Raw genomic sequence first — 72,089 nt, 5'->3', positions numbered from 1 at the left:
GATTATTAAGCAATAGTATGAAATAAGGGAATTCTGGTTACAGCTTTTAAAATGTAGAATTACTAAAGAAGCCACTGAAAAGTGACCATTTTCAAATTTTCAGAAGTATCTGAGTGTATTTTATAGAATGCAATTGAAGACTACAATTATGTGAGCTGCATAGTATTACCATTGTTATGTTCCATAATTTAATAAAATGCATCACTGGGATATTTTCCTCACAAACAAATGCAACTCTGCAAATAGCAGGTCAATTCCAGAACAAATCTATTCTCCTGTGCCTATTATTACTCTTAATGTTGCTAATGTTAAGTATCATGGAAATGGTAAAAACAAGAATTTTAGTTGTTTGTAGTAGGGTCTAAATATTAAGCAGATAGCTATGTTCTGAATGTTAAGAAAGGGAACACAGTTCTTTAAGAATACAGACTTGCCAGTTGGCTTTTTTTTTTTTTTTTCTTTTTTTTTTTACACAGTGCTCAGGACATAGCTGGTAAACCGCCAGTGCTATTAACATTCTAACTGACTTGATTAAGTTTAATGAAAAGTTTCTACTATTGATCCTCAGATAGTTAACAATCATCAGGTAATAGTAACTAAATTTTTGGTATCCAGTTGAACTTTGCAGTTAACAAACACTGTGAAAATCAGTTTACCCCATTTCCGCATTATCTCTAGGAAGCTAACACCAATTCCTGATTTTACTCAGGAAGGGAGGATTATTAGAATTTTTTAAAGACTTGTATACAGTTGGCCAGTGGTGAATACTAAACAATTTTTCATTAACATGAGATATCAGCGTACGTGAGTAATCACTGATTTTGTATCATTTACAGTGAGATTTTATCCACTTGAATTCAAATTGTGTTTATCCCAGTATAACTTCACTGGGCTAGGCAAAACATAAGTGTGTCACCTGCAATCATCAAGACCTGACAAACACTCTTACAGGTGCAGTAAGCACAAATGACACAGAGGTGGGCAAGACACTTCAGCAGAAGAGGTAGGGATGCAGTAATGTCGAAAGTAGTGACATTTTTGGGGGAAAGGATTTAGTCAACCACAGGTCAAAAAAGACAATCATTAAAAACAATGACAGTCTCTGAGAACAACAGCCATAGCCACAAATTAAAGTTCTGTCTTCAAAGGATTTTATTTTAAGCTACAGATCTCAAAGTAGTTGACAGGATTAGCATAATCTATGCACATAAGAAACAACCTTTTCCCCCTAATTTGGGACATAAATCACTATTTAAAAGAAAAAAAAATGTGATTTGTCACAGTATTTGTGTCCCCTCCCCCTTTTTTCTGAGCTTATATAAGTCTTTTAAAAGGCCATAAGATCTATAGGAATAGTCGTAGGAGCAGAAATGAAAACATGACATTATTAACAAATTTATTTGTTTTTAGATTAGTCCCAATTTTATCTTATTATTTTCTATTATGAATATTATTAATATGTTAAATTAGTGTGGTACATTTGTTACAACCACGAACCAGTATTAATATATTATTAGTTCAATTTTGCATTAGGGAAATCCCTGGAGAATCTACTTGAATTGGCACATTGGAAACGCCTTACTGGAGACCTGTGGGGCACAGGTAAGCAGTGGCTGCCATTGAGAACAGAGAGTGTGGCGTAACTCTCCATATCACACTCGTATTTTTTTCTTGTCTTTTCTTCCACACTCAGAAATGAACAAGCTTTCTTAATGATGTTATGAGCAAAACTAGATGCTTTACACAAAGAACAAACTGTAGGAAAAAATGCATGCATCTTGTGTTTATGGCCGGGGCCATGGGTCAAAATAAAAATCATGCCCTCTGTGAACTGAAATAGTGAAGAAATTTCATTGGCAGTGCATTTTTATGTTTTCTGGAAGTTTGTTTCAAAACAAAGAACACATTTATTGATCTATCTTTTTACTGGCCTGTTGAATGGCTTTAAGACAAAGCTGAGATTTGAGTCTGTGTGTGTGTCAAAAGAGACATGGAATTAGCCTTCTCTACATCCACTCTAGTATGTCTCCTCTAAATAAGCAACAAATTGATGGTGTTAGTTATTACCTTGAGTGACTGCCAGATGTTAACCATGTGACTGAACAGAACTATACCCTGACAAGATTGTCAAGAGGAATTGTTAGTATAGATGATGATTTTAATAACTGTGAAAAATACTTTATTGTCTATCAACTCTACCTGCATGATATAGAAAACGTACATAAAAAAGATACTTTTTTGTAAGGAAGAGGAAAATTTAAATTTCTAAACTTGGTCTCTTTTTTTAAAAGAAGAAATAATTAAGTTAATGAAAGTTATAAATAATTTATCCTTCAATACTTTCTTTTTAGATTTTGCTCTATAACAAGGGAGATATATTCTTATAGTCTATGTTGATTTCTGACAAGCCCTTTTGAAGTTTTATATAACCTAGGTAAAAATATGTTGTTAAGTTGTTTTCAGCTAAAGTTAAACAGTGATGCACTTGACATTTCCTATTAAGAAAAATAAGTAATTCACACTTTTGTAAGTGAAGGTATGTACTTTTTCTGGCTTTCTTGAAATTATGTTATTATTAGCAGCAAGTGCCAGCAGACTTCATGGGTGGCATTTCTCACTGAGAAGCAAGACATGAATCAATATTTTTGTTAGAGTCAACTCACTTGTCTTCATAAACAGAATATTACCAATGTTTTTCCATTTAGACTTCAATGTTAGTAAGGAAAATATACAGATTGTTAGAATAGAGAAATAAAATACCTGTAAAAATAGTTTTTCAAAGGCCATTACTGACACAAATTAAAGCAAGCAGTTGAGATTGTCAGTTAAGGTTCCAAAAGCTGATGTTTAGTGTGTCTTTTCAAGAAATCTAAATTATTGAATAAATTTCTTGCTTCTTATACTTTTTCTATCAAATCAGCTGTAGTTAATGATATTGTGAAAGTCCTTTGAGTATGCATTCTGTAATGACCATCTAACTATAAATTAATGGGGAGTATGAGAGAAAAATTGAGCAAAAATTCTTTCGACACCCTCTCCACACACACACACACACACACACACACACACACACACACACACACACGCTTGCAGCCTACCTTTGAGAGAATAATTGCGAAAGATTCAGTGCAGTGCCAATACTAAATGGAAGCTCTTTATTTTTGTTGGTATTGTTGTTTGTCGGGCTCTTGATGTGGGAGTGATGAGGAAAACGAAAAGCAAGCAGTCAAATGTACAAATGCCACATTAGTGGTGGCTGCACTTCCTGCAGGAGCGGGCAGAAGAGGCATACTGGGCTCTAGGGCTGAACAAAGGCAGAGAAAACAGCTCTGAGTTTTTGAAGAATAAGTAGGCTGGTAAAGGAGGGAGTAGGGGAGAGCCACACCTGTCGAGATTCGAATGTGCAAACGAAGGGACAGGAAGCGGCACTGCCCATTTGGAGAACTGCTGGTGTTCACCACGGTGAGAAGAGTAGAATACAAGACTGGGCGTCTCCAGAAACAAAAAAGAAAATGTAAGTAGAGGTGTGTTCCTGAAGAGTTTTCAGAAAACTGGTATCAATCCTTATATTAAATGCATTGTGAAAACATCTTAAAAACACAACTCTGAAAACCCTTTTGTAATCTAGGTACTGGTAATATGAAGATGAAAAAGTCCATTTGTCTTCAAGAACATCACAGAAATAGACACTCACTGAAACACAATTTATACCGTAATCTAACTTATCTTGTAAATTTAGACTTTGGAATGTAAATTATACTTTCTTAAAATGAGACATTTCTATAAAAATGACTTCATTTGCTTGTTTCCATACGTTGATTTGCAAAAATCATCCTAAGGAATAATGTTTTCTAGATAAGGTGACTACACCTCTAGGGTGTACAAGATAGTCCTTTGGAATGTAGAAATAAAATATTATAACTGGTTTATATTTTACTTTTATCTCATGTTTTACAGTTATACTCTTGCTTATGTTCTGTATGATATGTATTACTACAATAGTGCATTTATATAATTTATAAGCAAATAAATTCACATATATTAGAGATGTTCTGAAGACTTTTTACTAATAGAAACCTATGATAGAAACATTTTGGAGATGACCACTGTGGGGAAAATGGAGTCAGTATAGTCAGGCCCCCTTGTCTCATATCCAGCAAGGTATAATTCAGCACATCCGTTGTAAACAAATTATATAAGAGTGGAGTAACTGTACATCTACACCCATGTACTCCTTGGCTTGATGATACTATTGGGTACTTTCGGTATAAAAGGCGGAGGCTCTGAACCACTGATCAGCAGAGCTTGCATCAGTATAAAGCATGTCTATCCTGTTATTGGCCACCAGAATCTTTTTTCAACTACCTGGCTCGGGACCTGCACAGGATAGGGCAGAGGGGTCTGTGACCCAACCCTACAACCACTGTAGAAGTTGATTATTTCTCTCCTACCAACTGAACTGGACAATACTCACGTGGTAGCTAGCACTAGGTGAACAGTGCTGCTTTGATTTCATTGAAGATATAAAGCACAGGACCTCTCATGAGCTTTGCCTTGTTAGTAACTGGAATGAACCTGGCCATTGATTTTACGTGTTGCTGCTCTCAAGGTGTAAAAGCTTGGAGCAGAGGAGTCACACCCAGAGATCCACAGATTTCTAGGGAGTTCACAAAACCTCTGTGGTGCAGTGTGTGTGTTGATGTCCCCTTTACTTAAGAGGGTACAAAAACTTTAAGTTAAATCTTAAATGAGACCAGAAATAGCCCCTACCCATCATTTAATAGCTTTGCCATAGGTCAGTGTGGAATATACCAATATTTATAAAGCAAATGTATCTCACAGGGCCTCCAAAGCCCTGTAATTTCAGGTTTAGCCTAACTTCTTAAAAGTACATATAGAAATGTTAACCTTGCAAAAGACAGGAAATTTTCCCCAGGCTAAAGTCTCTGTTGTAAGATAAAGAATTGTAGCATGCAAGGTTGCTGGCTCAAGGACAGACAAGTTACTTGACTGATATGTAAAAATGCTGGGGAAATTGCTGTAGGAAAAAACAGTGTTTGCTAAGATCAAGCTTTTGTTGGTGGATCGACTCAACCTTTTGCAAATTGCATTACGGAATGTCACTTTGCTTGTTTCACTGATGTTACCAGACTCTATTGTTAAACTATAACCCCACCTGTGTTCTTTTCCTGTAACTTCATGGTCTGGAGAATAAATGCAGGGTGAGAACCCCCATTCAGGGTTAAATTCCAAAAAGAAGGAATGCCTCTCTGTTGAGGGTTCTGGGAAATTAACCCCTTTGGGGTCTCTCACTGCTCAGAAGAAATGGGCTTTGAGTAATCCTTTTGTGGCTTTGTCACACAGGGGAAGAGAGGTGACAAATACATGTGAGGCAGAGCAACAGGTCAGAGCCTCTTCTTCCTGGGCTGACCTCTGTGCTTCAATCACTCATGCCACATTTTAAGCTGTCAGCTTTCCTGGATTACAGCTCTTTCCTTTCCTTGCTCATGACCTAGTTCTTTTTGCTCAGGGTCATGGCCTAGCTTGGTTTGGTTCCCACTACAAGACTTCTTGATATTGGGCTTTGTGTTTTTCAAAAACTTGTGCTTCCCAAACAAAGCTGAAGACCAGTGCTAATATGGGGTCCTGGCCCTGCCCTTGTCTGGTTTTCTCCAAGTCTTGGCTTGTCCACCACTCTGGCCAGCTGCTGCCTACGTGCTGAAATGACAAGTCGATGCCAGAAGGAGTGTACGGTTTACTCATTTTTTACTCTTTTTCTTCAAAGTATAACTCAATTAAAAGCATAACTTAATTTCAATATTGGAGACACTGCTCCAAGTATTTCAGGAATATACAAAGATAAAGTAATTCTTGCCTCTAAGGAAATTACAATTTAGTAGTCACAGGAATAGCCACGATAGGATGTATATTTAAACCTAGGTCTTCCTACCTCAAATCTGTTGCACCTTCCACCACAGATCACTCACAGTTTTGCCTATAATTACTTTGGAATTGTGTATGGGTTTTCAGATTTTCAAGAGTATGTAATAAAGATATTTATTTCCACTTATTTTTTTTACTTTACTAACCTCTGTGAATGAAAATGAAACAAATGCATATGAATAAAAACATACAATGAATGACAAATTAATATTTTAAATAATGACTGTTTTAAACTTTTCTTGTCACTTGCATCATTTTTTATTTTAATAAAAAGCAATAATGTAAAACTTACCATCTTAACCATTCTTAAGCATACTGTTCAGTAGCATTATGTATATTCGCATCGTTGTGTAACAGACCACCAGAACTTTTTCATCTTGCAAATCTGAAATAGCTATTTTCCTTTTTTATCTCTCTCCAGCTCCTGGTAGCCACTAATCTACTTTCTGTTTCTGTGGATTTGATCACTTCAGATATCTCATATAAATTGAATCATAAATATTTGTCTTTTTGTGATTGGTTTATTTCACTTAGCATAATATCTTCAAGATTCATCCATGTTGTACCACATGACAGGATTTCCTTCCTTTTAAAGGCTGAGCAATATTTGTTTATATGTATTTACCACATTTTGTTTATCTATTCATCTGTCAGTTGTCGATATTGGGTTGTTCTACCTCTTGGTTATTGTGAATAGTGCTGCTTTGAACATAAGTGTGCAAATATCTCTTCATGACCCTGCTTTCAATCTTTTCTAGATTCATATACTTGCATCCATTTTTAAGCTACACAAAAAATATCTGCTCTCAAAGACTGACATTTTGTCATCATTTGACAAGAAAGTAAGTTCTTTGAAAATATAATAAGACAAAGGAATGAAATTAATTTACCTTTTGAATATGAATTAAGGAGAATTTTACAAAGCCTTTTTATTTTCTTAATGTACAGTTAGAACAACAGAAAATCCTTTGTCATACCTTTACATTTGGGTCAATAATATTTATATAGGTACATATATAATAAACATGTATACAGATATGCACACACACATGCACATCCTGAAAATAGTTCACTTCAGAATAAATTGTCCTTCCTTTTTTAAATTACAACGATTGACTTCATATTTTCTGGTTACCTTTAAAATAGATTTTTTAACTCTTTTTTTTCCTGCCGTTTTGAAGCCACCATGGAAAAAGCAAAGAGTAAGGACGCTAAACTCAGCCACACAAAGGAGAAGGATCATATTTTCTGCTCTTTCTAATAGTACTAACTAGAAATTTATGCATAGTTTTGAACCATAATTTTATAATAAGAATTAAATATCAGAGACATATTTATAAAAGTGCCACATATCACATATCTAACCTCTTTCATGATCCTAGAATCATAGAACTTGAGAGATTAACAAGTTGTACTTTTAGTTCTCAGTTGGAGAATCATGTTTAATGAGACTAAATGGCCTTCCTAATGTTACACAGCTGCTTGTCCCTGAAGCTAGAATAGAGACTCCTTATTATCATTTCAATATTTCAGTACTCTTTTCATCCTATATATGTATGTGTGTATATGTATATATATAACCTTCTCTTAAATGAATGTGGCAGAATATACATGTTCACACTGTATTGATAGGAAAATTGCTCCTTTTGCTTATCTTTCCTTTCTTTGTAACAGATGTGTGGGATGCAATGACTTCCCCTCATCTTATGGGAGGGTTTTAAAAATGAGCCATTCCTGCCCTCAGGAGAAGAGAACCTTGTTAGGAGTTGCCACTAGTTCTTGCTATGGATTTGAAAAGCCATTAAGATCTGTTGTAGAAGAACAAAATAATAGCATCTAGAGTATGTAGGCAAATATGAAGATCAAAAGATGGATTCTTGAGACTAATATGTGGACTTAGAGGAAGTTAATGAGAAGTGTTTCCAGATTGTAGCTTGGGAATTTGAGAACTGGCCAGGGGAGGTGCTCAAATGGGAAAAGACTCCTTTCCTAACAAAGACAAGAGACATGTGTCAATGCAAAAAACGTTGTTCTGGTGCCCAGGCATATGCACTGATCACAAAGCCTGCACTCAAGAGAGTGACTTCCACTGTCCTCTCCAGGCCCTGCACACTGCTTTGGAGTGGATCACTTCGACTGCTAATAATCCAGCAGAGTGATAATTATCCATGCTCCAAGACTGTATTTAATCTGTGTTTGAGCAACTTATGTGTCCTCCTACCCCCACCACCAACGTTGCCTCAGCCCATCTCACAATGCCCCAGGTGATCCATCTGCTCTAAAAAGGGAATGGGACCATGAGCATCTTGTAGGAGGAGTGGGGTGGAGGAGAGGAACTCTCATATCTGCTTCTACAAGGACTGAACTGAGAAAGGGTAAGGTCTCTGGAACTGGAACTGGGGCAATGGTTATATTAAAGTTAATACTCTCATTTCTAGAAAGTTTAGTTTTATGGTTTTATAATAATTCAGGGCCTTTAAGCATTTTTTTTTCTAGTTTTTCTGTCATAAATGGATAAGGAGAATGTATAACTAAATTTGCTTTGTTAATTTATAAAAACTTTAAATCGCCTAAAGCTGAGACATATTGTGCCGTGTGTATGTATTGTTTATGTATATTCAGAGGGATGTTTCTCCATCGCTTTGAATAATTTAACAGATAATAACCAACCAATGGAGACTATATAATTAGACATTCAAGAATAAGGAAAACAACAAATGATTACCTGTGTGCTGTCTGAATGACTAATGTAATTTTACTTAACTGTTATTTGAAAATACCGAATGAAAATACCAAATATACTACTGTAAATGGCTAAACTTTCAGCTATTTTTTTTTTAAGCCAACAAGTGTGCCTTTAAGGGTTTCTTAACACATAGCAGAACAGTGAACTAAACTCTGACTTTGACATTTATATCTTTAGATCCCAATATTTAAACCCTGCATAACAGGCTTTTTTCTTTTCTTTTCTTTTCCTTTTTTTTTTTTTTTTTTTTTTTGCTCTTGTTTTGTTTACTCTCTTTTTTTAGTTTAGAACTAAAGCTACCAAAAGGGGTTGCTTATAGATTGGCTAAAAGAAAACGAGTAGCAACAACAACAACAAAAAAATTAGGAGATACACAAAGAGTAAAAGGATGTATGAATAAAAATCTTCCAGGGATAATTTTTAGCTAAATTCAACAGGACAAAAGATCCACCATAAAAGAAGCAAATAGCCATTCACAAACTTAATTGCATTTCAGAGTAGTGCAGTTACATGAAAGGAACAAAACATTCTTGTTCAATAGTTTGCCTACCAGATGGCATCTCTAAATATAGTAACCCAAAACCTTCTGTTTGTCCTATAAATAAATAAAGATAAAAGTTAGAGCAATAATAGTTAAGCATTTCAATCACAGGAAGTAAAACAGCACTTTGATTAGGTTTGGAAGAATCTGGCTCATTCTAATGATCCTGAATCGGAGAAGGCTCTACTTCTAGGTGAAACTCAGAATTCCCACTTTCAGCTGTCTACCCTTATCCAGTTGGAGGAGCAAACCAGGAACTAGGCACCAGGAGACTTGGGGAAAGCTGAGGAAACACAAGAACTCCTAATACAAATTCTAAAGAGTTACAGTCCAAATTCCAAAAGTTTTTTTTTTTTGAAATAAAATAGTTGGGACATGCCCTTCCTTTATTTTTGTGGGCTAATGTGTAAATGCGGGTAACAGTTAAGAACCTGCACTCTGGAATCAGGCCCAACACTTGTCCAGGCTCTACAAATGACTTGGCAGTATGACCTTGAGTCTTACCTCTCTTAGCCTCACTGGCAAAAGCAGACAGTAATAGTACAGAGTTTCATGGGCATTTACTTATGTCAGAACTTCACACCTGGTAAGTCACATGAATGTCAACTGCTTATTATTATTATTATTAACAATAATGATAATCATATGCATTAAATAATTATGTTTCTGATTTTTTTTGCTGTCTCAAAAGCATGGGGTAGTGTACAGGAAGGTTTTCTGGCAGTAAATGAAGTTCTGATGGTAGAACTCAAAGCCTTCCTTGGCATGTTTCCAAGGGGCCTCTCCTAGTAGCACTGCCCTCTTCTTACCCAGCTTCTGAAAGTTACCTAGAACGCACATGGAGGAGACAGGTCTGGAGACAGAGGTTTTTTTTTGTTTTTTTTGGTTTTTTTTTGTCTTTTTGTGACCGGTAAGGGGATCGCAACCCTTGGCATGGTGTCGCCCGCACCGCGCTCAGCCAGTGAGCACACGGGCCATTCCTATATAAGATCCGAACCCTCAGCGGGAGCGCTGCTGCACTCCCAAGCGCTGCACTCTCCCGAGTTCGCCACGAGGCCGGCCCGAGACAGAGTATTTTTTGACTTGGCTCTCAGAGCTCCGCCAATCCCAGCCTGTCCACCTCAATGACTTCACTCGCAGTACTGTCAGCCACAAATCTATAGGCTTTAAAGGAATGACTGAATGTTTCTCTTTTATCTGGTTAATAATGGCATGTAGGACCATCTCCATCAAAAGCTTTGGAATAACTGTGATAGCATAGAGCTTATCTTGGCAACTAACCCTGGCTAATAAGCAAGTTAGTCACTTGGGCATAGAGTGATTACCTTGAACAAATAAAAGATAAATTATAATTGCTTAAATGTTATGCAGACTACAATTAATGGAAGGCTGGTGGTTAATAGCACTTAAACTTTTACTGGATTGTTTTGTTGAATTTTACATAAGGAAAGAGCCACTTGCTGGGGCTACAGCCCTCAGCATTAAAAGCGTCTTATGTGTAGGATTTTATACAGGAAATAATTTCATTTTTTTGGTATTTTTATAATTGTGGCAAAAAATACATAACATTCACTGTTTTAACCATTTGAGTGTACATTTCAATGGGATTAACAATGTGGTGCGACCCTCACCACCGTCCATTTCCAGAAATTTCTCTTTACCCCAAACAGACACTGTGTACCCATTCAACAATAACTTCCCATCTTCCCCTTCCTCCATTAGCCCTTGTAACCACTATTCTGCTTTCCATGGCTATAAATTTGCCTAATCTAGATACCTCATGTAAGTGGAGTCATAGACTATTTGTCCTTTTGTGGTTGGCATATTTCACTTAGCATAACGTTTCCAAGGTTTCTCCATTTGTAGCATGTGTCAGCATTTCATTCCTTTTTAAGGCTGAATAATATTCCATTGCATGTATACACCACATTTTGTTTATCTATTCATCTGTAGATGGGCATTTGGGTTGTTTCCATCATTTGGCTATTTTAAATAATGCTATGAACATTGGTGTACAAAGTATCTGTTTGAGTCTCTGCTTTCATTTCTTTTGGATGTATATCTAGAAGTAGAATTGTTGGAACGTATGGTAATTCTATGTTGAACTGTTAAAGGGACCACAAAACTGTTCCCACAGCTGCTACATCACTTTACATTCCCATCAGCAATGCACAAGGGTTCCAATTTCTACACTTCTTCACCAACGTTTATTTTCCACTTTTTTGAAAATAGTCATCCTAATGGGTGGGAATTGGTATCTCATTTAATTACATTTGCTTTGTAAACTATTTTTTTAGAGACAAACAGGAATCGTTATTATATATGGCTGATTACCCTGTGTATGAAAAGCTGCAAACATCCTCTGCAACTCCCAAAGTGGAAGATAAAATATGGTTATCTCTGTTAAGTTTTAAACATAACGCTAATATTTCTCCAATTAAGAAGGTAATTCTGAGTTAAAAATCCTACAGCAAATGCCCAGTATATAATATATCCATTAGCCATTACAGAAGCCCACGCGAGGCTAACGCATGTCAAATACCGTTCTTAGCAAAGTCAAATTCTTAGTACAGCTGCAAGAGCCTCAAACTTGACCCACGAGTAGTAAAGGCTTTCTAGAGGCAGGATGACGCGGCGCGGCGCGTGCGCGCTCCTGCGCGGTGCGTGCGCGCCTGCGTGCGCGCCCCCGCGCCTCCGCCGTAGTGACGGTCGTGGCAGGAGCGATGGCGGCGGCGGCGGCTTCCGTGCACCTGCAGCGCTGTGTGGTGTCGCCGGCTGGGAGGCACAGCGCCTCTCTCATCTTCCTGCACGGCTCAGGTGGATTGCAGTTTTGCGTCCCGGTTTCTGCAGCTTGGGAAACATCCTCCCCTCGGTTGCCACAGTGTTGCCCTAGTGCAGGAGGCGCCGGGCCCAAGCAGGGCCGGCTAGGCTGGAGAGGGCGGCTCTCCGCTTGCCAGCCCCGGCGGGGGCCGCTCGGCCCAGTAACCCGCTCCCCAGCAGACCCCTCTTGTCTTCCTCTTTCGGTCCTGCAGTCATTGGCCCACCCCCTCGCCTCAGGCCTTGTGCCCCGCCGCGGTGGGCCAGCCTCCATCCACAGCATTCTCCCTAGTGCGACCCTTAACGCCCCAGCCCGCGCCCCACGTTTAGACAGAGCGAGTTAGTAAGGTAAGTCTGCTAGACACAGATAAATTATGTAGTGCTTTTCAGGGCCAGCTACTAGTGATTTGAATATTCAAACCCAGCAGATGATTTGCCATTGCAAATAATCCAGGCTCCCGTGCTAATGTGGACAATCGAGACTCCCAGTTAACTTACATAACGTTTACTGAGTCTCTCCTCTCTGTGAGGCACTGTGCTAGGGCTGGAGGTCCTTCTCTGCCTTTACTTTTTCCTGCTCTCCCTTCTTTCCTCTTTTCCTCCCTCTGTCGTAGCCTCCTAGAAACAGCACAGAGTCTACTGTGAGTCCCAGGGGCACATGCTCTCCTTCTACTGCCTGCCCTTACTAACATGTACTTAATTCTGTATAGCGTTTCTTAGAGTCATCTGTGATTATTTATGTCTGTCTTCTCCACTGGATTGTGAGCTTCTCAAGAGTAAGGTCCCCTGTTTTAATCTTTGCACCCCCAGTGCTTGGCCCAGGGCAAGTTCTCAGGAAATGTCTTTTTTTTTTTTTTTTTTAAAGAAATGAGATGCAGCCGGTGTCCTCAGGGGGCCTACCTAAAGTTAAAAACAAAAACAGTTCAATTAGTTTGAGTCAGCAGTGCATGGGAGATCACAAGATGGTGCGTGATTTGCTGCCAAGTGAATTGTAAGAGGAAGAAAACCAAAAAACAAAAAATTGTGGTTAGGCATTATTATTAAGGAAGATAAAGAGTTTGTCAGATTTTTCAGAGCAAGGGGTCTTTGAGCTAAGACATGTGTAAGCTTAAAGGGGATGGTGATTGGATAGTTAAAGCAATTGGAAAGGTACAGATAGAGACCTGGAAGTGTACAGTTGTGGGAAGTTTTCTTTTTATTTTGAGAGTTAGGCCAAATAGGTTCAACAGCTGTCCAAGGTAACCTGGCTATTACTGTGAGTGGTGGTGGAATTGGTATTTGAATTTAACTGCAAAAATCAGTGCCCTGATGAGATAAGGTGAATAACACTGAACTGAGATGTATCATTTTGGGAATGGGGAAGAAAAGGGCCAATGGTGTTTAAAGAGTAAGACTTGACATATATTTAGAAGGTGAAGGGTCCAAGATGATAGCAGGGCTTTATAACCAGGAGACCAGTGGTACTATTCAGGGCCCCAAGGGTGTTCATTTACATAAGTACCCAGAAATTCCCCAATACTATACCTCTTCTCATAAATAATTAATTCACAATATTTTAAGGAAGATCTAGATCGTCTTTTTTTCCTAGACCACTTGCTTCAAATAACTGTCCTTACTCCTTTCAATTTAAATTACTCACATTTTTATAACCTGTGAGGGCATGTCTCTGAAACCCAGAGTCAAATGTTGTATATAAATTATTTCCCATTGTACTTTGGACAAAGAATTTATCCAAAGAATTCTGCCAAGTATACAACTATAATGTGATTCCTATATATTTAAATCTCCATTGAAGTAAATAAAACTCTTATTGGGAGTAGGTCTTTATCACCCAGGTTAGAGGCTAATGATTTTACATTAGACTTTAATATATGTAGTAATGCTATAGGAGATGTTTGACTTCTAGTTAATCCAAAAATGAGCAAACCAATTATAACCGTTTTACCATACTCTTGGAATAAGGTGCTGGCTTTTTTAAAAAGTGGACATTGTGAATGGATGTTGTCTTGCATTCAGTTCTACTTTTCAAGGCTGAAAAAGTGTTTAGAGACAGATTTTGTTTTTAAAAAAAAAAAAATTGTAAAAGCTTGAGATTCCTTCTAGGATATAGCAGCCATAGAAGAACATACACGTATGTAACGTATATGTAGCCAACTTAATTTGAGCCTTTCCTACCATTAAAATACTAAAGAAGTGCCTTTTTTTTTTTTTTTTTTTTTTTGACCGGTAAGGGGGTCATAACCCTCCGCACGGTGTCGTCCACACCACGCTCAGCCAGTGAGCGGACGCACCGGCCATCCTTATATAGGATCCGAACCCGCGGCCTCGGCGCTACCAGCGCTGCACTCTCCCGAGTGAGCCACGGGGCGGGCACAAGAAGTGCCTTTTAGGATGGTAAAAATACATGACAGTTTAATTAGCTTTGTTCAGTCTCCCACATTAGATTAATTCGCTCTATTATTTGCTCCGGTAGGACACTGTGGCTCTCTTTTCAGTGGTATTCATCATACTTGTAATTACCTAATTTAATGTCTGTATTCCACACTATAAGGTTCATGAAAGCCCAAACCATATATGTGTTAATGGCCTTCTTCCCATATAGTAAGTCTCAGCCAGTCGAGTGAGTTGGTTCTTGCTAAAGTCACTGGTAACCTCTGTGTTGCTAAATGAAATGGACATTTTCCAGTCTTCCTCTCTTTTGACATGTCAGCAACATTCAGCTTTCCTCTTGAAATCCTCTCCTGATTGTCTTTCTACCTCTATTTGCTCCTTCTGGTTTCTTTTGCAGACTCATCCTCCTCTGTATGGCAGTTAATGATGGGGTTCCTCAACATTTGGTCTTTGGTCCTTTTCTCACTCTACACTTTTCTGCCCAGGCTGACCTCTATACAATCCCATAGATTCTATTTTTACCTATAAACTTGTGCAAATGGGTGTCCCCATTTTAGGCTTCTTTTGAGTTGCAGACATTGTTTATCCAACTACCTGATAGACATTCATTCACTGATCCTTTCTTTCAAGAAATATATTGTATGGCCACTATGTGCAAGGTACTCTTCTAGGCTCTGAGCATACAGCAGTGAATAAAACAAACAAAAATCCCTGCTTATGGAGCTTACATTCTAGTGGAAGAGATAAATAATATAGTAGAGGTAGTAAGTTCTATAGAAAAAAAGAAAGCAAGATAAGGGGAATAGGGGAGGGAGGAGTTACAATGTTAAATAAGGTGGTTAGGGTAAGCTTCACTGAAGATGGCACTTCAGGAGCTACACTTCGGTGAGTGCTTCATGTGGATATTAGGTTAGTCACTTCCAGACCAGGAAAAAGCTAAGCAAAGGCCCTGAGGTAGATTCCCTGACACAACATGTTCAAGGAACTACACTAAGGCTACCGTATCTGGAGTGAAGAGTAGGAGAGGATATCCGAGAGGTACTGGCATACTGGTAGTGTTAAATGTTGGCAAACTTTTTCCGTAAATGGTCAGATAGTAAACCTTTTTAGGCTTTGCAGGCCACAGTAGGTCTCCTTCACTTATTTTTCCCTTTTCTTTTTTTTAATAACTCTTTAATAATGTAAAACCCATTCTTAGTTCATGGTCCTTAAGGATGTTAGGCTGGATTTTGTCCTTCCCTTCAGCTGGTCATGGTTTGTTGCTCATCCAGTCCCTTCTGTAAGAGCTTGTACGCATTATAAAGAGGTACCTCACACTCAGCGTGTATAGACCTGTTCCTTTGTGTGTTTCCTGTCTCTGTATATAGACTGTTGTTCACCAGTTACTCTGGCCAAAAACCTAGCAGACATCCCTGAAACCTTTCACCATTGACCCTCATAAGTAATCTACTGGCCAATTTCTGTTAATTTTACCTGCTAAATATCTCTATTATTTATTTCTGTTTATACTTTTACCACCCTAGTCTAAACATCTGTCACCTAAATGATCTCCCCACGTTTACTTTCATCCCCCTTCAGTTCTGTCTTCACACAGCTTCCAGAGTGATCCTTTAGAATGGTGCCACTTTTTGGTCAAAAGTACTTGTGCCTTCTCCATGCTCTTAGGATTTGTTGGATTCCTACAGTTTCTCCAAACTCGTATTGCAGCCACTGGCCTTCTTCTTGTTCTCTCCCTTCAGTTCTTAGGTGCATACTGATCTCTCCTGTCCAGAGTCTTAGCACCTGCCCTTTCCTCTGCCTGAGATGCTTTTTCTTTCTGCACATCTCTTCTCGCATCCTGTAGATTTTAGCTCACACCATTCAGCAGCTGTCTGTTGGATGCCCAGTTTGGGTCAGTCCTTTTCTAGGCAGCAGGTGAACAAATTACACAGTGGATAAAACACAAAATGAACCTTGCCATGTGGAGCTTATATTATAGTGAAATTATGACTGAACTACTTAACTAGGTCAGTTCTGCATATAATAAACCATTGAAGCACCAAGTGTCTCATCTTTGCAGCAGTTACATTTGTCTTTCACATTTATTTGTGTGATTGTTTGACTAATGTCTGTTTCTCATATAAACTATGCAATTCTGGAGCTTAGGGACTCTATCCCCCGTCACCTCCCCCTCACCGCCTCTGTAGCAGTGAGCACAGTGCCTGGCACATTAAGAGGTATTTGATAGACAGTTCTTGAATTGATGTCTTCATGAATTATTGATTAAAAATTTAAGTTATGACCTTTAAAATTTCTTCTTCAGCACTACATAGGATGGACCTATATTTCCTTTCTTTCTTTTTTTTTTTTTTGCTGCACATATGCAAAAATTAATTTTTGCATGATTTTTGGTTATTTTTCAGCCTTAGAGTATATAAACATTATTTTAGATCATGTAAACATGTTATCAAACTTAAATTCTGATTTCTTTAAGTTAAAAACAAAAGTATGCTGAGTACCCCTTTTGAAGGATTATTATTGTTCTAACCAAGAAAATTGTATTAGGTTGCTCCAACTACAAAAGTTTAACAATAACTTTAGAAATTTATTACTTTTAAGAGTAAGATAAGAAATGATAAGGCCTAGCTGGTTGCTCACTTGAGAGAGTGGTGCTGGTAACACCCAAGTCCAGGGTTCATATCCCCATACTGGCCTGCCACCAAAAAAGAAAAAAAGAGATGACAGTGTTAAAAATCAGTTATAGATACAAAAAATTAAAAAAAAAAAAAATCACTATTTGTTGCTATTAAACTAAACAAATGAGGATTCTTGTAACTCAAGCTTAAACAAGGTCTTTAAAGTGATCATTGGAAAGCCTAGGTAAAATAATCAAAATTATTGCTTGTTACTGGTGCCTGTTAACTAATTCATAGTGATAAATTGGTTTCTATACAGTTATTTTTATGTATAGAAAATTTTTCCCCTTATTTCAATCCTGGTGTGATATGAAAGTTACAGACTGCTTTTAAATGCATTGTATTATTAAAATGTTTGTCTTAATGTAGATTTTATGATTCATCAGGTGATTCTGGACAAGGACTGAGAACATGGATCAAGCAAGTTTTAAATCAAGATTTAACATTCCAACACATAAAAATTATTTATCCAACAGCTCCTCCCAGGTATGCAGCAATATATCTCACTGCTCAGTATAACTCTGTGGCATAAAATGTATAAGTAGATTTGCCAACTAAATGTTTTTTAAGATTAATTCTGTATTTAAGGTAAATTAGGGTACTTTTTTTCCAGAATGTATTGTTTATTGCAGTTACACTATTAAGCCAAGTTTTTCCAGGTGAGTAGTTTATTCCCTCTCTGTAAAGCATTCCCTGAAGCTCTGAGTTTAAACTGTATTCCAAGCATGGCCTATGAGACTCCACTCCTCTGGCCTTGCAGATTGCTCATCTTTCAAACTCTCTTCTCCTCATTTACCCCAAAAGGAAACTTAATAACTTCAGTTATAATCTTCCTAATAATTTAGTTAAAACAGAGTTCATAATCTCTGGAAAAGAGTTTTATGACATTCTTTCCACATTTAAAAGGATTATTTAGAAATAATATTATGCTTTTTGAATCAGTAAACCAGAATAGGAAAATGGAATTGACTACTTTTCTGTAGGTGTTTTTAACAAAATTCGCAATAATAAGACTGTTATAGTTTTTAAGTCAAACTGCTTTTTATAAATAAATTAGCATCTGCACAGTCTTACTCTGAGCACATGCTTTAAACCAGGGTTTGCAGATATTTTTGTGTAAGTGAAATAATATGCCTAGCTATGGACCAATACGATTTCTTATTATCTGTTCTTGATTTATTCTTATTAAGCACACTATGTGCTTATGCAAATGCTTTGCTTTATTTTTCTGTTAACTTAGTATTAGGGAGAAACAGAACCACAGTTTCAAGAATGTTTTCATATGCACTAATCGGAATTTGCTTACCTCAGTTGATAGAATTGAAAGAGGTAAATAAAAAGATAATGTAAGATTGAAGATTCAAAAAGTTACCGTTTTAATGTAATTTTAGGACAGTTTAAAAGTTTGGTAGTACAGATAAGAGACCTGATCACCGATGGGTTATTTTTGTACTGTAAAAATTGTATGTTTTTGAAAATGTCAAAAGATCTAGTTGCTGTTGGTTTTTAGGATGGATGAAGTTGGGAGGGAGAAAAATAGTGGTATTTCTGTGGGGAAAAGGTAAGATCATTTCTGCCTGAATATAAATATAATTGTCTGATAAATCATAGGGAAGACCATTGGAAACATTATAGGAATTAATATTTTTTATCTTTTGAGTTTTATGACACCACCAATTGCGATATGAATTTTAGATCAGTGTTTCTCAAACTTCAGGCTAGAGATACATTTTAAAGAGTCCAAAAATCTCCATGTGCAGTAAGCATTATTTGTGAGTGCTGTTGTGATTTAGTAAAATATAAAATCATTGAACTGATTCACTGAATTTGTAGACACTTTTTGATATATGTTTTCATAATCAATAGTTGTTTGGAGAGATCATCAAACATGTTAGAACGTGCTAACCAATAGGAATGTAATATGAGCTGTGTATATAAACTTAGATTTTCTTGGCATCACATTAAAGAAAGGAAGAAGAAACAGGTGAAATTACTTTTTGTAATATATTTTGTTTAACCCAAACCCAATATATCCAAAATATTATCATTTCAACATGTAATCAATATGAAATTATTAAAGTGATATTATGCATTCTTTTTTTCATACTAAATCTTTGAAAACTGGTATGTTTTACATGTACAGCACATCTCAATTTGGATGCTAATTAATTAAATTTAAATTAAATACTATTAAAAATTCAGTTCCCAAAGTTGCACTAGCTACATTTTAAGTGCTTGATAGCTACATGTGGTTAGGGGCTACCATTTTGGACAGCTCTCAAAAGGAGCTCCCATATACAGTATGTTGGGAGCCACTGTTCTAGATCAAATCATCATATTTACTTAAGTGTGCAATACTTGTGATTTACTCAAGCTTTCACTTTTTGTTAAAGTGCAAAAAGTTTACAATACATTACTTTAAATATTAAATTATTTACTTGCAATAGAAAATAAAACTGGCATAAACAATTTTGGGAACAAACTTAGTTGACATGGTAAGCATAAAAAACATAAAGCTCAACTTGTAGGAGCACAAGTATGAGGGTGCTCTAGAATGAAGTCTCTTCATCAAAAACATTTAGCCTGCCATGAGCATCAGACATGGAATAAGACAGCTTTGGTTAACCCTATGAGGCAGTTAAGTGGAGGTCAGTTAAGAGAGATAATATGTATTAGTATATTGTATTGTAATTAGCTGATTTTTTCCACCTTGTCCTGTACTGATTTCTAGAGCAGTTTATATCGTATTCACCTTTGTGTCTCTACAGACACTTAGATATACAGAATCCCTAAGCACTTAGCAAAGAACCTAATAAATAGAAGACCTTTAGCGAATATTGAATAAATATCTTGCACGATTTGTTTATTGTTATAATTTAAAATACTCTAGTAGGAATGAGAAAATGTGGATATTTATATGTAATACTAATATTTTAACTGCGTAATGATTTATGCCTGTGAATTTTTAAAAAGCATGTTTTGTTGTGTTAAATAACCTAAGAATTGTTGTTCCTAAGGGTTTGCAGTTGTTCATTTTAGAGTTAATCCACAGTAAGCATGAGATTAATTAGTTGTGGTGTGTAAAGCATCACGGATCACTGTTAACTGATGAGTCTCAATTTGAGGAGGCCTGAAGTGTCATTAAGCCTATAGTTTTTAACTTGTTTCCCAAATTTTAAAATGCTGTTTGATAGTATTTTATTAGAATAATTTGCGTTCATAGCCTACTGTTTGAAGACTTCTGACTGTTGTTCCTACCAGTTTCCTCTGTTTAGGCCAGGAGTCTGGGCGTAGATTTACTGGCTTGCCTTTGTGGCACAATGCGGCTTTATCTGGGAGCATGAAGATAGCTGCTGCTCCTAGGGAAGACTCCTGTGTCATCTGCCTTGCTTGCTGTCTTTCCACTAGCATCAGAAGGAACCATGTGGTAGATATTTTGTAACTCTCACTCTTTTTAATGTAACTGGTACTTGATAAAAGTCAACTTCAAAAGCCTTTTTAAAAGTTTATCAAGATTTTATGCTTCAGCATTTTGCAGCACACGCCTGTTTTTTCTTTGATTCCTTGTGAATCATTAAGTTTTTCTATACCATATTTCATCAACTATCTATTTTATTCCTACCAGGGTATACCAGAGATATCACTTGGCTTTCAAATCTTTCCATTGATGCCATCTATTTGGTATGCAGAATTAAATGGCTTGTTAGTTCCATCATTGTAACAACCTTATGGTATTAGTCCGTTTTTGTTGCTTATAACAAAATACCTGAAACTGGGTGATTTATAAAGAAAAATAAAATCTATTGCTTACAATTGCTGAGACTGGGAAGTCCAAGTCTATCTAGTGGTGGCCACAGTGACCCACAAGTCTCACATTGCAAGATGGTGGAAGCAGAGAAAGACAGACTTTCCTCTCCTTTTAAAGCCCCCCAAACCACGCCCCTGACCACTGTTTTTAATCCATGCACTACAGCGCAGTCCTACAATCTAACCACCTCTTCAAGACCCCACCTTTCAATAATCACAACAGGATTTCCCACCCTCTTAACAATCATAGTGGGGCTAAGTTTCTGATACATAAAACTTGGGGGACACAATTCAAGCTCCAGTGAGTTTTGTGGGGACATAATTCAATTTACTACTTTACTATTATGTGACTTTACCCAAGCCAGATATTTAGGGAAATGAATGAAAATGAAATGTAAAAGCAGGTTAAGCTTTATTAGCTTTGGTACATAATGACAAACATATTTCCAGAGAGATTATAACAATTTATGTACTCTCATCAGCAGTGTTTGAGAGTTCCATTTGTCTCAAATCCACCTGAACACTGTTCATTGTCAGTCTTTAATTTTAACCAGTCTAGTGTATGCGTAGTGGTATCTCATTGTGCTTTTAATTTGTGTTTCTCTGAGATTAATGATGTTGCACACTGTTCCATATTCTTATTGAGCATTTAGATACCCTCAGAAGAAATTCCCATTCAAATAGTTTTTCCATGCTTTTATTTTGGTCATCTTTTTCTTATTGATTTGTTTGAGCTCTCTGTTTTTTTTTTTGATACAGTTTACTGTTGTTGTTGGACATATTTATTCAAACGTCTTCTCTTTGTTTGTGGTTTTCATTTTCACTTTCTTGATGACATCTTGTAGATGTAAGTCCTAATATGTGTCTTTAAAAGTAAAATGTGCAGTGAAATACAAAAGTATTTTAGTGAATTTTGGTGAACATATACACCTAGTTAACAGCCTCATTTAAGACAGAAAATGTGCCCATCACCCTCGAAAGTTTCCTTGTTGCCTCTGCCAGTCAATTGCTGTCTTATATAGGCTACCATTGTTCTGGTTTCTGTCACTATAACACAGTTTTTCCTGTTCTTGAATTTCAGTGAAATGGAATCATTTAATCTCTTGTGTCTGGCTTCTTCTACTTAACATAGTATTTTTTGTTTGTTTTTGTTTTGCCATACAGAGCTCTTTTTTTTTTTTTAATTGAAACATAATTGATTGTATCTATCTGTAGGTTACAGCATTGAATATCAGTTCCCGTGTGCAATATGTGATGCTCAAATCAGGATAATTAGTATATTTGAGATTACACAATGTAATCATTTTTTGCGGTCCTTTACCAATTTCTCACTGAATGATACTTATCTAGATTCTATTGTTTTCATTGGTTTGTTTGTCTAACTGTTATGCTAGTACAAAACTGTTTTAATTAGTATAGCTTTATAGGACATTTTGAAATCAAGTGGTGTAAGTTTTGATCATTTGATCTAGTTTATTTGTAGTTAAATATAAATTTTAGAATCTACTTTTACAAAACACCTGTTTGGATTTTGATTAGAATTGTATGGAATCTACAGTTTAATTTAGAGAAAATTGATATCTTTCAATACATGCACATAGTATGTCGCACCATTTATTTAGACCTTTATTAATTTCTTTCAGCCATGATTTGAAGTTTTCAGTGTAGAGGTCTTTTGCTAAATTTATTCACATGTTCTTTGTTTATTTATGTTATTGTAAATGGAATTTTTATAAATTTAATTTCCGTATTGTTTGTTGCTAGTACATAGAAATAAATTTTGTTTTTGTATCTTGTTCTTGCAGCCTATCTTCCTAAATTCACTTATTCCTAGTAATTTAGTATATTCCTTCTGATTTTTTTGTAAATAGTTATATCCTCTGTGAATAAAGGCAGTATTACTTTTTCCTTTCCAATCCTTACGCCTTTTATTTCATGGTCTTGCCTTATTGCACTTGTTTGAACTTCCAGTACAATGTTGAATAGAAGGGAGGACCTCTTTCCTGTGTCGTCTTAGAGGGAAAGCATGCAGTATTTCACTAAGTATAATGTTTGCTGTAAGTTTGTTTTTATGTGCTTTTTAGTATATTGAGGACCTTTCTTTGCCTAATTAGCCAAAAGTTTTCTTTGTGAATTGGTCAAATGCCTTTTCTATGACCTTTGAAATAATCATGGCTTTTATTTTTCCATTCTGTTAACATGGGAAATTATATTGATGGATTTTTGAATGTTAAGCCAACCTTACATTCCTGGGATAAAGCCCTTTGGCCATATGTTGTTGAGTTTGATTTGCTATCATTTTGGTAAGGAATTTTATGTCTCTATCCATGAGGAATATTGATCTGTGATTTTCTTTAATGTCTGTGAAACATTTTATTATCAGGGTTATGTTGGTCTCTTAAAATATGTTAGGAAGTGTTTTCTTCTCTGTTTTCTGAGTTCATTTGTGTTATTTGTTCCTTAAATATTTAATAAAAGTCACTACTGAAATCATCTGGACCTGAAATTTTCTTGTGTGACGGTTTTGATAATGAATTCAATTTATTTCATAGAACCAGGGTATTCAGAATTTCTGTTTATTTTGAGGTCAGTTTTGATAATTTGTATTTCTCATGAAATTTGTATATTTTATAATTTGTCAAACTTATTGGCATAAAATTGTTCATGATATTTCCTTTTAAAGCTTTTATTTTTGTTGTTGATACTTTTATTTCATTACTGATATTAATTATATGTATCTTCTCTTTTTTTTTCTTGGTTCATCTTGCCAAGGGGTTATTTTTCTTAATCTTTTCATAGACTGAACTTTGGCTTTGTTATTTTCTTTCTTATTTGTTTGTTTTCTACTTCATTTATACCTAGTCTTATAAGAGGGTACTTCAAAAAGTTTGTGGAAAGATTCCTATTGTCTTTTAATTATGTTTTTTTCATGAACTTTTTAAAGTACCTTCATATTTCTTATTTCCTACTGTAAACATTAAAGGTTATAAATTTCTCACTAATCATTGCTTTAGCTAAATCTCACTATTTTTCTCTTTTTTTAATTATTATTTATTTTAAAATATTTTCTAATCTCCTTCATGTTCCCATTATTATTCTTGTGTAACAGACCACCCCAAATAACAGTTTTATTATGGTCACAGATTTTGTAGGTTAATTCATAAAGGGCACATTGGTGATGACTTGATTCTGTTTTATTATATGCCGGGAAAACTTGAAGGCGGGTTGTGACTCTTGACTTCTAGGGACTGGAATCATCTGAAGGCTCATTCACATATCTGGCAGTTAATGCTAGATATTAGCTGGGACCTTCCTTGGATCTTATTACTGTAACAACTACATGATTATTTAAGTGATTTGTTTATTTCCTCATTAATTAGAAGACCACTCACATTAAGAGGAGAGAACATAGATCTCCCACTCTTGATGGTGTATTAGAGTAAGAGGTAAGAAAGACGTGTGGGATGGAAGGTAGCGTTCTAGCGAGATGCAGAAATTATAGTTCTGGGAACTTCTTAACCCATGGGTTATTTGGAAGTATGTTGCTAATTTCCAAATATTTGGGGGCTGTTCTAAATATCTTATTGCTGTTGATTTCTAATTTCATTCCATTGTCAGAGAAAATATCCTGTACAATTTCAGTCTTTTGATACTAACTGGGACTTGTTTTATGGCTTCTCATGTAGTCTATCTTGGTGACTGTTCTTGTGCATTTTTGTGTATAGTGTTCTATAAATATCCGTAGTTCAAGGTAGTTTATAGTATTACTTTGATTTTGTACATGTATATTTAGTGATTATTTTTCTAAGTTGTTCTATTAACTATCAAGGGATGGGCATTAAAATCTCCAACTGTGATTGTAGGTTAGTCTCCTTATCCCTTTAGTTCTATCAGTTTTCTCTACATGTATTTTTAGGCTGTATTATAAGGTTCATACCCATGTAGAATTATTGTCTTCCTCATTAATAGCTACTCTTATCTTATAAAATGCTCATTTTTAATTTCTGGTCATACCCTGTAGTATAATCTGTTTAATAATAATATAATATACATTTGCTTTCCTATGCTTACTGATTACAAAGCATGTACTTTTACATCTTTTTATTTTTAACCAGTCTATATCATTATATTTAAAGTGTGTTTCTTATAGACAGCGTGTAATTGGGCTTTGTTTTTTTCTTTAAACATTGTGAAAATTTTTGTCTTTTAATGATATATTTAGGCCATTTATATTTAATGTAACAACTGATTGGTTTGAATTTAGCTCTGCTGTGTTTTGTTTTTCTATTTCCCCTTTCCACCTTCTTTTGCATTATTTTACTTTTTTAATACTCCATTTAAGTTTATCTATATTTTTTACTTTATTTTTTTAAATTTTATTTTGTCGATATACAATGTGGTTGATTATTGTGACCCATTACCGAAACCTCTGTCCCTCCTCCCTTTCCTCCCTCCCACTCAACAATGTCCTTTCTGTTTGCTTGTCGTATCAACATCAAGGAACTGTAGTTGTTATGTCTTCGTCCCCCCTCCACCGCCCCGCAGTTTTTTTTTTTCGTGTGTGTGTGTGTGTGTGTGTATGTGTGTGTGTGTGTGTGTGTGAATTTATTTATTTATTTTTAGCTCCCACCAATAAGTGAGAACATGTGGTATTTCTCTTTCTGTGCCTGACTTGTTTCACATAATATAATTCTCTCAAGGTCCAACCATGTTGTTGCAAATGGCAGTATTTCATTCGTTTTTATAGCTGAGTAGTATTCCATTGTGTAGATATACCACATTTTCCATATCCACTCATCCAATGATGGACATTTGGGCTGGTTCCAACTCTTGGCTATTGTAAAGAGTGCTGCAGTGAACATTGGGGAACAGGTATACCTTCCACTTGATGATTTCCATTCCTCTGGGTATATTCCCAACAGTGGGATAGCTGGGTCATATGGTAGATCTATCTGCAATTGTTTGAGGAAACTCCATACCATTTTCCATAGAGGCTGCACCATTTTGCAATCCCACCAACAATATATGAGAGTTCCTTTTTCTCCGCAACCTTGCCAGCATTTATTGGTCAGAGTCTTTTGGATTTTAGCCATCCTAACTGGGGTGAGATGGTATCTCAGTGTGGTTTTGATTTGCATTTCCCGGATGCTGAGTGATGTTGAGCATTTTTTCATACGTCCGTTGGCCATTTGTATATCTTCCTTTGGGAAATGCCTACTTAGCTCTTTTGCCCATTTTTTAATTGGGTTGCTTGATTTTTCTTATAAAGTTGTTTGAGTTCCTTATATATTCTGGATATTAATCCTTTGTCAGATGTATATTTTGCAAATATTTTCTCCCACTCTATTGGTTGTCTTTTAACTCTGTTAATTGTTTCTTTTGCTGTGCAGAAGCTCTTTAGTTTGATATAATTCCATTTGTTTATTTTTCCCTTGGTTGCCTGTGCTTTTGGGGTCGTAATCATGAAGTCTGTGTCCAGTCCTACTTCCTGAAGTGTCTCTCCTATGTTTTCTTTAAGAAGTTTTATTGTTTCAGGGTTTATATTTAATTCTTTAATCCATTTTGAGTTGACTTTAGTGTATGGTGAAAGGTATGGGTCTAGTTTCATTCTCCTGCATATTGATATCCAGTTATCCCAGCACCATTTGCTAAAGAGGCAGTCTCTTCCCCAGTGTATAGGCTAGGTGCCTTTGTCAAAGATCAGATGGCTGTAGGTGTGTGGGTTGCTTTCTGGATTCTCTATTCTATTCCATTGGTCAGTGTGTCTGTTTTTATGCCAGTACCATACTCTTTTGGTTATTATAGCTTTGTAGTATAGTTTAACGTCAGGTAGTGTTATGTCTCCAGCTTTATTTTTTTTGCTCCGCCTTGCTTTGGCTATGCATGGTCTTTTGTTATTCCATATTAATGTGTGGATACTTCTTTCCTTTTCTGAGAAAAATGTCATTGGAATTTTGATGGGGATTGCATTGAATTTGTATATCACTTTGGGTAGCATGGACATTTTCACTATGTTGATTCTTCTAATCCAAGAGCATGGGATATCTTTCCGCCTTCCTGTATCCTCTCTAATTTCTCTCAGCAGTGGTTTGTAGTTCTCATTATAGAGATTTTTCACATCCTTGGTTAACTCAATTCTTAAGGATTTTATTTTATTTTTTGGTGGCTATTGTAAATAGGCTGGCTTTCTTGATTTCTCTTTCTGCATGTTCACTATTGGAGAATAGAAATGCTACTGATTTTTGTGTGTTGATTTTGTATCCTGCTACTGTGCTGAAATCATTTATCAACTCCAAGAGTTGTTTTGTAGAGGCTTTAGGCTGTTCGATATATAGGATCATGTCATCTGCAAACAGGGACAGTTTGACTTCATCTTTTCCAATCTGGATGCCCTTTATTTCCTTCTCTTCTCTGATTGCTCTGGCTAGTACTTCCAACACTATGTTGAATAGGAGTGGTGAGAGTGGGCATCCTTGTCTAGTTTCTGTTCTTAAAAGAAAAGCTTTCAGCTTTTGCCCATTCAGGATGATATTGGCAGTGGGTTTATCATATATGGCTTTAATTATGTTGAGATACTTTCCCTCTATACCTAACTTATAGAGGGTCTTTGTCATGAATGAGTGTTGAATTTTATCTAATGCTTTTTCAGCATCTATAGAGATGATCACATGTTCCTTGTGTTTGATTTTATTAATATGGTGTATCACATTTATTGATTTGCGTATGTTGAACCAACCTTCCATCCCCGGTATGAATCCCACTTTATTGTGGTGAATAATTTTCCGTATGTGTTGCTGTATTCTGTTTGCAAGTATTTTAGTGAGGATTCTTGCATCTATATTCATCAAGGATATCGGCCTGTAGTTTTCTTTTTTGGTTATATCTTTACCTGGTTTTGGTATCAGGATGATGTTTGTTTCATAGAATGAGTTTAGGAGATTTACGTCTATTTCAATCTTTTAAAATAGTTTGTAAAGATTCAGTATTAATTCCTCTTTGAATGTTTGGTAAAATTCTGCTGTGAATCCATCTGGTCCTGGGCTTTTCTTTGTTGGGAGCCTTCTGATAACAGCTTCAATCTCCTTTATTGTTATTTGTCTGTTCAGATTTTCTACGTCTTCATGGCTCAGTTTTGGGAGCTTGTGTGTGTCCAGAAATTTATCCATTTCCTCCAGATTTTCAAATTTGTTGGCATATAGTTGTTTATAGTAGTCTCGAATGATTCCTTGTATTTCAGATGAATCAGTTGTAATATCGCCTTTTTCATTTCTAATTTTTGTTATTTGAATCTTCTCTCTTCTTTTTTTTTGTTAGCCATACTAATGGTTTGTCAATTTTATTTATCTTTTCAAAAAACCAACTTTTTGATTCATTGATCTTTTGTATTGTTTTTTGGGTTTCTATTTCATTAAGTTCTGCTCTGATATTTATGTTTTCTTTCTGTCTGCTAACTTTAGGTTTGGATTGTTCTTGTTTTTCTAGTTCTTTAAGGTGAAGTGTTAGGTTGTTCACTTGATTGTTTTTGGGATTACAATATACATCGCAAATCTTTCAGCTACTTAGAGTTAATTTTGTACCACTTTAAGTGAACTATAGTAGCCTCACAACTGTATAAGTCTCTTTTTCCTTCTCCTTTATGTTATAGTTGTCATCTGTGTATGTTGGAAAGTTCACTAAACGAGGTTATAGTTTTTATTTTCAATATTCATGCATATTTTAAAGAACTTAAGAGAACAGCGGTCTATTATATTTTTTTGATTGTGGTCTGTTACAGCGTATCAGTGTGTTTTGATTAAATTGCAGATTACTATTTTGGCTATAGGATATTCCTTTTCCTCAACTGTATTTAATATATGTTTTTAGTCAGCTAAGTTAGGGGCATATTAAGTAAAAGTCAGAAATTAGTTTTCTGTGTTGATTTAGATGGAACATATTGCTTTTTCTTATTATGGTAATTTGGAGTCTTTAATAGAAGTACCCAATAAAGCTTTTTATTACTGTGACATACTTTAGCTATATTTACAATTAGAGGTTTTCTTAATTTTGGTTTAATATTAGAATTTCCATTTTTTAAAAAAAATAACAGTTTTTAACAAGCCATTTGTAATTACGTGATGCTATAGTTTTTCTTGGTGTTCTGAAAAATTCTAAAAGTAATGCAGTTTGCATAGTGCTTCTACTTTTTGATCAACTATTTTTCCACACAAAGTGCACTTTTATATTCTTTTGTGAAATATATATTCTAAAATAGACTTAGGCACTTTTTCTTCAGGCATGGTACACAATGTATTTGTCTTTACTCCATCACTTACATTTCTACCTGAAGCATGATATTAGGAGATCCCTTTCCTGACACCAGTAGATCTGTACTACAGGTATGCTAGTAATCCTACAAAACCCAGCTATTTTGAAGAAATAGCTTACTTCTTTGGTAAATATTTTAAATAGTATGTTTAAATACCAATTAGTGTATATAAGAATTTGTTTTCTTAGAAATATGATAGAATATGTTTTAAAAACATATTCTTAGATTGTTTTTTAAAAAAAAAGAAAATTTGACCATTTCTTTCACAGTATGGATTTTAGAAGAGTTAAAGTCAAAAGATGTTCAAAGCAAAATAATTTTAGATTTTCTGTTATCTCTAGCTGACATATTATTCCCAAGTGATACACATGATTTTGGACATTTGTCATTTAGCAAATACTTATTTAGCATCTACTATATGTTAGGCTTTGTTCATGGCACTGGGGCTATCACTATGGAAAAGACAAAGTCCCTGCTCTCAGAGAGCTCACATAGAGATGGGAAATAAAAGTGAAATTAAATATAACAATTTCAAATAGTGATAAATGGTATTAAGACAGTTAAACAGAGTAATGGTATATAGAGAGTATGTGTGTGTGGCATGGTGCAGGGAGGTATACTTTTCAGTTGAAGAGTCAGAGAAGCTCCCCCGAGAAGGTGACAGTTAAGCTGGGACCTGAATGATTAGTGGGAGTCCACCACACAGAAATGTGTTGAGGAACTTTTCAGGTAGAGGGAATATCATATGCAAAGCCCTTGGATCAATAGTGAGCTTGTCTGAAGAAAAGATAGAGGGCAAAGTGACTGGAACCTAATGAATGCTAAGAGAAGTGGTATGGAATGAGGACAGAGAGGAAGACTGGAGCCAGATGGGTATTTTAAAGGTGCTGAATGGCCTTTTGATTTTATGACTTGAAGGAAGCACAGATCAAAATAGAACTTGATATCAAGCTAAATGTCAACTTTTTTTTTCTTCCTTTTTTTTTTTTTCTTTTTTGCCTTGGACATTTTATTTTAGCCTAATATTTTACCAGTGTGTAATGGGTTGATTGATTGATTTAGGAGCCATACAGACGTTCTTTGCCAAACATATTTATTTATTGTGGTAATGTCTGACCTGTTTTATACCAGCTAATAAAGTGATTTATTTGAGGAAGAAGGTAAATGAGTATAACATGTGTGCCACTTTTTTTTTTAGCTGTTAAAAAAAAAAAAAACTTTATGCTTATTTAAAGGTTATTCTAACATCTTAGGAGATTTATGCATTCTTGATTATGTTTTCTTAGCAAAAAAGCTCTAAAGTTTTCTTTGTCTTGTAAATTTTTTACAATTAATCCCTTTGAACAGAATTTTAATTTTCTTAGAGAATTGAGAGAACAGAAAGCTACCATGTTAGTAAAATACTTACATTGAGATTCTACCTCTGTGGAGCATCTATCTCTAATTAATTAATTAAGGCATTGTCAAGAAAAAAAGTTAAGTGAATGTCATTATTTTCTATTAATGGCTCAGTTCCCAGAATGATTCACATTTTTGCCTATGATATCATCCTTATTTAAGTGCTTGGACAGACAAATAAACACTTAGAGAAATAGCAGAGTAAAATGAAAAGGGAATTAGAAATAATTCAAAAGGGTAAGTCTAATTTGAACTTTAAAGTGAGGGTTGTATGTTCAGTTTTGATTTAGAACTTTACTGTGATTTTAGTGACAATTCAAATACAGTTTGGGATTTCGTTTTGTCTGACAATGACTATTTGAAAGCACCTGCTTTCGTCTTCAGAGTGCTTTAAGAAAGTTAATCCTGAGAAGAGATTCTGGGAGGAGGAAGGCTTCAATACTTTCTGCTCTTCTGATTCCAATTTATCTCTCTCTTGAGCCAAGTAGCTTCTGATGTCAGAAGGCATATAGGATTTTATCTAATCTGCACCAGTTGAGACCCTGGATGGAAAGCAGTGCAAAAGAAGCCCTAAGAGCTCAGTCTGCAAAAATCTGCCTCCTCTCAAGTTTATGTCATAAGATGTTAATTCTTAGACAATATTGCAATATTAATTAAAATTCCAAAAAAAGGATTTTGAAGGAGAATTATTTGAAAGTGTTTCAAAGTTTACTAAGTTTTTTGATTAATTTATTGGATAAATAAAGAACACTGGATGCCTAGAATAACCAGGGCAACTATGAAAAACCAGACTAGTGGTAATGATATAGGGAGAGGGGGCTTTCCTTATACCCCTTCAGAGCATGCTTTAAAACCATTGCAATATGGTCAGTGTGAAACTAACTGATAAATAGATTAGCAGAACAAAATAGATCCTCTTTCAACCAAAGCTCTTCACCTAAATCACAGAACACAGAAAATTACTTGAGTGACTGTATTCTTGATTTTCCCAAGGATAGTGTAGAACCATTCTACATGCATTAGAGAGAAGTTAATTCATTGTATATAGTGTATGCCTTAGGTATTAGCGCATAATTTCCTCACAGAACCCGGTTGAGAGAGACTTGTAATGCAGAACTGTAAAATTAAATATATGGCAAAGATGGAATTTCACCTTTGTCTGAGAAGGGTGTCTTCCTTCCTCCCTTCTTCTTTCCCTCCCTTTTTCGTTCTCTCTCCTTCCTTTGTTCCTTCTCTCTGTCTTCAATTAAAAAAAAAAATAACAAGTGCCATTGATCAGCAGTGTCATTCATGTGAAGTTTTAGAAGAGGCAGAACTAATCAATATTGATAGAATCACTCAGTGGTTGCCTGGGAAGTGTATGGAAGTTGCTTGCAAAGGGACATAATGGAACTTTCCAAGGAAAGGGAATGTTCTGTATCATTGTGGAGATGGTAGTTGCATTGTCAAAAGTATTTGAATTATATACTTCAAATGTGTACTTATATCTGTAAATTATGCCTCCAGGAAGTTGATTTTAAAACCTCACTTGATACTCTTAAATGGTAACATTTTAAAGCATGTCAGCAACTACTGCTATTCATGTTATGGACAAAAGGATATTCTCCTTTCTTATAGAAAGGTGAACTTTTACAACCTTTATGGAAGCAACTTTGAAACATCTACTAAGATCAAAATTATACCTTTCAATTCAGCTGTCTTGTTTCTTGGACTCTTGTTCCATAGGAATACAAGTCTCAGTACCTAAAAACATCTATGCATATATGTTTAATGCAGCATTGTTCTTAGTGGGTAAAACCTGGGTACTAAATGAATTCCCGTTAGTAGGGGAATGGCTGACTAAATTATAGAACATCTTTATCATAGGTTATAATGCAGCCATTTAAAAGGATGGGTTAAAAATATTTCAGATGGAGGGATTTCCATGAGGGGAAGGCATCGTGCACATAAAGAAAGCAGATAGGCTTATTTCATTTTTGAAAATCACATAGTGCTCTAAAAAATATGCTGTGAATATGCATGTATTAATGTATGTGTAAGAAAAACATTGAAGGATATATTCCAGATCATTAACATGGTTTTCCTAGTGAGGAGGACAAGGTGTGTGGCAGAGCGGCAGAGGGGATGGGGAATGGAGAGATAAGAAAAAAGTAATTACTAAGATTTATATGAAAAACATCAGAACAACAAATGTCATCACAGTGTTCACAGAAGGATCCATATTATCTTTTAATTCCACAAACTTTTTGAAGTACCCTCATGTGTGTGTGTCCCATATTTGTAAAATTTTGTGTATCTGCATAAATTAGGGAAAATGTTAAGTTTTTATGTTCTTGTAGCAAAATAATATTTATGAGATGATTCTTTTTGAGTAAATAAACAAAAAATCTGTATATGAGTGTAGGTTAAATTTGAGTCAGAGTACCTTTTTTGTTTCCAGGTTTCTTACAGTTTCTCTAAGAACTTTGTAAATATTACTCTCTTGACTCCCAGACTCTTTAAGCTAATGTCCACTTACATTGGACTGCTGTGATCAATACAGAAAAGTGGTGGTGTGGTTCTCCTTTTCCCTTCAGCACCACCCACTGGTCCTAAAGATTGCATGCTCCCCAAGGGTTCCTTGGGTTTGCTGAGGTTGCACTGGAGTTTTTCACTGGAAAAAATACAGGAAAGCACATTCAAGTCTCAACTGGTGTCTTTTAGCACTCTTTTTTTTTTTTTTTTAAAGGTGGCCACACGTTTCATGTTTTTACCTCACTGATTTTGGAGGGTGAAAGTATACAACTAGATCTGAGATGGCAAAGTAGTAGAGGTATTGGTGTGGGAGGAATCTTGTATCTGTGGTCATCAAAGGGAAACATTACTTGTCATTGATCTTTCAAATCACAGTGGGTATTTTTTTCACTGGCTGTGTTTTCTATGGCATTCTTGTATATAGCAAACCCTGTTTTTCTCCATTACATAAGGAAAAGGCAGGGCTTGCAAGTGATAAGCAGTGTCTTTTGTCCAACTCTCCTATCTCTCCTCTTTGGAAAACCATCATTCTCCATGTTTATCCAACGTATTTACCTGTACCTCTTTGTATTTGCCTACAGGAATCTCTAAAATTGTTTTTGTTCCCCTTTCATTTACACCTACCAACATACACCCCATTAAATCCATTGTAATTGATCAAAATCAAATATTTGGAATACCTTGTGATCATGACACATGAGGACACACACACTATCTGGAATGATAAACAAGCAGGAACATTCTAGACCATAAGTATATGATGAATGGGTTAAAATTCACTAGAACTGTAATTGTTCCACCTCTTAAAAGATGGAGAGAGAAAATAAAGATGATTAATTGGCATTAGTAAATGGTAAGTATAGGAGTTAATGTAATATGCATGGGAGTAGTTTTAATATGCATTTTTTAACTTAAAACTTAGAGGAAATTGAAATTATACATTCAAAACACTAATCTTGTGGAAATTAAAGCACTCATTTTAGTGTTATTCTCTTTTTCTCTGTTTTTTGTTTGTTTTTTTTTTGTTTGTTTTAAACAGACCGTATACTCCTATGAAAGGAGGAATCTCAAATGTGTGGTTTGACAGATTTAAAATATCTAATGACTGCCCAGAACACCTTGAATCAATTGATGCAATGTGTCAAGTGCTTACTGACTTGATTGATGAGGAGGTAAAAAGTGGCATCAAGAAGAACAGGATACTAGTAGGTAAGAACTTTAAATATTGTTAATTTATATTTTCACTTTTGTCTAATTCTAAACATCAAATTTTTCTTGGAACATTATTTAGAAGCACTTGTATGCTGTTCATTTATAATTTCAGATAAACCAAAGGTTTCAAAGATATTAGAATTATAACTAATAGCCCATTAAACTTTGATTTTTTTTTGAGTAGTAACATATTTTGACAGATAAGATTTTCTTTCTAGTTTAGTTTTCAATTAAGAGGTTATTTAGTTTGACTTGTCCTTTCCAATCTGAATACCCTTTATTTGTTACTCTTGCCTTATTGCTCTGGCTGGTACTTCCAATGCTATGTTAAATAGGAGGAGTGAGACTGGGCATCCTTGTCTTGTTCCTGTTCCTAAGAGGAAAGCTTTCAGCTTTTCCACATTCAGCATGATATTGGCGATTGGCTTGTCGTATATTACTTTTACTGTATTGAGATAATTTCCTTCTATACCTGATTTGCTGAGAGTCTTTATCATGAAGCATGTTGTATTTTGTCAAATGCTTTTTCCACATCTATTGAGATAATCATACAGTTTTTGTTGTGGTGATGTATCACATTTATTGACTTGGGTATGTTGAACCATCCTTGCATCCCTGGGATGAATTCCACTTGATCGTGGTATATAATTTTTTGATGTGTTGCTGTATTCTGATTGATAATATTTTGTTGAGGATTTTTGCATCTAGTTCATCAAGGTTATTGGCCTGTAATTTTCTTTTTATGTTGTATCTATGTCTGGTTTTGGTGTCAGGGTGATTCTGGCCTCATAGAATGAGTTTGGGAGAATGGTGTCTGTTTCAATTTTTTGAAATAGTTTGAAGAGAATTGGTATTAATTACCCTTTAAAGGTTTGGTAGAATGTAGCTGTAAAGCCATGCAGTCCTGTGCTTTTCTTTGTACTGCTTCAGTCTCATTGCTTGTTATTGATATGTTGAGGTTTCCTGTTTCTTCTTGGTTCAGTCTTAGTTGTTTGTATGTGTCCAGAAATTTGTCCATTTACTCCATATTTTCATAATCTCTAATAATCTCTAATAATAATCTCTAATGCTTCTTTATATCTCTGTGGTATTGGTTATAATGTCTCCCTTTTCCTTTCTGATTTTTGTTATTTGGGTCTTCTCCCTTCCATTTTGTAGTTAGCCTAGCTAATGGTTTGTCAATTTTATCTTCTTTAAAAACCAGCTTTTTGTTTCATTGATCTTTTCTATCATGTTTTGGATCTCTATTTCATTTACTTCTGCTCTCATGTTAATTTTTTTCCATCTATTACTTTTAAGATTGAATTGTTGTTTTCTAGTTCTTTCAGGGTGTAGTGTAGGTCATTTATTTGAAATCTTTCTGTTCTTTTGAACTGTCCATGTTTACAGACAGCATGATCTTATATATAGAAAAACATAAGCCAGAAAACTCTTAGAGCTGATTAACAATTTCCATAGTGTTGCAGGATATGAAATCACACCCCAAAATTGGTAGTGTCTTTATACTTCAATAATGAACTAGTAGAAAAACAAATCAAGAAAGCAAGCCTATTTACAATAGTCACCAATAAAATAAAATACCTAGAAATCAATTTAACCAAGGAGATGAAAGATCTCTGCAATAACTATAAAACACTATTGAGAGAAATTAAAGAGGGCACAAAAAGGTGAAAAGACATACCATGCTCTTGGATTGGAAGAGTTAACGTTGTGAAGATGTCTATTCTACCTAGAGTGTCTACAGATTCAGTGCAGTCCTCATCAAAATACCAATGACATTCTTCAAAGAAATAGAAATAGCAATTATAACATTCATATGGAACAACAAAAGACCCCCAAAAGACAAAGCAATCCTAAGCAAAAGTAAATAAATAAATAAAACCAGAGGTCTAACACTACCTGACTTTAGATTATATTGCAAAGCTATTGTAAACAAAACAGCATGGTACTGGCATAAAAACAGACACTCGGACCAGTGGAATAGAATAGAAAACCCAGGAATCAGTTCACAGACTTACAGCCAACTGAGCCTTGACAAAGTTAACAAGAGCATACATTGGGGAAAAGACTGCCTGTTCAAAGAATGGTGTTGGGAAAATTGTGCATCCATATGCAGAAGAATGAAACTGGACCTGTACCTCTCACCATATAACAAAATCAACTCATAAATATAAGACCTGAAACCATAAAATTACTAAAAGATAAATGTAGGGGAAACACTGCAGGAAGTAGGACTGGGAAAAGACTTTATGAATAAGACCCCCAAAGCACAAGCAACAAAAGAATATATAAACAAATTGAATTATATCAAACTGAAAAGCTTCTGCACAGCAAAGGACACAATCAACAGAGTGGAAGGACAACCAATGGAATGGGATAAAATATTTGCAAACTGTGCCTCTGACAAGGGATTAATATCCAGAATATACAAAGAACTCGAATACCTTCATAGTAATAAACCAAATAATCCAATTGAAAAATGGGCAAAGGAGATGAATAGACATTTTTCAAAGGAAGACATACAAATGGCCAACAAGTACATTAAAAAATGCTCAACATCACTAATCATTCAACATCACTTCAACATGGTGCTACAGACCATCCTCGTGTCCCTCCTGAGAGTACAGGACCCCACACACAATTCCAGTTACCACTCAATGTTGCCACTTAAACAGTGAAACTGCAGAGTACCTGAATGCCTCCTGGGATTATTGGGCTCTTCCTGGAGCCCCAGTGACAACTTTGAGTCACCCACTCTAGCTGAGAGGCTGCCGAGCATGCTGTTATCCCCCTCAAAGCATAAGGTCCTAATCATGAACCCCAGAAACCCCATGTAGGATCATCTATTCAGATCACCCCAGAGCACCTATCAGAGTCATGGGATGCTAGCTGCAGTGTCAGCAAGACTGCTCAGGGTCACCCACCTTAGGCAAGGAACAACTGAATATCCAGGTACTTCTCTGAAGAGCCCAAGATCTCGCCCAGAACATCAATGACCCAACCCAGTATCACATACTTTAGCAAGTAACTACTGAGTGCTCCAGTGCCTAGGCCACAGATGCACTCACAGACAACTCCAGTGTTGAATATGGTCAAAGTAATCACATGGAGATTACACTACTTCCTCTGTCCAGAATCAAAGCTGAAACACCCTACACAACATTCAATATAAAACATATCTACAGGAGGGATTCTCTCTCCTCAAAAGCCACTCCTGAGTAGTAGAAGAAGCAACTGCTTCACCAGATGCCCAGACATCAACATAGGAATACCAGAAATATGAAAAAAGAAAATATGATGCCCCCAAAGGAATGTAATAATTCTCCAATATCAGACTGCAAACAAGAAACCTGTGAAATGACTGAAAAGGAATTTCAGGCAACAATCTTACAGAGACTCAATGAGGTATGTGAAAACTCAGATGGGCTATGCAATGAAATGAAAAAAAAAAAAAAAAAATCCAGGATCCAAAGGAGGAACTTTATAAACAGATAAATACCTTGAAAAACAACATAGCATAACTCCAGAAACTGAAGAATTCATTAGAAAAAAAAAAATATGTATAACTGAAAGCTTAAGCAACAGGCCAGAGCAAGCACCAGAAACAATTTCTGACCTCAAAGACAGGCTTTTTGAAATAACTCAGGTGGACCAAAAAAAGAATTTAATAAAATAAAGAAAACTTATGAGAGCTGTCCGGCAACATTAAGTGTACGATTATAGGTGTTCTGGAAGGGGACGAGAAAGGAAAACTCATTACTAACCTATTCAATGAAATAATAACAGAAAACTTCCCAGGTATTGGAAGAGATATGGACTTCCAGATCCAAGAGGCTCAAAGATCTCCTATCAGATTCAATCCAAAAAGGTCCTCTCTGAAACACATTGTAGTCAAACTGTCAAAAGGCAAAGATTAAGAGAGAATCCTAATAACAGCAAGAGAAAAGTGTCAAGTCACCTATAAGGGAGTCCTTATCAGACTAACAGCAGATTTCTCAGCAGATACCTTACAGTCCAGGAAAGAATGGGATGATACATCCAAAGTACTAAAAGAAAACACTGCCAGCCAAGAATAGTATACCCACCAAGGCTATCCTTCAGAAATGAAGGGGAGATAGTATGTTTCCCAGACAGACAAAAATTGTGGGTGTTAACCACCACACAACCAGCCCTACAAGAAATCCTCGAGGGAGTCCTGCATCCAAAATCCAAACAATGATAATCATTAACATGAATACACAAGAAAGAACAAAACCCACTGGTCGAGCAGATAATGCAAATGAGAAAGAGATAGAAACTGTATCTTACCACTTGAAAAAAATCAATAAACACCAAAGACAATAAAAGACCAAGAAAGGAAGAAGATATATTTACAACAACTGTATAAAACTCGATAAAATGCCAAGAGTAAGACAGTACCTCTGAATAAAAACCCTCAATGTAAATGGATAGAATTCCCTACTTAAAAGACATAGACTGGCTGAATAGATTTAAAAAGTAGACCCAACTATATGCTACCTACAAGAAACTCACCTCACCTGTAAAGACTCACACAGACTAATAGTGAAGGGGTAGAAAAAGATATATTATACCATGCAAGTGGAAACCAAAAACGAGCAGGAGTAGCTATTCTAACATAAGATAAAATAGACTTTAAGCCAAAAACTATAAAAAGAGACAAAGAAAGGTCATTATATAATAATAAATGGATTTATCCAGCAAGAGGTTATAAAATTCATAAATATATGTGCACCCAACATCAGAGCACCAAAATATATAAAGCAAACACTATTAGACCTAAAGACAGAGATAGACCCCCAATATAGAAATAGCTGGGGACCTCAACATCCCTTTCTCAGTATTGGACAGATCATCTAGGCAACAAATCAACAGAGAAACACAGGATTTAAACTACACTTTAGACCAGCTGGACTTGGCAGACATCTAGGACACATTTCATCCAATAACTATAGAATATGCATTCTTCTCATCACACATGGAACATTCTCCAGGATAGACCACATATTAAGTCACAAATCAAGTCTCAATAAATTTTTAAAAACAAATCATTTCAAGTACCTATTCAGACCACATGGGTTAAAACTAGAAATCAATAACAAGCAAAACTTCAGAAACTATACAAATACATGGAGATTAAACAACGTGCCTCTGAATGACCTATGGGTCAAGGAAGAAATTAAACAGGAAATAAATTTCTTAAAACTAATGAATATAAAGACACATCATACCAAAACCTATGGGATATGACAAAAGTAGTACTAGTAAGTAACTTTACTGTAATAAATGCTTACATCAAAAGAATAGGAAGATTTGAGATAAACAACCTGAAGTTATACCTCAAAGAACTAGAAAAACAAGAATAATCCAATCCTAAAATTAGTAGGTAGAAAGAAATAATTAAGATCAGATCAGAACTAAGTGAAATACAGACCAAAAAACAAACAGAAGATCAATGGAACAAAAAGTTGGTTTTCTGAGAAGATAAAATAGACAAACCATTAGCTAGACTAACTAAAAAAAGAAGAGTGAAGACCCAAATAACAAACATCAGAAAGAAAAAGGAGGCATTACAACCAATACCACAGAAATACAAAGAATTATTAAAGAATAGACCAATACTAAGCAAGGAGATTGAAGCAGTAATCAGCAGTCTTCCAACAAGAAAAGCTTAGGACTGGATTGCTTTTCTGCTGAATTCTACCAAACCTTTAAAGAAGAATTAATACTAGTTCTTTTCAAACTATTCCAGAAAATTGAAACAGAAGCCATCCTCCCAGACTCATTATACAAGGCTAGTATCACCCTGATACTAAAATCATACAAAGATAACACCAAAAAAGAAAACTACAAGCCAATATCCTTGATGAACATATGCACAAAAATAATAACAGCAGCACATCAAAAAGATTATATACTATGATCAAGTGGGATTCATCCCAGGGATGCAAGGATGGTTCAATACACACAAATCAATAAATGTGATATACTGCATCAATAAAATAAAGGACAAAAACCATATGATAATCTCAATAAATGCAGAAAAAGCCTTTGAGAAAATTCAACATCCTTGGTGAAAAGACTCTCAACAAATTAGGTTTAAAAGGAAAGAGTCTGAACACAATAAAAGTCGTATATTACAACTCCACTGCTAATATCATCCTGAATGGGAAACGGCTGAAAGCTTTTCCTTTAAGAACAGGAACAAGACAAGGATGCCCACCCTCACTGCTCCTATTCAATATAGTATTGAAAGTATTAGCCAGAGCAGCTGTGTGAGAGAAAGAAATAAAGGGCATCCAAAATGGAAAAGACCAAGTCAAATTGTTCCTGTTTGCAGATAACTTGGCCCTATATATAGAAAAATCTAAAGACTGTACCAAGAAACTCTTAGGGCTGATAAGTGATTTCAGTAAAGTTGTAGGATGCAAAATCAACAATCAAAAATAGGTAGTGTTTTTATACTCCAACAATGAACAAGCAGAAAACAAATCAAGAAAGCAAGCCCATTTACAGTAGTCACCCCAAAAAACATTAAATACATAGGAACAAATTTAACCAAGTGGGTGAAAAATCTCTATGATGAGAGCTAGAAATCACTGCCAATATACCTGCAAAGTGGTGAATCCAGGATTAGAACCCAGGAGTCTGAGTCCAGAGCCCAAGTTTTTATGAAGTTATGAAAATTGAATTAGTTAATTCATGTGAAATACTTATGCTTAGAAATGTGTCTGACATGTAATTTTGAAAGTTTTCTTTTGTTATTACATACTCTCTATATCACCCATAACATGGTCACCCAGATAGCAAAAAAGGTCATACTGCAACAACAGTGCTACCACCTGGAGACCTATGGGTAGCTCATTGTTTCTTCTGTAACAGCTGTTTGCTTTTTCTCTAGTGGTGTATGAACTACCCCCTCCATCTGCCTCCCCCGCCTTTCTTCTTTTTGCACTGCTCATAGATTATTTAAACAGAAGTTACTGCATAATATTTTTGTACTGGTCTTTATCTTTTTGTAATGGTATCCATCAGAGTACATTTTAAGTAAGATTTAAGTGTTATTTATAACATTTTAGTGAAGGAGAAATTCAGTGGGAAATCAAAGAAAAAATGCATTTGAGATTCCAAACAATTTTTATTTAACACACAGACACATACACACACCCTATAGCGAGGAGTAAGGTTAGGTTATTTAAACAAAATTAATTATAACAGGAAAAACTAGAAAAAAGTATAAGACTAAAAAGGAAAAAATAAGGTAATAAGTAAAAAAATTGTTATCCTTATCTATTTTGTTTTATAATCAGACTTCTGATCTAATATCAGACAATATGTACTAATGGGACCCTGTCTCTGAGATTATAATTGCAACCTGTGTAACTTTATAAAAAGATAAATACTCTGTATTTAATGTAGGTGGGAGCGCATTCTTTCTCTGTGGTTTTATTTTGATTAGTGGTATTTTGTTATGATAAATTCAATTTTATAAACATTTCTTCTTATAGTATATGATCTTCCACCTTTTGTAGGTAGTCTACCTAGCTTGGTCATGTTTAAAATGACACTTCTTATACTATGTTTTATTTCCAAATTGTTAAAAACTCTCAGGAAGTTTGCAGGCTAATGAGCTGGATAGTGAAGAGACGTGTTGTGATGCAGTTCAAGTGTTATTGTGGAAGTACGCAGAAGGCGCAGTGCAAACAGAGAGGAGAGAGCAAGTAGATCTTCCTGGGCATTGGGAACTGCTTCGTGGGAGAGAGGTGACACTTCCACTGAGTCTCAGAGAATGTGGAAGAATTTGACTGGTAAACAGAGAGAGAAACACATTCATGAAGGGAAGCGAGATGCACCTCAGATTCCCTAGGAAGTAGTAATTTGGTATGCACAGCAACCCCTAGTGTTGTCGAATTATAGAGAGAGAAGGTCTGACATGATGGAATGTGCATTCTAGGAAGGTCACGCTGACTGCACTGTGGAGTCTGAAGATCAGGAGAACAGCAAGAGGGCAGATGCAGTAGATGTGTAGAATGCTGAAAGACTGAGCTGACACATATGCTATTTTAAGATTTGGGGAATACAGAGATGAGTAAGATTGTACTCAAGAAAATTATAGTTGACTACAGGGTTTGGCTAAGAAAACAAATTCTTTCACGTATTGCTTTGTTAAAAGAAAAAATAAATTTAGTTCATACAGGAAGAACCAGACAAAAGGTTCACTACCTATATAAGAAATGTTTGATGAAAGCATGTTCCTTAGAGACATTATTGAATTCTCACTCTTCACATTAAGAATATAAGAAAAATGTGTATTTTATTTATTTATTTTTGTGTATTTATACCTCACTTGATTCTGCAGAGGTTATGATAAGACTTAGGAGAGACACAGACAATAAAATAGTGACTTTTAAATTACTTTTTGAAAATTGGCAATATAGTCATTGGCAGAACCAGGATTCAAATTCTGTATTCTGAGAAGATAATTAATAATATTAGATTATCCTGTCTTCTTCTGGCTGTGTTAGCATATTGAAATTGTATAGTGTAGAGAATATAAGCGTATTTCATAGTCAGTACATTCTTTCTGTTAAAGTCTCTCTCAAAACTCTTCACTTCCTTCCAGCGTGTTTCTGTATAACATGAAAAATCAAAATGGAGAAACGTGTATTATTTTTCTCTGCATCTATTGTGCTTAGAAAGCATGTGTGGTAGTAATGCTCTCAAATTAGTTGACATTTAAATATTACACTTGACAGTTTTTTAATTATGTATCATAGTGTTTTTATATTCAGATAGCATTTAAGTTATAAAGTTGTTTTCATATATGGTAGTTCTCTTGAGCCTTGAAATAGTTAAAATAGAATATAATTATTCTTATTTCAGAAATGAAGAAACTAAAATTCAAAGACATTACTGGCTAATATAGAGTCGGGACTAGAACCCAGGTCCCTTGACTTAGTCAACAACTTTGTACAATGATCAGGTTCCTTTATCGGCCACTAGGTGGTGATAATTTGTTAAGAGGAAATATTGATATAATTTAGGTTTAACTTTGATCTAGATGTATAGAATCTGACAAGTCATAGGAGTAGATTACCAGAATTTTGATAATATGAGCATATTATCAGATATTTGAAACAGGGAAAAGCAAGTGTTTCTGGAGCTACACTTGAGTAATTTACATAGATGATCTGGATCCCCATCATCAGAGGAATGGTTAAGGGAATTATAGTAGAATTATAGAATTGAAGGTTATATAACCATTAAGTACTGTATATCAGTAAGTATGTGTTCAATTAAAATAATTGCAAAGTTTTGTAATTCTGTGGAAAGACTTTTGGATCAATATTATATGAAAGAAAAAGCAAGATAGAAAATTCTACATGTAGAGTGAGTTTAAGTGTTAAAATGAATTTTAAAAAAGGATGTGAAAATTATATATGGCTAGTAAGATTTTGGATGACTCATTTTTTTTGCTTTAGTTGTGTCTGTACAGTAGAAATCCTTTGCACAATGGGTATACATTATTCTATTAATTTCATGATTTAAAATAAAAATAAAATGAAGGAATAGTTGGAATTTTCAAGATGAGGCTTAGCACCAAAATCTTCAGGCTGCTTTTTCCTGAACCTATACAGTATACAGGTTCTTACGGAAGTCCTGCTGAGAGCTAAAACTTGAGAGCAATAGCATTCTTCTTCTTTGAACGTGTGTGTGTGTGTGTGTGTGTGTGTGTGTGTGTGTGTGTGTGTGTGTGTGTGTGTGTGTGTAAAATAAGGTCTTCAAAAAGTTCATGGAAAGATTCATGTTATCTTTTAATTTCATTTTTCCACCAACTTTTTGAAGTACCCTCGTATTAATCAAACACCTATGTTTCTTCAGCAATTATCAAGTCTTTAAAGGCTTGGTGCTATCTGCAATTGTTTGAAGAACCTCCATACCATTTTCCATCAGCTATAAAAACGAATGAAATACTGCAATTTGCATCAACATGGATGGACCTTGAGAGAATTATATTAAGTGAAACGAGTCAGGCACAGAAAGAGAAATACCACATGTTCTCACTTATTAGTGGGAGCTAAAAATAAATAAATAAATTCACACACACACACACACACACACAAAAAAAAAAAAACCGGGGGGGGGGGGAAGAAGACACAACAACTACAATTCCTTGAAGTTGATACAACAAGCAAACAGAAAGGACATTGTTGGGTGGGAGGGGGGAGAGGGAGGAGGGAGGGGGGGTTCGGTAATGGGCCACAATAATCAACCACAGTGTATATTGACAAAATAAAATTAAGGAAAAAAATAAAAATAAAAATAAAAATAAAAAATAAAATTATTCCAAAATAAAAAGTTTACTTTTACAAAGGGAAAAAAAAAAAAAAAAAGGCTTGGTGCTGTTATTCTAATACTTGGTCATAGAAGAAAATAAATATTTTGTTTATCCTACAAATTTTGTATGAGAGGAAATATACAAATAAATATGATAGGCATAATTTGTATATTTCTGAATCTTTTGAGATTCTATCACATTTAAGTCTAAAGAATAATTATAAAGTATATAAATTAAATGGAAGAACTTTTGATATTTAGAGTGGTGGTGGATTTTATTACATTTTAAATATCCTGTTAAGTTGATAGCAACCTTTGTGGTTTCTTTTTTAGGATTTTGCCCTCAGATAGATTTTCTTAATTTTCCCAGTGTAGTTTTTTTTTTTTTTAATAGATTGTTTCTGTTTTATTTTATATAAAGAGTTCATAAAGGCAGGTTTATTATTTTTTAACATGTTTTATTCGGCTTGTTAATCTTAAATGTATGTTGAAATGTTAACTCTTGACATTTTAAATACTTCACCAGCAACTATAAATATCCATTATAACCATTACCTACAATGAATTTACTATTTGTTATTTACTTATTGAACAGTGTATTTTATATTAGGTTTTAGGCTTTCAGATGGAAAATTGAATTTAAATAACTGGTCCTTTGTGTTAAGTTTTCTTCTATTAGGAAAAAATGCACAAAGTCCCTTTTCACAGTAGGTCCCATGCTCAAGGTGATTGTATTGTCAAAGACGGCTAATGAAGAATTGCAGATTACCTCATAAGATTATAAAAGGGTCAGGGACTTAGATTAAATCTTAAAATAGTATGATTTCAATAAGTACTTTTTTTCATTGTATCTGATGAGAATTGAACAGGAGGTTAAATGTCTACAGAATGCATTTGTTTGTGTTTGTAAGGATATTCCATCTGTGTTGATAAATGTTTTGTTTTTCTTTGTCTTTTTTTTTTTTTTTTTTTTAATAGTTGGGCTGGTCCCATCAAGAGGGCACTGACACCACAGAAGGTGATTAGATTTCACTAGTCAATAAAAATGAAGTGTTGGGGGCACTTAGTGTATAAAATTTTCTTGATAGGTATGCTTTTTAAATCATTCTCTAGTGCAACTTTTTTCCTATTAACCTATTTTATTTACATTTTATCTTTTAGTGATTCTTAGCCTCAAAATTGTCTTTTTATTAAATGTTAACTGTATTTTCACTCCATATATGAATTTTAAAGCTTTTTACAGTCACTGGTACAGCTTAGATGATCTAGAACTTTATTGTCCAAGTATGGTGGCTGCCAGCTACATGTGGCTGTATAAATTCAAATTTAAGCAAGATAAAATTAAATAAAATTTAAAAGTTAATTCCTCAGTCACACTAGTCATATTTCAGATATTTATTAGCTACATTTGGCAAAAACATAAGTCAAGCTCTTGAATTTCTCAGAAAAATAACAATTTTCCTCCTGCAGCCTTGGTATCTATAGCATATGGATTTCTTTAAAATCATAACCATATTTGCACTTTTTGTTCTTACACTTTATACTTCATTTTGAATTGTTTGCCTCATAGCTGTGATTCTAGAACATCTGGTTTATGGCATAAAAGCTTTTAAAAATTGGACATATGAGTGAGATTTTGGTAGTGGGTCTGAAAATGAGTCTAAAATCTTCAAGAAGCCAGATTAGGAGTGATTGGCCTGGAGCACACTAATCATTCATTTCTAGATTATCTAAGCTTTACTTATATGTCTAATTAAATCACCAAAAAGTTACATTTCCTGATGATAAATTTTCTCCTTGCAGAAGTATCCTTATTGAACTACAGTTTACATTGAGTTCATTTACTCAATAAATATTTATTAAGCATCTTCCATGTGTCAGACAGTGTTCTAAACATAGGGGGATACATTGGTGAATAAAATAGGCAAAATCCTGGTCCCATGATTTTTATATTCTAGTGACTGTTAAATGTTTATGTCCTAGACTTTTATTAAAGAGTCAGTAGCAGAAGTGACTATAGGTAGAATGTCTGATTTTGAGTTTTATATTTAATAAAGATACACTTAATAAAGTCCACCAAGGAAGTCAGTGCTAGGAAAAGTTCCTAGTATGATTTGTTAATGATTCTTTCTGTTGAAGAATGCTGACTTTACAGAGAAATTGTTAAATGCCCAGTTGCACCCTTAGTTACTGTCCCTCTATCCCTAATATAGTCTGTGAGTCTCTTTTTTCTTTTGTTCTCTCTCTCACTCTTCCCCCAAATCCTACCTCTCCCTTTCTTATGTTCCCTGCCTCTCATTTTAAAGATGTAGTTTTATTGGTAATGGTGTATTTGATTATAAGCAACGTAGAATTCATTTTGTAAGTAAATGACTGTAAGGAACAGAGGGGATATTAGAAGAAGTGAAGGAAGTGAGCATATGCTAAGATTGATTCTTTGAACTTTTAATAAAGCTAGAATTGTGTTCTGAGAGCTAGGGTTTTTCTCCTAAAATGAAAGTGGGTTTCTGTATTTACAATAACTCTGTAAACTTTGAAAGCCTTTGTGATTTCAGTGTTTACAACTGATTTTTAAGCTTTCGTATTTAAAAGCTTGATGGAAAACCTAGAGATCGTCTAATCCAGCTATCTAATTTTACTAGAAATGAAATCCTGGATTTGAAATAATTTACACAAAGATAGTCAGGTAGGGTGTGTCACAGGCAGAACTTGAACTCAAGTTTACTGATTTTTAGCCTAATCCTCCTCTTTCCACCCAGCTTTAAATTTGAAAACCCTTTGTGTGTCTTTATGATAAATTTAAGACATGTTTGTAAATTTTTTATTACTTTTATCCTATGTGTTAGTCCGTTTCTGTTGCTTATAACATAAACACCCAGAACTGGATGATTTATAAGAAAACAAAATTTATTGCTTACAGTTTCTGAGGCTGGGAGGTCCAAAGTCCAGGAAATACATCTGGCAAGGGTCTTGTTTGATGGTGGCTTTACAGCAACGCAAGGGTTTCACATGGCAGAAAATGGCAGAGCAGAGAGAGAGACTCTCATGTGCTCTCCTTTTAAAGCCCTCAGAACCATGCCCCTGACCACCATTATTAATCCATTCATTAGGGCATGGTCTTCAGAATCAAATCACCTCTTCAAGGCCTATTAACATTGTCACAGTGGGGAACAAGTTTTGGGGGGACATTCAGTCCAAGGCATCCTATAAAATATTGTTTCTAAAAATTGACTTAAACAAACTTTTATTGAGTTGTGCTATGTGACAGGTACTGTGGTCACCACTAAGCATATAAAGATGAAGCCAGCTCATTAGCATGTGTGCACCAAGGCAGAGACACTTTGTTCAACTAATTGTAAGCACTCAATCAAAATTCCATGATTGAAGAAAATTGCTTCCTAGCCTTAACGATTTCAAAATTCAGAGAACTCATTTATATTCAATAAATTAAAACTTGATAAGAATTTTATTTTGAAATGTGTTTGCTTTATAACCTGATAATGTTACTACACAGAAAAACTTCAGAAACAAAGAAAAGCGTATAATTAGAATTGTGGCAGAAAACAATAAAGATTAGAATTCTTTCTGCATACTTCTGATGAATGTTTCACTACCAGAAATACTGATCTTGTCTACCTTAGATAAGCCTTTCATATTCAAATGGTACAGATTTATCAATGCACAAGTTCATGGTTAATGTAGCCCAGCTGTTTTTAACCTTTTGGAGAATCTGATGTCCCTATACTAGTTTTACGTACAGTTTTAAGGTGTTTATGCTCCCTCCTCCCTCACCAAGCTAATTCATGAACTTCTAATTAGAGGTATCTGCTTTAGGGGATCTGGGGGTTGTATTTGGAAAGAATCTTTCAGGTGGTTCTCATCCATGGTGAACTACTGCTACTGATGAGACCTTGTTATTTCTGATATGGTGAAAACCACAGATATAATACTTACCATGCATTGTCATTATTTACATATTATGCCCTTTTAAAAATCTAAACTTTGCAAGGGTAATAGTTCTCTCTCGTATATTTATGTCCTGGATCCAAAATAATATTATTATTATTATTTTGGATGAACTAGTCCTATTTTAACAAATATCAGGGGATGGTAGAAAGCACATTAAGCGCTGTTACAAGAGACCTGAATTCCGAAAGTCCTTGGCAGGGCGTTGGGGGGTATGGGTATTGAGAAATTGGTTAATGGACAAAAGGAATGATTACTTTTTGTAATGATGAATATGCTAATTATCCTAATTTGGTCACACATTGTACACAGGTGTTGATATTCAACTCTACCCCACAAATATGTGTAATCCATTATTTTTCAATAAAATTAAAAATTTTAAAAAGGAAAAAGGAAGTTAAATATCACAAGGGAGAAAAAAACAAGAGTCCTATCTTTAGTCCTAAAATTAGGGGTACAACCTCATCTCCCTGGGCCTCATATCTCTTCATGTATAAATGAAGAATGTTATAGGAAATTCAAGTTCATGGTCTCTAAGGACTCAGCTTTACTTTGTTAAGTGAAATAAAGTACAGGCTAGAAATGAGATCTGAATTCCTCACTAAAGTATATTTTTGTATTGCCATGAGCATGTGGCTATGTGATTTACTTTCTGTATTTATTTTCTCAAGAAGTATAAATGAGATGTCTTTTAACTTTCACTCAGGCTTGGGAATGTCATACCGAGTCTCTGACATGTAGTCAGGTTTGGGATTGCCACCCTCACTGCTGCTGTCACGTCATGCTCCTATCTCTGTATTCTGTGATGTATCTGTTTCCTCCTCAAAGTCCCTCTGAATGGGAGGGTACATATTTTTAATCTGCATATGTCAGTGACTAGCACGGTGTTTGACACATAAAAGACAATAAGAGTTTGTCAAATGAATAAATGACTTTTTTCAAATTCTGTCTTTAAAAAGTACTTATATGTTTGATTTTTATTATACCATCATAAGCCAGTTTCCAAGATAATACTGTAATCCCAAAATGTTTTAACTGCCTCACCAAGTTTTTGATCCTCCTTCCTGATTCAAAGATCACTAAGCATCTGTTACATAGCAGACACTGGAAACGTAATTCCTCGTGGAGCTCATAGCTTGTCAGGTGATACCAAAGGTGTGTGTTATTAATTGTAGTTGCAGTGTGAGGGTTCCTGTAAGTATAAACAATGTAAGTGGACATTTGAAGATTAAGTAAATAACACTTATACTGTGACTTATATTTTGAATTATGGTAAATATTTGTACTTGGTGAACATGATTTCTTTATTCAGTTCTTGCTCCTTTGATAACACGAATCTCTTTACCAGCAATGATGTAGATGGAACAGTGTGATTCACTCATAGCAAATCTTTTTCTGTGAGACCTAAAGTGGACTAAATTTCTTTTTAACACTATATCTCACGAAAGGTGTCCATATTTAAAAAAAATATTTATGGAAGATTGGCATAGAAACATCTTGTGCTAAATTGCTGCATGTATTTTGCTTTTTCCAATAAGTGTGCTTTGCTCCATTTAGGAGGATTTTCTATGGGAGGATGCATGGCAATACATTTAGCATATAGAAACCATCAAGATGTGGCAGGAGTATTTGCTCTTTCTAGTTTTCTGAATAAAGCATCTGCTGTTTACCAGGTAAGTTATAGATTTAAAAAACAAAACAAAACTGAAAAAATATGTGAGACATACACACATTGAAATTAAAGCAATATTCATAATTAAACAACAAAAATTGATGTACAGTTTTTGCACAATTGGTATAAATTGAGCATTCCTGGGAATTCATGGCCAAATGAGTCATATTGATTTATCCCCACTGATCATTAATGTTCAGAGAATGCCCTTTACAAAGAATATTATAAAGCAATGTATCAAGGAGGAGATGACACACACACACACACACACACACACACACACACACACACACACACACACACACACACACACACACACACACACACACACACACACACACACACACACACGTACTTCAAAAAGGTCATGGAAAAATAGAATTAAAAGATAATACAAATCTTTCCATGAACTTTGGAAGACCCCTTGTATGTGTGTGTGTGTATCCTTTATACATATTAAAAATATAGATGATTATTGCCAGGTTTGCTTATTATGTGAGGAACATAAAACAAAAAATCAATTACATAGTTAATACTTATTTTGCAGCAATATTCCAATTGATGAATATGATACCTTATAGTGTTGCAGATTCATTAGCAAAAGTGGAAATGATAAATATAGACATGAGAACTAGAATGCAATTTTCTTCTTGATTGTACCTTGGCTCTGCACCCCTCCCTCCTTCCAAGCACTCAGTTTCTTCAGGAAATGCTTTGGCTGTTTTTGAGGCAGTCCTGTATAGAATAAATGGAGATCATATAGAACCACAGCTCAAGTGGTGCCGGCTTCCCGCTGAGCCCTCAGGCCTGGCCCATCATAGACCTCAGACAGCACTACCTCTGCCTCTTTTTTTCCCTTTAGTTATTGAAGCTCTGGTAAAATTGGAATTTTTCTGCTCTTTCTGATTTCTAAGAATGATCTTAAAATGAAATCTTTAAAATTTTCCCATTTTTATATCTTTTTCTGTAGGCTCTTCAGAAAAGTGATGGTGTACTTCCTGAATTATTTCAGTGTCATGGTACTACAGATGAGTTAATTCTTCATTCCTGGGGTGAAGAGACAAACTCAATGTTAAAATCTCTTGGAGTAAGCACAAAGTTCCATAGTTTTCCAAATGTTTACCATGAGCTAAGCAAAACTGAGCTAGAACAACTGAAGACATGGATTCTTACAAAGCTGCCAGGAGAAATGGAAAGGCAGAATGAATGAACCAGTATTGATTTGTTTATCTGCACATAATTTCTGTGAAAAGTGATTTTTATTGCCAAATTACAATGATAGTTAAAATATTATGAAATATTTATTGACTTACATATTTATTAATTATTAAAATGCTTGGCACGAGAGGGAATAATATAATCTTATTAAGGTAACAATTATTTTTTATTGAAACATAATTGATGGTACATATCTATGGGGTACAGCATTGAATATCAATTCCTGTGTGTAATATGTGATGCTCAAGTTAGGTTAATTACTATATTTATCGTTATACAATGTAGTCACTATTTTGTGGCCCTTTACCAGTTTCTAAGTTCTTTCATGTTTTCTCATTGCTACTTTATATATTTATGCTAGTTTAAAATACTTTATTTTTTCTATATTAATTGTTTAAATACTTTGGTCTTCAAATATGTATAAAAATGTATCTGAAAAATAATGCACAGATATTTTTCTAAATTAATGTTTATGGTAAACATTTAAGCATTTAAATTAGAAAAAAATAAATTATTTTAAACTAGCATAAATATATAAACTGGCAATGAGAAGACATGAAAGGACTTAGCATGGTGTTATCTCTGCTACCTCTTTAAATTACCTTTCCAAAATTATTTGTGTTTATGTAGATTTCAACAGAATAACATTAATACTACAACTTTAAAAAGTGGTTTCACGTTGTCTCACTTGATCCTCATGAGAGCTTTATGAAATAATCTGCATTTTTATTATTGGTATTTGATAACAGAGATGAAAGGGTTAAAGGTTTTCCCACAGCCTCGAGAGCTACGACTGGAATCCAGTTCTTCTGATTCTCAGTGGAGCTCTCTTTCCATTAGATCAAATCACTGCTCTGCTCTACATCTCAGTTTCTTCTTAAAATGATAGTAATAATACCTATCCCATGGAGTTGTTGTTGAGGTTTAAATAAGATAAATAGCCAAAAAGCATTATGTGATAAGCACTCAGTAAATGTTAGCTATAAGGATGGTCATGGTCTGGTTCCAAGAATACTTTGTCAGATAATAACTGAAAAGTGAAATTACGTTACATCATTACAAATGCTCTCAATAACAGTTTGTATTTGTGTAATTTATTGGTTGGTAATATCTCATGCATACATAATCTGAGTTTCTCTTATTTGATCCTCACAACAGTTTTTTAAGTTTGGTAGAATATGCATCATCCCCATTTTGTATAAATGGAATCATTACAATATCTACTTGCTTTCATTCAACAGAATTATTTTGAGATTTATCTATGTTGCATGTATGAATAGTTCACCTGTTTTATTTCTAAGTAGTAGTCCATTGTATGGATATACCACAGTTTGTTTATCCCTTCACCTTTGATAGATATTTAGGTTGTTTCCAGGATAGGGCTGTTATAAATAAAGCTGCCATGAATATTCATGTAAAAGTCTCTGCGTACACTTGTGTTGTCATTTCTCTTCAGTTAAGTAGGAGTGGAATGGCTGAGTTATACTGTGGGTACAGTATAGGCGTAACTTTACAAGAAACTGTCCATGTGTTTTCCAAAGTAGTTGTACCATTTTACATTCCAGCCAGCAGTGCACAGGAGCTCTAGTTGCTCTGGATCCTCGGCACACTCCACAGGACTAGTCTTCTTAATTTTATTTATTCTAGTAGGTGCATATAGTAGTATTGCATTGTTATTTAGTTTGTGTTTTCATAATGATTAATGATGTTAATCAATTTTTATATGCTTATTAATAGTGTCCCAGCACTATTTGGTGAAAAAACTATCATTCCTCCATTGAAGTATTTTTGCACCTTTGTCAAAAATCAACTGACTCTTACTTATGTGGGGCTGGTTCCAGGTTCTGTCTTCTGTCCCACTGATTCATGTGTCCATCCCTCAGCAGTGCCACACAGTCATAATTATTATTGTTATGCAAATCTAGAAATCAGGTAGAGTGAGTCCTCTCTTCTTTTTAAAAATTGTTTTAGCAGTTTTTGTTTCTTTTCTTTCTATATAAATTTTAAACAAGCTTGTCTGTATTTACAAAAAAGAAAATCTTGCTGAATTTTAATAGGAATTATGTTATTTCAATTTGGAGAGAATTGACATTCTTACTTTGTTGAGTCTTCCAATCCACGAACATAGTTTCTGCCTCATTTGTTTCCCCTTCTTAAGGAATGAACGTGCTGTGCTGCCACTGTCCAATATCTGAAAACATATGTCTAGTCCATCTTTCTAGTTATCTCAGGTTGAAGAATAAATCTGGTCCATTTTACTCCATCTTGGTCATCTTGGTCAAAAGTGAAAGTCCTTTCATTCCTCTTTTATTTACAAGCTCTAAGTTTGAAGAGGGAGGGACTAAGAATTTAACTAATAAAATCCAAAATCCCTTCAGAGAAGACTTAGTTCATGCAGTGTTTTAATTACCTTAAGCTTTTAATGGCCTTCAACTTCTTGAAGTTAAATGTTTTTTCTTAAATATACACTATGTCACTCATGTTTAAAATTTTTATGGCTGCAGTTTGCCCAAAGAGTATCATATATACATGTGTCGTACGTGAAGTTGTCAGGCCTATGAAGTATTCAGTGTACACATACCAAATATAATAGAGAAAGAAATCCAGATATTTTATGAATACTTATTCTTTCACTTAGAAATCATGTATATTGGGATAAATCTCAACCTCTGCTATGGTATGCTCTTTTGTGAAATTGCCATGTGAGGATACAGTCATATAGTATTTGTGAAAGCCTTTAATAAAAAGTAAAGTTAAACAAATTCAAGATATTTCTAGTTTTGTTTCACTGGAGGTGCAAGGATGTGTATGTGTGTGATCGTTATAAATCTTTCTCCACAGACTGGGTTATACATGAAGATATATCTAAGTCTTTTATATAGGTGATCTTCGATTCTGGTCCCCATCCATTCAGCTGATGGGATATTCATTCTCAGATATCATGAGCTCTTTCATCTTGTTCCAGATCTTGCAGTCTGGGCCCCTTGCACAGGGCCGTGTACTCGAGAGAGCCCCTACAGTAGTACCCAGTCTCCATCCATTCTTCTTGAGATGCCTATTGTCCGTTTGTGTATGGCCTCCTAAAGCCAGATATTTGAGCCTGAAAAGTCATTGCTAAGGCTGGGAACTCCAGAGTTTGAGATTTTATCCTCCTAAGGAAACCACTCAGCCATTCTCATGCGCCACCCCAAAACTTTTCTGTTGCTTTGCCCATATAAACATTTCCTAAGGAAAGGCAGTTGAAATAACCTTGATGTTTTCTTACGTGGGAGAGGAGAAATTGCAGCAAGAAAAAAGCATAGATCAGTATTGTAGTAAATTATATGTTTATATTTGGGGGACCTGGAATTTTGGAAAGGAGGAAAGACAGGTAGACAGGTTAGGAGGTAAGTAAAGGGAGGCTTTTTACTTTTTACAATATCTTTCTTCTGTTTGGATTTTTGTAGTAAGTTTTATTACTTTTGTAATCCTTAAAGAGATGCAGAATGTTTATTGATAGCATTTTTTTTCAAAGACTAAGTAGGAAAAGATTATCAGTAGTAAGGAAATTAAATGTATTCTTTAGAGGACATTGAGTATTTTAATTGAAGTACTGAGATAACAAAATGAACTGAAGAAGACATGAAGCACATATGAAGGTTGTAACTGAGAGTTTATGGTACTTTAATATGTAAAAGAAAATGTCTAGATGTTATTACCCAGAATATATTTTAAACAATAAGTCTTCATTGTATAATAAGAACTTCTTGATATGTAAGGGAACAGAATTGCCAGAGTCGTGCAAAAATTTCAAGAAAATACCAAAAGCATGCAAACATTTCAAGAATAGATTATATGATCCCTACGACAGCTGGTTCAACAGACTGTGACTGAATAATTTTCATACAGGAAGAGTTAGAACTGTATTTACAGAGAACAAGCTGTTATGTATATTTTGCTTCTACTTTCTAATGTACCCTTTAGAAGTGTGTTTCTGTGGGTGTACTTGTATAAACTCTTCTGAAGAGAATGTGCACCCTTAGCATATTCCTATAATGAAGGTATGATGCAGACCCATGCATATGTTCTCTCATATTTGTTAAGTTCTCCCATTAAACTGCACCCAAATCAGTTCAATTTGTTTTTATACAGCATTAAATTAAGACTGCTATGAACAGGACTCCAAGCACCAGAATTAGGCTAGCCTGCAATACTAACCTCAACCATGACCTGCAGGGTCCTGGTTCCATCCAGCTGGAAAAATCCCACAGACCATTAAGGGAGTAACTTAGGAGGCCAGCTGTCCTTCTTAAGGTTCTCTGTTGACCTTCCCACTATGTCTTGAAGCTTTAGTCCAGGCATTGTAGAATGCATGAGCAACTACACAGACTCCACCTTGGCCCACAAGGAGGAAGTCTAGGACAATGTGTCATCTACAACAACCATGGCTAGTGAATTGCAGAGGACCGGAATGCTTCCAGGACTGAGATGTTATCATAGATCACTGGCTAAAGATGGGCACAAACTTCATACCAACTTTTCTAATTGGATGATTCTCATTGAGGGGGTCACAGGCCCTCAGGTTGTACTTGATCACCAAATTAATTATCTCTCCAGAAAGTTTTCCTGGATAACCAAGGAAACCATCATGTTGGAGAGATCCCCATAGTCACCTGAAGTCTACATGAGCTATGTGTGGCACTTTCTTAAACACCAAAATCTCTTATGAAAGGTGAAAGTCACAATGTTCTCCAGAGAGACAAGTTAACACCTTTACAATTTCTAGGCCCTTCAAATGGGACTTAACAGCAGGCAGGGGAACAGGTGGAAATTTTAGAGTTCCCAGTTCAGTTCAAACAGTTGAGTCTAGTTCTTGGTTTTTGCAGGGAATGTCAAGAGGCAGCAGTCACCCCATCCCGTGCTGTTTGTCCACACCACCAGCTGGGTGGCATCTGTCCAAACCAAGAATGAATAAGTGACAGCTGTGAGAATAGAAGTGGGGAAGATATCTTGGGATATTGATAGGTGACTGTGTGTGTGGTAGAGGAGCTGGGGCTATCCTTTACCGTTTCATAGGATTTTCAGTAAGGTTAATGAGAATCACAATCAGATAGTCCTGTTGAGAGATGGTAGGCCCAGCAGTCAAACTTAAAGTGCTTTAATTTAAATTTAAGGTGCAACAGTTTGGGAGAGCCACATCACAGCGTATTCCTTTGTGAAGAAAGCTGCAGGGGTGGTTTTGAAAGACAATAATCGCTAGAGTCCCTCTCTCCTATGTAGTTCCCGGGGTTTAAGGTGTGTTCTCTCCTCAGGCCCCAGAATTACTGCTTTCCCTGTGCTGATAGATAATTCGTGTCCCATCCCTGTAGTTGTAACTTCATCTTTTTTTCCCAGTCATCCCCAATCCAGACCTTTCATCTGGAAGGGCTGGGTACAAGAGGGATGAGGGCATTTTTGTCAAACTTGCAGAGACTCATCATTCCACCCCACCTTAGCTCACATGCACAACTATGCCCCCATAGTTGAGCAGTGTACTCAACCAACTGGCCATTATCTTCTTGATCTAATACAATGTCAGTGTGACAAGTAAATCCATATGGGTAGACCAGAATTGAGTTTGAATATCCTGCCTCCTTTAGGCTAATTAACCCTCCAGAAGGTGCACCAACCAGGCCAGCCTGGGGTTGCCATTAGGGAAAAGAAGATACCTAATGCTCATGAATGGTCAGGTAGAATCTTGAATTTTCAAAATTGCTCTATACAATCTCCTAACACTTTTGACCCTTGCCCAGAAAAGGGCAGAGAGTAGAATGATCCCCTTCTGGAGACAAGTGCACTCATTGACCAAATTGCCTTACTAAGATGTATGGGCCAGAAGAAAGTGAGAGAGGTGGAGACAGGCATCTTTTGAGTCAAGTTTTGAGAAGAATGTCCCAATGCTCAGCAGTACCATGTCCCTGTGAATCGTATGGAACCATTGAAAGGCCCATTGAATACCTGACTGCCAGCCCATTGTTGAGTTGCTTTATGATAAAAGGCACACCATTGTCAAACTGCAAGTGGTCCAGAAAGCTAAAAATATAACATGGATTAGTTTCATGGGACACAATGGTGTGACCAGAGTGAGCTTATCAGACTGAAACAACAACACGTAACCTGAAAAAGTGGTCATTGCAGTGTGGCACCACTCATTTCCCCTAGAAGAGGTCAAAGAGAAGATGTAATTAATATATCAAGAATGGGTATGATCAGTTCCCCATGTTATGTGGCTGCCCTCACTGTGAGACAACTGGGCAAACTTCTGGCAGGAGTCAGAAGTCTGGCATGCAGTAGCATACTATGCATCAAAAACAGGAATCTTTTACTTTGTTCCCAGTGTGATGCTTGATGTGTTGCCATGTCTGAATGGCATTCAGAGAAAGGATTCATCTAAATGAGTGGCCGACCCATATGGCTCAATTTGCAGTGCCAAAGAGGGGTGCCTTTAACTCTGCCAGTCTGTAGTTTTCCAAGTGACAGTCCAGGTAAACAGGCCATGGCAACAGCTCAAGAGTCAGTAAAAAATATAACAAGGTTCATCAAGGGTAGTATTCGTCAGAGCTGTAAGAACAGCCTTGAGTTCTGCCTGCTGAGTGGACTGACCACGTCCATTTTCAGTTCTGGATAGTTGGTCCTGAGGCTGAGCAGTTGCAGCCACACAGTGTACGGCATCAGATTTCAGCTTAGCCGAACCGTCAGTGAAGCAGGCCCAGGCACTACGGCGGACCTCTGTGAATCAGAGGCGCAGCTGAGCCAGCAGCATTGCTATAGGTGGTGGAGTGGAATGGAGTAGCTGTCATTTTTTCATGTAGTGCCAAGATGCCATTGAGGCCAGGCTGGCTGGCTACGTTCTTGAACTTACCAGTTCCATTATGACAAATGAGCCTTTCTGGACCCTTTTCACTTTGTTAGTCATTGAGTCTGAGTTAATCCCCCCAAAATGGGAATATAAGATCAGAGAGGCACAGTTCCTGTGCGGATCAGGTGCTCAGTTTCAACAAGAAGCAAAAGTGAACAGATAGCTGCTTTTCAAGAGACGTGTAACAAGGAGCTGTGTCAGGGAGGCAGGGCCAAACTCCCTTTGCTATAGTCTCCAACTGGCAACATCATCAGTCACAGACATTTTTAACCCAAAGAGATTATTGAAACTGTGGGGCTGCAGGAGTCTTAGCACCTCTCCACATCCAGCTCTTCCCAATCAGTAAAATCCCTTTTGATACTTAATAAGCACAGTAGAGCATATAAAACATCGATAACACTTATACTTTCAGCAAAGGAAGTCAAAACAATACACAGAATCAACACAGAGGACTCAACCCTCGAGTCATGGTGACTTTCCTTCCCCACTGTAATCTCTGCCCCAACTCCATACCAAGTAGAATTTGGGCATACTTTCACCCCACGGGACCCAGTAGGATGATAACTCAGGTGCCGGTATCCAACAGCCACAAAAGTTGGGATCTCTTCCCTCCTCAACATTCCCCCACATATTTGATAAAAATATGGCCTTTAATCCACCTTGGGAGCAGAGAGACGTTGCCTTATCCCTAATCTTCTTTCTCCTTAAGCCAGTTAAGGCCAGTTAAGGAAAAAAGAGGGATGGATCAAGGAGTGTGGAGAGAAAGAGTGACCACTTGAGCCACATTTCAGTTTTTAGGAGCACGGCAGCTGCTTGCATCAGTTTCTCACTCTTCAGAGGATCAACTTCATCAGCATTGCAAACTCAATCTAGGGCAAAAAGAGCCTGAATACTAGCCAATGCCCCATCTACAGCTTGCCATGGGAAATTGTCACAGGGAAATTTCCCCAGAGGCCCAACACCCCCTGACAGCAGGCTGGACCCACTGTAAAGAAACAAAACAAAACCAGGCTCTGAGATCTTGTGCTGCCATCTTGGAGGAGTCCCACGGTTGGCATGACAGACTGCAGGAGCCCAGCTGTTGCTCTTCTTCCTCAGTGAGTATCATGTGCTGCCCTTCATCTTCCACATGACCCAACTTTCTAATGATTGTCCTGGTCTGTGCTCACAGGGCTTGTGAATCTCCCACACTCAAAGCAGGTGGGTGTCTCTTTGACTGTCTCAGTCCATGTCTGCTGCTATAACCAAATACCTTAGACAGGGTAATTTAGAAAGAAGAAATTTTCTTCTCACAGTTCTGGAGGCTGGGAAGTTCAAGATCAAGGTGCCAGCAGATTTGGTGCCTGGTGAAGGCTCATTCTCTGCTTCAGGATAGTGATTTGTTGCTGTGTCCTCACGTGGTTGAAGCAGAAAGAGCAAAAGGTGCTAGGAGGCTCCCTTCAACCTCTTTTATAAGAGCCCTAATTCATTCACGAGGGTAGAGCCCTCATGCTTAATCACATTCCAAGAGGTCCCACATCTTAGTACCATCAACTTGCAGTTTAAGTTCCATCCAACATATGGATTTTGGTGAACACATACATTCAAACCACAGCAGTAACTGTTGTCTGAAAGAGGACAGAAACTTCTTGCCCATCCAGAATGAATGTGAATACTAGTTATGAAAGGCTGGGCCCAAGGATGAGGCTGGAAGAGAATTAGAACACACGGGCACCATTTGGACAGTTGATGGGACCTCTTCCCCAGCCCACTGTCCCCTCCCTAATTTCTCCTTGTTAAGAGGACTTGAGGTAAGAAACCACTTATTTCCCGGCAGACCTTGCATGTTCACTACCATTTTCCATGGACTTCCCTCAGATCCTCTTACCCCCTGCAAAGCCTTCATTCGTTCCTTTCTATTTCTTCAGTACTTTATATGTGTGTGAAATTTTATTTGAAATATTGAGTGGATTTTTACAAAAATGTAAAATATTATTTAAAGTAAACTTCCTTTGTGCTATCTTCCAGTTATTATGTGCATTACCTTTGTGATATTATTTAGGCCTTTTGTTTCGGCTTGGTTGTGAAAGCCATATGTGATTTTTATATTGGGAATAGAAATGATGGTTCTGTGATGAATAGTGGACATCCTGTTTTGGAGAAATCATACTTTAGGCAAAATGCCCATAAAAGTCTTCTGTTTTTGCCAATAGTTTAGTTCAGAGCCCCTGGGATCTTTTTGTTGTTATTGTTAAGCAGTGATGAGAAAGTTTAATGCTTTTGCATTTTGTTTTAAATTTATTTTAGGGGTGATTTCAAAATAGCTCGTTACTTCACTCTTTGTTATTGTGACTAATTCATTAAGCAGTGTTCTGTTTTGTTTTGCTTTTCTTTTTGGTGTTTTCAAGACCTACTGTTAAGGGCATAGTATTATTTTAGTTAAAAATCACTTTGTTTTCATTTTGTTTCCCTCTTTTTTCCCCACCCCAATTTTTTCTAGTCAGTTATTGGCTTGTCCAATTGAAACTAGAGACACACTTGACATATGAGTTACTTGACATATTAACTTTGGCAACTTCTGGTATGCTTTCTTTTGCCAATGAAATTACTGAAATTGAATAATTGGGTGGGAGTGTCCATGAGGGACGGAAGTCTTTCCCTTGGGCATTAGGTATTAAGCCTATTTCTCTATCACATAACAAGAAAGAGAGAAGTGTTAAAAATGAAAGTTCACAGCATTCAACTAACTGGCAGAAGAAAATAAATGGTTCTGTTTAAAAATTTCACTTCAACAGCAATAAATCTCTAGGTAAGTTTAAAAACAGTATTTTTTAAATGGCAAAAGAAAAATATATCGATTTCAAATAGTAGCTGAAATGCATTGTTTGGGGGCTTCTTAATTATCCTGTGAAATGTCAAGTGTGTTTGGGGGGCAGCTGGTTAACATTGTCTTACTTCTGCCATAGAATCAAATAATTTTTATTGCTGAAAGGGAATTCAGAGGTTATCATATTACACATATGGAAGCTGAGCTCCAAGAAAGTACAGTAATGTACTCAGAGTCCTGAATATGTAGGACCGAAACATAATTTTCCTTCCTGGAGCTATTACTACTGGACCACACTGCCATAATGGTAGTGTTCAGAAAGTATAGCTAGAAATTCACATAAAATTCAAAACTTATAGATTCACTGCTACTTCCTCTCCTTTGTAGACATTTTATATTCATGCTGCTTTGGGCTCCATTTTTACGGTTTTGCTAAAGGGATGTATTGTTCTCTCTCTCTGCCTCAATGTAATAGCTGTCCCAACCTAATTTTTATAGTCGTGGTATAGATTTGTGTAATTACAAGTTTTTAAAGATCATTAATTTTTTAGAGTTCTAACTTCCAATTCCATAGCCTGCTTCAGTCCTTATTTTATTCCGTATCTTTATAGGATTTGACACTTTGATTAATCCCTGATTCTAGAAACTCAGACCTTCTAGTCTGGTTTTTCTAGTCTCTCTGGGCTGTTATTTCTGTTTCTTTCAATGATTCCTTTATTGATATTCCCTTAATATGGAAGCTCCTTTTGGTTCTGTTTCTTTCCGTTCTCTCTCTGGATGCTCTTCAACTTGTATGGCCTCAGCCTGCTAGTTTCATGTCTATACCTCCGGCCCCAAGCTCTCATCCTAGCTCCAGTACCATGTGTCTAACCTCCTGCTGGACCTCCCCACCTGGTTGTCAGACAGCCACTATGTATTAAATATGTTCAAAACATCGAAAAATTTTCCCACTTACCAAATGCACTATTTGGGTGGGAGAAAAAAAAACCCAAAAAACAAAAAAACCTGATACCTCAAAGTTTCTGTTTCCTCACCTGTGAAGTGGATGGATTGGGTGAGATTGAATGTGAAGGGCACAGCACAGCAGTTGAGAGTCACTGCTGTTGCGGTTCACCCCTGAAACTACTACTACTTTTGTGACCTGTTTTAAATGACTTCATCCACGTGCTAATGTCTCTGTGTCATCCTCTCCTCCTTCTTGCTCATCTTTTGATGTTCTCTCCGGTTGTGGCCTCTAAACCATCCTCATGGCCTCTTAGTTCTGGCCTCGCCGTCATGCATGAGGTTGACTGTCCCTGCTTCTGGCCTCTTGTCTCTCTTGCCTCCCATGTCACAATACATGTGCATAGACAAACACACACACATGCACACCCAATGCTTCTGCCATGCCAAAATTTCCAAGACATGCCAAACCTTTCTATGTGGTCAAAATAACCTGTAGCATATTAGTCTCTCTGCTTGGAATGCTCTCTTCCTTCCTCCAACTGACAAAATCATCATGTTTAAGATACCAGTTTTGAGTGATCCGGTGCCTTGCCCAATTGCCTTTGGCAGAAGAAGTTACCCATATTCTGCTCTGTTCTCCAGGTTTCTGTATTTATCTTCAATATATTGCTCCTGTACTCACTCCAGATTTTCAACTCAAGGGCAAGGGTTGTATATTTTTCTCTCTCCTCAGTGCTTAGTGTAGTGATTGGCACAAAATAGACATGCAGTAATGGGTGGCTCCATAATTATGATTTCTGGCTGGCTTCTTTAACTGCTAGGTTTATTTGGATGTTCTTTTGAACGTATTTTATAAGAATCCAGGCATGTGGCTCTCATTTGGCCTTTTGCCTTAGTTTCCCTTGAGGTGAGGTTTAATTTTCATGAAGACAGTATTTTTTATTTGATTACAAAAATGTAGTAGTCGAATACAAAGTGTGTTCTGACATATAGATGAATTCTGCTCTTCTCCACGGCTCAGCAGATATGGATCGTCAGTAAAGGCGTTCTTCCCTGAGAAGCCACGTAGGTTCCTAGCCCTTCCCAACACAGCACTTTAAGTAGCTACTATCAGCCGAGGGCAGTTGGCAATTGTGTTTGGAATAACAAGAAGTCAAGAAACGGGGTGAACATTCAGTGACCTCAAGTTCTGGTCCAGCTCTGTTGCTGACAACTCTGAGATGCACGTCATGTCACACGTGATATCTTGTTTGCTGCTGATATTCTTATTTTTATTTTTTTGCTCATGTCACCCTTTTATTTTTATTTTTAAAATTTTTTTGATTTCACAAATCACATGGTATATTGCCATACAAAGATTTTATTTTTCCTTTTTCACAACTATTTTTAATTGAAATGTAATTGATTCTGTATATTTGTGGGGTACACAGTTGAATATCAGTATCTGTGTACCATGTGTGATGATCAACTCAAGATGATTAACATATCATTGCAAATATATTCAACAATGTTCATTAATAAACAGTTTTTGTCTCATTTTCTCTATTGAAACAACGGGGCAGTTAATTTTCAAGCTTCTATTGTGGTTGGTGTAAGAAAAACTGTAATGAGGAATGTGAATTAACTAGGAAAAAAGTTTAAAATAATATATGTAGAATCGTTTCATTAAATTAAAATATTATATACTATAAAATAGCTAACTTGCAAAACTGGTTTAGTATCTTATGATTGTGTTATAACTACTGGGCAAGTAAGAAGGACCAATGTATATTTTAAAAGAATTTCAAACTTATATTACAAAAAAAAAGTCATAAGTACAAAACAAAGATAATTTTTTTCTGAACTGTTTGAAAGAGTATAAACAGAATACCCCATTATTCCCAAATGCTTTGGTGTGTATTTCCTCCAAAGACATTCTGTAGATTCACAATACAACCATAATAATCAAGAAATTCAAATGAATAAATTACTATCTAATCCTCAGATCTCATTAAAGTTTCACCAAGTGTTCAGTGATGTCTTTCACAGCAAAAGAATCCAGATTAGAATCATACATTATATTCAGTTGTTATGTCTCTTTAGTTGCCTTTGGTCTAGGGCAGTTCAATTTTTCCTTGATTTTTATCATCTTGATGCTCTTGTAGCTTCTAGGCCAGTTATTTTTATAAACTGGATTTTTCTGATGTTTTCTTAACCGTTATATTTTGGTTAAGTCCTTTTGTGCGGAACTATCATAGAAATGATATTTCATAAAAATGTGATAGATGTGTACTTCTCATTATATCCTATCAAGTGGCTCATGGTTTCAATTTCTCCCTTTACTAGAGATGTTCATTTTAATCATTTTACCAATATGATAACTTCTAGGATTATTCACTCTAAAGTTACTGTTTTCTTTTATGTACTTAATAAGTATTTTGCTTCAAGACTATGGCGGTATCTCATTTCTTATCAAAGTTCTAATTTGTTTATTTACTTATACTAGAATCAACTTATAGCTTCCTATCTTATTCAATGGGTTGAACATGTTAATGTCATTCTGGGGGGATGCTAGAATTGTCCCAGAATTGGCCAACTGGAACCTCTTTGAGTTATCTTTGCAGTCCTTTTGGCATGTCCTCTTCATTCTTTGAACATTGCATTACATTATGTTTCAAAAAGATGTACCAGGTTCATCTTGTCTTGCCCAAGACTCTGAATCAACCATTTCTCCAAAGACTCCCAGTTCCTCTTAGTGGAATATGGAATTTAGAAACCAAGATCTGGACACTAAGTAGACTCATTCTGTTAGTGTGTTATTGTTCTCAGGCCTTTGTGGAAAGAACTGAGGAATATATGCATGTATGTACATTTACAACTACACAGATCTACAACACATTTATAACATTTACATATTTATTTATGTGTTCATATGTATTTATATAATATATATGCATATACATATGCATGTACACACCCATATATACACATATATGTATATTATTAGTTCATTCAGATATGTCCAATTATTATAATAGTGATTATTCTGAGTAGTTTTGGAGCCGACTTTTACCAGCTCTCAATTGTAATGTTTTCAGGAATTTTGCAAGCTGGTTGTTAAAGCACTGGTTGTCTGATACTGGCCATGGCGAGAGTATTTACACCATGGAAATCATCAAACTCTCCCCTCCATGTGCCTGACTCTCTTATCTGCAGTCTTGCTTCTGCACACCAGACCAAATTTTCAAATGAGTAGCTAGATATTTATCTCCTTACCACTAGCATCCTATGAGGTCCAACCTCAGGGCAGATAAACCTAATCATCTTTCCCCCTAATCCTGCTTTCATTCCTAATGTTCATCTTATTGTAGCTGAGAAAGCAGCCTTCCACTCATCTCACAAATAAGGAGTAGTAGAATTTTCTTTTATTCCCCCTTCATCTTACCTTCCCAAACCTAGTCCCCAAGTTCTGCTGAGACCACTCTGAAATGTTTCCTATATGTTCCCTTCTTTTTTCATCCCTGTTATTCATTGGTGCAACCTGATTTTAGGCTTTTATTTTTTCTCACCTGCTAAACTGAATGTTTCTCTTTCATGAATTTCTTACCTTGAATAAGAGGTAATGTGTGATAATGAAGTACCTTCTAACTTTTTCTGAAACATATTAAGTTACACTTACCAGTACAGAACAGTTTTGGCTGCAGAAATTCTGATCAGCTATGATATACTTAAACAGGAAAAACAGTTACTTATCTCACATAGGAAAGTTGGGGGTGGCGAGGAATTGTTCTCAGGTTCAGGATAACTATCCAATACTGTCATTAGGACCCAGCCTTTTCCATCTGTTTATTTTGCCCGTTGACCTTTATCCTTACACTGTCATCCTGTAGTCACAAAGTGGCTGCCAGAGCACCAGACAGTGCATGCTCACACCACAGCATTCAGTGCAAGAAGACGAGAAGGAGCGGGGCAAAGATAATTTTCTCACTTGCTTTATTCTTTCAGGCAACACAGTCTTTTCCAGAAATCTCCCAGTCATCTTCTCCTTTCATTCTAATTTTCAGAGCTGTGTTACACGGCCCCGCCTTCCTTAGAAAGAAGCCATACAAAACCAAGTTTCTCTAACTTTGTTTTATATATATATGCATATAGGGTTGAAGTTTATACCAACACTTTTGTCTTTCTGCTGGATGAATGTGTGGAGAAAGCTGCATCTGTTCTTCCTAAACTTGTTCACACCCCTTTGTAGGAGCCCAATTCTGCCAAGATTGTGGTATTTGTATTTGTTAACTCAATGAACATTCATTGAACATTACTGTAAATTTGGGGATATGGTGATGAACAGCAGAGACAAAAATCTCTGTCATGAAGAAATTTACATTCTAGTGGCACATCCATATTCCACTAGAGAAAAAATCTAAATCAGAGGAGTTCAGAAGACTTTCCAGAATTATCTGTACTTACTTCCTGCAACTCTGCTTTATTCTTTCAAAAACAGGAATTGGGTGTTGATTTCTCATGTCTGTTTTGACTTTGACCTGTTTGAGTGTACTTCATGGAAAGATTTGTGTTATCTTTTAATTCTATTTTTCCATAAACTTTTTGAAATACCTTGTGTGTTTTCTGGCTAATGTTTCTTAGTTTGAGAAGTGAACTGCGGCTTCTTCTTACTTACATATACTGACATTTGCAATGCTATTTTTGCATCTTTTTGTTCATTTTGGTCAATTTTGGTGCTGAGTATTTTGTAGTCTTGCACTTTAACAGCCAGCCTTCCTTAAATTTAGTGTGTCCCATTTGGGAAGACATTTATACTTTAAATGGAAACTTTTGCTGTACAACATGGCTTTGGAAAAGTGCCACAGGAATGTTTTTAGATTGTATAGGACTTGGCAACAAAAATAATTGGTTGAAGAATGACATTAAAAAATAATCCTTGGATTTTGACACGTTATAGAAGAAAAGAAGGAGTATTATTGTATTAACTTTTCTCCATGGTTTGGTTTTCTTAAAGAACAGTATATGTCTAGCTAAATAACTTATTCCTTAATGTCTATTTTAAAAGAACATTTTATCAGTTTGGATGCTTTGGAACACATAAGAGAAAACACAGACTCAAACTGACTTAAGAAATAAATGCATCACTTCACGTGAGACATCAGAGGCTGGCCAAGCTCTAAGCACAGTGCACCCCCTCCCCCAGCCATTGCAGCCAGGCTGTTGGGGACCCAGGCTCACTCCATCCCTTACCACTGCCATCCTGCGAGGGCTGGCTCCCCCTCTGGTAGAGTGATGGCTCAGCACTTCCAGATGCAGCATTATCAAGAGGGAGAAAAGAAACCATCTCTTTTTCTGGCTTTTCCTTAGGGGTGAGAAACTTTCCCAACAGGTCCCCAAAAGACTCCATCTCACATGTTATTGGCCAGACCTGGATCACATGGCCATTTCTAAATCGATCATTGACAAGAGGAGAGAAATGGGATTATCATGATTTGCTTAGCCAAATCGAGGCTCATGCCCTAGAGCTGGGGACAGAATCGGCTTCTCCTAAAGCACATGGCTTTGTGGGGAGCAGATACCTGAATGGAACTGGATTCTGCTAGGAAAGAAGTTGGAAAGTGAAAAAATAAATGCCAGGTAGGCAAACAGAATTCCTGCCACAATCTCCAACAGTAGAAGATCTTTTTAAGGAATATTGCTATATTTTATCATCTAAGATAAATATGATTGCTTTTTCCATATGGTATAATTTAATTTATTATTTTGTTTACTGCAATGACTATATATTCCCTAAACTTCACAAGAATAGGTCACTTGACTGATAATTCAGTGTACCTAAATGGTAAGCAGTTATCTGGCAGTATTTTTTTCGAAGTACATTTATAAGCACTTTACATATAGTAACTCTTTTAATCTTTACATGGACTCTTTGAGATAAGTACTACTATTACTCTCATTTTACATATAAGTAAACTGAAACACAGAGAGGATAAATAATTTGTTTAAGGTCACTCAGCTAGCAAATGTATCTTTAGCTATTTGGAGTAAGGAAAAGCAGAGGTATCTAAGTATTTCCAGATTCTTTGCCCTAAAACTAGTATCCTCAAGGTCCTCTAATTTCACAAACAGATTTTTTAAAGAGGGCACAACTCCCTTTGAAAGGCTGAAAATACAGTCTGTCTTTTAAAAGGGTGAGACTTAAATTATCTTTAGGGCAAATTATTATTAAGACCACCATACAAATTGTCTTTTAGCCATGTAAATAAAAAATAAAAGATTTTTTTTCCCTGAAATAGAGCTCTTGGAGATAATCCAGCTTCAAGGAATTACAATACTGTGTATTCTTTCCATTCCATGCCATAAATATTTCTCGAGCCCCTCCTCTGGGCGAGGGACCACACTGTGTGCTGGGCATACAGGGCTGAACAGTAAAGACATGCTTCCTGCCTGCACGGAGCTTGCAGCCTATGGGAGAGACAGAAAAGAAACAAGCCAATAAATGTTAACAATATGTTCAATGGGACTTTCCTGTTATCTAGGTATTTTTACAGAAGCTCGAGGTCTGAGAAGATGCAATAAGAAACCACACATTCTAAACAAAAGAGTGAGTGAGTTACCTGTCCAGATAGGAGAAGAAGGATTTCCCCAATATGTACTCAACATATTGAGAGAAGATATACACAACTTAAGGAGAGCTGGAGGTTTGAATTAGTGATGAGTACATACAATACTAAGCCAATGAATTCAATAAGACAGTTACTAATTCCAAAGAATGTAAGTTATACAAGGTCATATAACCATAGAATACTATGTAGCTCAACTATAAATAGAGTTTGCATAATCATAGTAACATAAATAGTAATCACTGAGAAAATAAAAGCGTATATGGTCAAAACTACACACACCCACATACACACACACACACACACATATATATATATAGAGAGAGAGAGAGAGAGAGAGAGGAGATAGAAGATAGATAGATGACAGGTAGATAGAATGAATAGGGGGTGTGAAAAGTGCACGTGTGTGTTAAGGACAGAGAAAGGAGAAAACACAGGTAAAAGCACATCTTCCCTACTGGAAAGATGATAAGGTCGAGAAATAACAGTTAAAACGTGTTGTTGAGAAATGCATCGGTAAGTACCAGTGTAATCAACTAGAAGAATTAAACTGCAGAGAAATGCTATTTTGTATCACAAACCATACAACACTAATTTTAACATGTTAAAAAAAATAAAAATTAAATTAAAACCAATGACATGTGAAAGTATTTTCTGCTAAGATAGTTATAGCTGCTAAGATCATTGAATCACATCAGTATTTTACGTCACTGGAATGTCATGGAGAAGTCATGTTTCGTTGTTCAATAGAATACTCTCTTATGGTTTTTACCTCTGGTTAATATCGTAATCTGTGTTTCTTGCTAACTTTTCCCAGTTTGTGCTCATGAATTATCATGAACCATTTTTTTGGTCAAAAAAATTAGTTTATTTAGGATTGTATTTTCCTGAGTCATAATGTTTTAATGGTGTATAAAAGCAAGATATAAGTAAAATATGTATGAAGTTAATCTCATGGCATTAAAATTTTGAATTGTAATTATAATTAAAGCTTAGCAGTGAAAACCTCCAATCCCCAAATGTAACAATCTACTCCATCTGTGTCTTCTTTAATCTTATTTTACTACCTCAGTTGGTTATTAATTCCTCAAGTGTTACCTAAGTGCTCAGCTGAGATGTGTGTTTGTTCAGCTTAAATCCCCATGGATTGGTGCAAAGATTTTTAAGGTGCTGGTTGGAAGTTGTTTTCACTAACCAAAGCTCTAGTTGAAAAGCTAGATTCTGTACGAGAGCCACACCAGGGCAGGTCTCCATTCAGTCTTTATGGCAGACATAGAATTCCACTTGGCCACTCACCTAAGGGGACATTGTTCTGATTCAAAAGATAGTTTTACAGGCCATTTTTAAAAAATCACTTGTCAAAATGTAATTGTATAAACCTTGGAAAATAGCCAATAAAACCACTAACAATGACAACTAACCTATATAGGGTATTTCTTTTTTTTTTTTTTAATTTTATTATGTCGATATACATTGTGGTTGATTATTGTTGCCGCTTACCAAAACCTCCCTCCCTCCTTCCTCTCCTCCCTCCCTGCCAACAATGTCCTTTCTGTTTGCTTGTCGTATCAACTTCAAGTAATTGTGGTTGTTATATCTTCTTCCCCCCTACCCCGGGTTTCGTGTGTGTGTGTGTGTGTGTGTGTGTGTGTGTGTGTGTGTGTGTGTGTGTGTGTGTGTGTGTGTGTGTGTGTGTGTGTGTGTGAACTTATATATTAATTTTTAGCTCCCACCAATAAGTGAGAACATGTGGTATTTCTCTTTCTGTGCCTGACTCGTTTCACTTAATATAATCCTCTCAAGGTCCATCCATGTGGTTGCAAATGGCAGTATTTCATTCTTTTTTATAGCTGAGTAGTATTCCATTGTGTAGATGTACCATATTTTCCGTATCCACTCATCTGATGATGGACATTTGGGCTGGTTCCAACTCTTGGCTATTGTAAAGAGTGCTCTGCGATGAACATTGGGGAATAGGTATACCTTCGACTTGATGATTTCCATTCCTCTGGGTATATTCCCAACAGTGGGTAGCTGTGTCATATGGTAGATCTATCTGCAATCGTTTGAGGAACCTCCATACCATTTTCCATAGAGGCTGCACCATTTTGCAGTCCCACCAACAATGTATGAGAGTTCCTCATTCTCCACAACCTCGCCAGCATTTATCATTTAGAGTCTTTTGGATTTTAGCCATCCTAACTGGAGTGAGATGGTATCTCAGTGTGGTTTTGATTTGCATTTCCCAAATGCTGAGTGATGTTGAGCATTTTTTCATATGTCTGTTGGCCATTTGTATATCTTCCTTAGAGAAATGCTTACTTAGCTCTTTTGCCCATTTTTTAATTGGGTTGCTTGTTTTTTTCTTGTAAAGTTGTTTGAGTTCCTTATGTATTCTGGATATTAATCCTTTGTCAGATGTATATTTTGCAAATATTTTCGAAATATAATTCTACTTTTAAATTAGTCCCTCTTGTCAGTATATTGAAATGCTTAGAATTTTAAGTAAATCATCCTTAAGATCCCTTAACAATTTTGTACAGATGGAGGGCCATGTGGGTGAATATCCTGTGTGTATGGAGATGAGATCCAGATGACAAGAATGAAAAAAGTGCCGTTTGAAACATGTTAGAGGAGAACATTGAAAACATCAAACACGGTGATTGTAAGCAGTGGAAATAACTGTCCTAAATTCTAAAACAATGTAAGACTATGAAGATGTCAAAACCCATGGTATGTTCACTTAATCTTTCTGTGGACTAAAAGTATTTGCATTTTCTATCAAGAAGAGAGTAGCTTGAACATATAAATGTATTCATATAAACATGCATATTAATAAACACATGTATGTATATTACAATATTATGTGTATTGCACATATGTTTGTGTATATGTATGTGTGTATTTATATGTATATAGGTTTTTTAAAGGACAAATGTCACTAGCAGGTGATAGAAAAATACTCATTATTAAACCTTTATTTCTTAATTTTTGTAACAACAATACCAAAGCTAGAAAATATAAAAATAAAAAGGATCATCATTTTTTTAAACAGATGGTAAAAACACCGTCTGGGGAAATCTGAGCAGACTGATGTTTTGTCTGCACCAAGTTCCTTGTGAACTCTGCCACGCCTTGACAAGCATGGCACACTTTCCTTACCTGTTTAACATCAGTATCGATAGGCAAGCGTTTATGTTCCCATAAGGGTAAAGACTATGTCTAACAACTATCAATGTGTATATGTAATTATTTTGTATGCGGCATTTACTAGCTGTCTGATTTTCACCAAATACGA

The 72,089-nt window shown here is 35.8% G+C and overlaps 1 protein-coding gene across 1 annotated transcript; it reads left to right on the top strand.

Moving 5' to 3' along the window:
- Positions 1–11,938: 11,938 nt before the first annotated feature.
- Positions 11,939–51,915, top strand: LYPLAL1 (lysophospholipase like 1). Its single transcript, XM_063114692.1, has 5 exons — positions 11,939–12,047; positions 17,500–17,599; positions 34,177–34,346; positions 50,229–50,344; positions 51,314–51,915. The coding sequence occupies exons 1-5, from the start codon at positions 11,954–11,956 to the stop codon at positions 51,551–51,553; spliced, it is 720 nt and encodes a 239-aa protein (XP_062970762.1). The 5' UTR covers positions 11,939–11,953; the 3' UTR covers positions 51,554–51,915.
- The last annotated feature ends 20,174 nt before the right edge of the window (positions 51,916–72,089 follow it).

This window comes from Cynocephalus volans, chromosome 11, assembly GCF_027409185.1.
Source record: "Cynocephalus volans isolate mCynVol1 chromosome 11, mCynVol1.pri, whole genome shotgun sequence".
NCBI lineage: Eukaryota > Metazoa > Chordata > Mammalia > Dermoptera > Cynocephalidae > Cynocephalus > Cynocephalus volans.
The sequence above is the reverse complement of the archived record's forward strand: the minus strand, read 5'-3'. Positions and strand labels throughout refer to the sequence as shown.

What these genes read in the sequence shown, in the direction of transcription:
- LYPLAL1 (XM_063114692.1), top strand. Translation starts at nt 11,954, where the DNA reads ATGGCGGCGGCGGCGGCTTCCGTGCACCTGCAGCGCTGTGTGGTGTCG. An exon ending in CATCTTCCTGCACGGCTCAG is followed by an intron (nt 12,048 to 17,499) that starts GTGGATTGCAGT and finishes ATGATTCATCAG; the next exon opens with GTGATTCTGGACAAGGACTG. An exon ending in AAGCATCTGCTGTTTACCAG is followed by an intron (nt 50,345 to 51,313) that starts GTAAGTTATAGA and finishes CTTTTTCTGTAG; the next exon opens with GCTCTTCAGAAAAGTGATGG.